A 72089-nucleotide genomic window follows, 5' to 3' on the forward strand; every position below is an offset into this window, starting at 1 on the left:
TCCGAGGAGAAATTTTCAGGGGATGATTTTTCGGAGGTGGGTTTACGTGGGGCCGAATTTACCGGGGCGAACCTTCTTTTGGCAAAATGTGTTTCCACACACCACATTATCAATTTTTTGATTGTGTGAAAGTTGCGGTCGATGATTTTCCTGGTCGTAAGTCATCTTCAACTGATTGACGACCACTTTTGGATCGGGTAAACTCTGCAAATGTTTCAGTTATTAAATGAACAGAAATACAATCTACTGTTCTCTTAAAAAAAGGTTAAGTTCGCACTGCAGTTTATTTAATTCCTTTATCAATGTATTATAGTAGGTGTTCAAAATGATTTTCTCGGTTCACATTAGCTATCACACTGAACTGTAATACTACATTCATAACCGAACACCTTAGCAAGCCTGGAAAATTAACACAAGAACATATATCTTGAAGCTCCATTTATAAGTTAATAAAAGAAAGTGAAATTTCCCGTTTTGCCTTCATATGTTCATTACTACTACATCACTTTTAAGACATAACGACTCAATTTCAATTTCACAATTTTCTAAAAGTGAAAACACCGACATTAATTTTTCCAATTCTTCTACTAGGTAAAGCAATACACAATAACCGTTTTACTCCAGCAGCAAGTTCTAATCTTTTTTTTTTATTAACCTCACACAACAATATCCAAAAATTTAATTAATAAATGAGAGATTAATCTTTGGTATGTTGACCAACAGTTCCATCAAGTTGCGAAACGCAATTACAAGTTTTAATTTACTTCAAAAGACGGCCTTTATTAATAACTATAAACAATCAGCGCGGTGTAAATATTAATAAATTTTGCGTAATGAAACCGCAGCATTTTTCTGCATTTTTAGATTTTAAGGTTAAATTTATAAAATTCTTGAGGTGATAATTATTAAACAGGTTGCGCAACGTTAAGTTTCTCGTTTTCATAAAAAGAAGTGAGTGAACCGTTGTAAATATACTAGAAATGGAGAAATTATAAATATGTTGTACAAGGTAATAATGAGCAATGATAAATTTGTTTACAAATTGTCTTGAGATAATATTGCTACACGCATTTTAGTCCCTGCGAAATTGAAAGTACATTAATTTAAAGATTTGACTAATTTCGTTGTTTTTCCTAAAAAATATTCAATGAAGAAAGCTTGAGCGATGAATGGTTCCGATTACATCAGTCGGCTACTCCTAACTATTATACGGCAATTGAAAACTGTTTTACTAAGTCGTGAAGCTTCGGTATGTTCTAAAACATTGTTAAAAATACACCTCTTCAAATCGATCTACCCTATAAAGGGCGATACCTGCCAAAAGTAAAAAGCATACGGTTCCATTTCCTTCCACAATTGTGCAGTTGTATGGCAGTTAAGATTATAATTTATTAAACTGCTGCCCTAAGTGGATTGAGTATCATATGCCATATGAAAGTACGTCCCTGTGACAGCTGACAGAAAGATTACAACTACGTTGAATTAAAGAATTTGGAAAAGTAAGTAGGTAAATTAATAACTTTCACCTTTAAGTTTACTTTTTATCTAAATTGGACAATGATCTTTATATGTATACATATAAATTTGCTAGCAAATGGTAAACATTATTGATTGATTTGGCTATACCTTCAAACATCGTGGTAATGCGTATTAATTGATTACACACGATAACATAGTTCAAAACGGTTTGGCATGTTTGGGAAAAATTGGCAACTCTAGAATTGGATTAATTTTAACAGATTTTGAAATCATTTTGCCAATATGTAATCTTGAATAGAATTTATACAATAATCTGATGTGAGTTAATCAGAACGATTTCCCAGTTCAAGTTTTGTTCAAGAAGTTTTGGAAAATATTTTCAACAAACGCATGATCATCGCCTTTTATAATGGCGCGCAAAGATTTCTAAGTTGAACCGTTTCGAATGAGAACGTGGATAGCAATGCAAAAATTATAAACGATCTCTAGGATCGTTTTAACGGCAAAATATAAAATTAAAGTAAAAAATTTTTTGTTTTTTTCAATAACTTTTTTTGTAAGCGGTAACCATTCCAGCGCTAGAAGAGCGAGCAAACACATTTCCAGACCCAGTAGACATTAGGTACTACATCAATAAAATCAATAATATACGGAAAGTAATTGAAAAAATGGAAACAAATCAATAAGTTGTAGTTATTGCTAAAATAGTTATGTACAGCATTTATTCTCCATATTTTTTTCCGGTGGTGGAGGGGTCTCCATTGAATAGAAGATTTCCGTTAGCTAACTACTACACTCCGTTCCCAGCTCTAGATGCAGTATGGGGTTTTATGGACTATGACTCTCTTATTGTTTCTCACTGCAATGATGCCAGACTAGGGAGCGGCATCCTACGCTATAGCCCCACTATTGGGTGACATTTGGCAACGGATGCTTTTGTGCAAATAATTTTTCCAATTTCCTTTGTTTTTATAAAACTGACAAACGGCACCATTAAAAAAATTATTCAAATGCCTCCTAACCTAATAAATCCTCTTACTTACGTGAGAGATCTCCTTTTCTTTAATCTGAAAGTTTGCTACAAATGTTTCACTTCTTTTTCACTGTCCAGTTAAATAACATCAAAAGGCCAGTGTATATTGACTATTGAGGAAAATCAGAAAATGTTAAATATTGTTTAGGAATGAATCTCCTTCTTACATTTTCTTTTACTAATAGATCTACCTGTCAAAATTTACGTTGAAATGGCCATCTTATTTCTTACGTACTAAATAACTTAATTGTTTGAAATTTGATTGATTGAACTTAGTTTCATTCAATATAAAATGTATGGAATCCCTTTTTGATTCCGAGAAAAACTGAACTAGGACTGACACCAAATTCAGTAGGTTCTTTTGATTGTAAAATACATTGAAAATACAAATTTTTTTTAGATGATTTGAATTGTTTAAGGTCCCTCATTGAAAATTTTTACTTCTAAAAATTTCAATAGATTAATGCTTCTTTTGACAGTCATGGACCTTAAATTATCAAAATAATTAGACGAAATACCTAAATACGATGAACCTTTATTTACAATTTTTCTTGGACATGGACGCTCTGAGATTCTTACTGCTACCTATTTACTCGTTAATTGGGGGTTGATACCAGATGTTTTCTAACGAACGGCATTCTTAATTCCGTCGCGATTTTATCATGCTTTTGGTCTCGAGTTTTTTCCGTTGTTAGTGTAAAATAAAAATAAAAAGCTACCTATCGTTTAATCCCTGATAAAAAGCTATACCTAGCTTTAAGCACTTAAAAAATCGTGTGATTGGTTAGAATTTGAAACAATCACCGAGCTGATTGGTCGAATATTAATCGGGTGTATTAATCGCTGTAATTAAAATTTAAAAATAAACAATAAAAACTTACGGCCTGGCTAGCGTAATGGCCGTGAACAGTATCAGTATCGAATTTTTTATCCTTCGCATGTCAGTTAAGCACAATTAACACCATATTGTTTGCAACTAAAAAACTAAACTGTCCTTTAACAATTCAGATGTATTGGAGGATATACCTCATTAAAATAAATTATTTTTAAACTAATGACTTAAAATTATCCGTATTGATAATCATAATTACTAGTATTGTATTGGACGAAAGTCGCCGACAAAATGTAAATTCCCGTTATCAGTTTTTTGTGTCTAATAACCCATTTGCTATAATGGAGTTCATTACTGTGAATAGATACTTATTTTCCATATTCATAGTTACTAGTTGTCTTAATTTTCATATTTAAGTTATCAGTGATCATTAATACTGCTAAACCAAGTTAATAATGTTGAAATATTCGCCCTTGTGTAAGTGCAACACCGCAGATATTGCACATTTTCCATATAATATATATATACCACCATCGATTTCTTATACGGACGCACTACAGACACTAGTCCTTAAATTACGAAACCTACCTACTTTCCAGAATCCTTAGGTTCATCTCACATGTGGGATGACTTGGGTGACATGGAGGATCGGACGACTAGTCAGGGAGGTGAGTACGCATGGACCCTGTCCATCCTCCTATCCAGTGGTGTAATGGTAAATTACGGTAAGGGTACCTATACGCAGGTGTCGGTTTAACCGGGGTGGGGAGGGGGTGTATGGAATGAGTACCGGTCATATGGGGGGTCGGGGTCGGGGGTCAATTTTTTTTTTTTAGAAAACAGGGTTTTTGTTTTTTGAAGTTTTAAATTTTTCATTTACCAAAGGAATTTGAGTGCACAATCTGCGAACGTAGAAGGAATAATTTTTTGATCTAGTGTCATCTGCTGATCGCAGCAAAGATTTAAACTTTAAAGTTACGTATACGACCGTATATTTGCGTATTTAACAAATTGTCATTTCTATATACGTTAACTAAATTTTGCTTTTAAACATATATCCTCCAATACAGCACTGCTCCTATCGTAATCCAGATCCAGAACCAGTACCTGAGCAAACGTTCTATTTTGTCGAACTTTTACTCTCCATTTTTAGGGCCGTTTAATTACAAATAATCCAAAGGATTTTAGGGACTTGTCTTCTTGAGACTAAAAGAATCGCAAAAAACACTAAAACAGGTGCCTGCCATACGTTTAAAGGTAATGAAATTCAAGAAACGCGCAGTTAAAGAGTTTATAAAAACGTATAAAAAGGCAAATGTTGTAGTGGAGTCGTCAACTGTCACAAATAAGCCTTCTATTTCTATTTGTTTTTCCGACCCTTTTGCCGCCATCTTGACTTGAGCATCTATTTAGTGTTTATATTCAAGAACAACACTACATAGGAGTAATCCGCTGTCACACTTACTACATTAGAAACGTACCCAGTTATCTGGTCATCTTGATTTTCGGCGACTCCCGTTATAATTTCCAGCAAATACCGGTATCACGACCTCAAAAATTCTGTCAGCAGCACCAGATCGTTACCTCACGTTGTATTGATAAATTTACACTTCATATTGAATTTTAATGAGGAGGCAAAATTAGGATTGTCAACAAGCAAGTTCTGATTTAGCAACGATTAATAGAAATAACATCTTTTCAGCATGAAAATTCTATGGAAGTGTAGAAGGATCATGCGAGTTATTTTCTTTAATACAGTAAATTTACAGATCTATCGAAAAAATTGGAAAAAGTTACCTGATCTTTGATATATTTATATACAGACCTCTTTGGGAATGTACACGTTCTTTGGAGTACTTTTAAATTGGTTAAATATTAAAACACACACCTTTGCAAATAAAAAATTGTAAAAAGTTTACTACCAATCAACGTACTACTTTAAATTTGTGGTCAATGGCGTACTTTTGTATGGTCATGGACTCATGGTGGGTATTTTTTATTATAGTTTAATTGCATATTAAAGAGTACACTTTTTTGGATGACGCAAATAAAAGGTGTGCACGGTAAAATGCCTGGAATTATTTTTAGTTTTATACAATCACCGCTAGGAGGCGAAACAAGTATTCCAAAACAGAAACTTTTTTGAATAAGAAGCACATCGCTCAAATCAGCCTATTCAGTATTCACCACATTTGGCTCTCGCTAAATTCAGTAAAATAAGGATTTTGTGAAATTTTATATTTAGATCTCGTATATTAAATTCTTCTTAAGAATTATTGTGAAAAGAGCATTGCCAGACTTTCAAAAAATCCGTGGGAGTGCGAATAATACAAACCAATTCAAGTCAATGCGTGGCTTCATATAATTGACAACATTTCAAAATAGGTAGGTACCAACAAGTAGCTATTTGAGGGAAATATTAGTTCATCAATGAGGATATTACACAACGCGTAATAACTTTACATTGTTTGTTGTACTCGACTATTGCGTGTGTGATATGAATATTCTTCCGTTAGTGAATAAAATAGGTAATAAATATACAGCTAGCAAAAGTGGCAATTAACAAAATAATAACGAAAAGCGGACGTAAGACAAATTGAAATGAGCTAAATGATGTAACAATAAAATCATTCACGTCTCGTTTTAGTATTGTCATAAATTTTATAAGCCAAGATGAAAGTGAACAATAAACTGTTTTAAATAGAAGTAATGTAAGTCGGGATTTCAATGACTTGGCAAACAGGGCAGCATATAAACAGGAAAAATGCATTAGATTTCTATACGAGGTCGGCTGCACTAGACTGAAACGGCCAAACGCAAAATCATGTCGCAAACTACAAATCTGTATGCACTTTACGTGAGTTTGCTTGTTCATCTGTTAATGCTACATGTTACAATATTGATAGATTATTGCATTATGCGGTTTTGTTTTTTTAATACACTTTATGTCTTTCCAATGCATTAGTTTCTTAAGAGAGCCGGCCTTCTTTCTTCATCTAATTGTAATGGGAATATATTTTGGGGAGTTATGGTGGAAGTTGCGACGTTTACTATCTTCGATAATAATCACTGAGGAATTCCCGAATCGTTCAAAGATAACGTGGTACAATTTGATCATCGCAGTAACTATTTCCACTACGAAATATCCCCAAAACCCTTCAAGAAAGGATACTCCAAGTCTTCGTTCTTGTAGAAGGAAAATGCCTTTGTGCGCATATAATTCTTTTCCTGGTAATTTAATTTCTTCTGGTCTATGATCGTACTCGTTTACCGTCCCTCTTTGCTGTCCCTAATCGAGTAGCCAGGTTTGAATTTGCTTTACATTATCCGGCTACACAGCAAAAGTGTGTTTTGAAGTCGATCACCGTGTAATTTCTACAATTGTTTCCGAAGGGGGATACCTCAGACTCTCAGCTTAATAAAAAAATGTACGTTACGCCCATTTTTTACATAGGTACTTAATTGTTACGCCTTCATCAAGTTAAAGTGCATGTATAACGTGAACTAGAAACCTCATACCTTATTATCACCACCGGCAATAGATTTCAATTTCAGAGGGACAACATTAATGGGTACCGAAATTATACCATCTGTATTAACGAAAAACCATTTTTTCTCAGGGGTTCATACTTATTTCATTAGAATGAAAGACAAAAATAAATACCAAAGGGGCAGGTTTTTCACATTGTCACGTAGAAATAATTGTTTAGTTCACATATCAAAAATAGTTTATATATCGAAAAGATAATGCCTAACGCGGCCGTTGGGAAAGACCCGGCAATTTAAAAAATACATGGTCGAATGCGGACGTTTTATATTGCTCTCTTTTAATGTAACAGTGCGTAGCAGGGTGATTTGTACAATTAACTTTACTTCATCAATGATACGATTGTCAACGTATCCCTCAGTTACCATTTTAACACCTTCCCTACCCTCTTATAACGAAATTCCGAGCAGTGACAACATGGTAAGTTGATAGTAATTTCTTTTGTCTTTTAATTGCTTTGTTGTAAATTTCATATCTACAGTCCATTTTAACGTAAACAATAATTTTCGTACCTGCGCAGTTTATTAGAATGGTAGCAGTATGATTAGTGATTATTAAATGGAATGTTCTTCGCTATCTATTAATAATAATGACATTATTCTACAGGGTGTTCAAAGGCGATCTGAGTGGACTATTACATAGAGAACTGGCGCATAGGTTTATTTAAATTGGTATATGCGTTTTATTCAATGAGATTGTTACAGATAAAAATATTCTCAGTTCGAGACGGGCGGGGTCCGATTTTTATTATAAAGGCTTCTCGGGATTATGCCCATTTCGCCTACATAAAAATACCTTAATTTGGACCAGACAGTAGGTAGAATTTCACGCACTGGGGCCGATCAGAGGAAGGTTGCAGAAAATCAAAGCCCAAACTTTAGCCTTGCTATGGTGATGTAATAGAACCTTGAAATCCAATCGGTTTTGTATCAGAGTGTTCTTTAACATGGTTAGGATGAATGATTCCACGCTATGCTAAGGCGTCCGCGGTATCGTTGTGTTGAAGGCTTACATGACCTTTTACCCAATACAGCTGTATTACGCTCGACATTTTTCGAAGATGAGTGATCTGCAGTATATTTCCTGTAATACAGGGTCCAGTTCGTCATAGATCTTATTCTCCATTAGTACTTGGAGCACTCCAAGAGTATTATAACAGTCCTAATCTTCCTTTCCACAGAACCCTTTTGGGTTTTTAATATTGCGATCGATTCTGCCGTATAGGTATATTGAACATGACTTAATTGAAATTTCAAGAATGAAATGGGATAGGAGGCGATCGAAGGTTCTTTGGCATTTCCTTTACTAAGGCCGCTGAAAGGGGGCCGTTACTAGTACAAGCAACGAGATATGAGTACGAGAAAGTGTGCTATATTATACGTAATAGACTAAGTCAACGTGTTTGGTTTTTTATTATACTGTAACGATCGTTATTCTTCTTTTATTTCTATTTTGAACATTTATATTGTTGTTGCTCCCCATTACCCCAAAAATAACGTACAGGGTGTCCCATTAATAAAGGCCACAGGCCATATCTAAGGAACCGGTAATTGCACTTTGGGAAAAAAATTTTGTTAATAAAAAGAGGCCAAAATCCTAAAATATACCCAAATGTATAAAAAATACATACATAGCAATCTTGTAGCACATATTGCTCTAGCTCATAAAATATGAGGGGTGGGGAAGGAAACATCTCTTTAAGGAATTGATTGTATCTGCGGTTTAGGTTAACAGATTTTCATATGATTGATGTTATTGGAAAGAGCCCTCTTCGTGTAATCAGATTTTACATCAATGGAGTCTTTTTAGTAAATGTGACTAGTTGCAGAGGGTGCGATGTGACATTAGCATAAACTTTGTAGGTTTTTTTGAAAATTTCAAATGGAACGATATAATTATTAGATGATATTATCAAATAAGATGAAGAAGTGAGAATATCAGTGAAAACCGCATTTTGATATCTGTTTTCTAAGCAGAGATATTGCGAAAATACGAACATTAACCAATTTTAATTGCAATATTTAGATTCATTCAAGTTTAATTTTTTATTAACTGGAAATTGCACCTATAATTCTTTTTAATGGAACATCCTGTATATTTTATTTATTGTTGAATACGTAATAAAACACTCCAATAACAATGCCATATACGATGCTTCTTTTGGTAAATTTTTAATACACCCGATTTCATTCGCGCTTTAAATATGCATCTGGAAATGTTTAACTCCAGGTTTAACCAGAATATACTACATTCTTTGCAATTATTAGCAACGATTGCTTATTGGTTCCTATGCTCTTTCTAATTTATTGTTTGTTTCAGGAAAGGTACAACAGCGCCCTTTAGGTACTTTACCGGTAAGTGTTTTCGTTTATTTTGGTATCTATTTCCTTTGCGCTTCCTTATATGCATTATTTCGTCTTTGCGTATCTTAGTATCTCACCTCCAAATTTAATAGTAGGTTATATCACAGATACGTGTATCTGTGGTTATATTATGCGTCCGGCTATAAGGTAATAATTTAACAGTTTTGGTTGTCTATTTGTCATCTTCATTTGAATATGCTAAAAGGCCGTTCTCTATACTTGTAGCAAAACGATCCCTAATACGTTTTATAATTGGTCGACTGCTTACCACAAAATCGTAAGTACTACTCTGTGGTAATCTGTTAATTATGAGATCATCGGATTTGAGAAGTGATTTCCGTTACCGAAAAGAAATGTTACTATACTTAGGCTTAAGTTTATAATTAATTACAATTTACGGTAGCAGAACCGGTCGATTTTTTTAAATTAATATTTATTTAAAACTAGCACTATATGAAACATTACTTCAATATCTCGCGGTATACGTTTAATTGCACCAATTGCACTTCATAATGCGGTATTCAACAAATTTATACAGTTCAGGAACTATTACGCCAGCACAACAAACTCACTTAACGGAAAAATAACATAACATCGCATTTTTCAAATAACAAAAATATAACTTTTTTATTTGGAATTTAAAATTTTTTCCATGATTTTCATTTCGATCTAACTATCAATGAAAATGGTAAAAAGACCTTGTTTATTGTAAAGTATCTTGACAGGTAACTTCGAAGTTTATTATATAGTGCTGTTTTGAGCTTATTTCCGAGAAAATATACTTTTTACGTGTCCTATCCTATGTACTGAAGTGAAGGAAATGGAAACGTTTTTGAACAGCTTCTATAGGTATGCATCTATTGTGAAATTTGTAAGTAATTTTTATATGTATTACTTATTTCACCTGTTATTCTTGTTAACAACCAATCTTAGTTATTTCAAGTGGTTTGTATACATTTATAATTCCTGTTCCAGAACTACCCTCTAATTCTAATACCTTTTATACAGTATTAGTGGAATAATTATTACTTAATATATTTGAGTGTAATAGTTATTTATGTATTAAGGGCATAAAAGTGATGTCTTTTAGTCGCCCGAGAGTATAAACATCAGTTTATGTCCATGGTACATACAAAATTTTATATCTTACAAATAGTTTTCTTCGTCAAAGTAAATATTCGCTTACAATTATGCTTGAATTTGTTAATGTGCTTGACACCATCCAAACCTCAAACGTAATTTTAAATTCAATTCATCATGAATGAGGAAGAAGTTCCAAAAATTATTCGAAAAACAGCCAATCTTGTGAGTTAGTAGGTATTGACATTTAATAATTGACATTTCTAATTTTCAATGACGTGCAAATGTTTGTTTATTTTATCATTTAGTATAAATAAGTTACTATGGTGATACCTAATGCTCTAGGGCATAAAGTGGTACTTTATGCACTTTATGCCCGCGTATCATGGATATAAAATATGCTCTGATATGTTAGTGAGACGTAAAATGAATTATGCCACTACACTCACTCCCCGAACACTTTATAACGTGCTAGTCGCTTGCGATTACCACCTGCTATATTACTACCCTAATATCCACTAAAAACTATCGAATCTCGACTTTAGATTTTCATTTCGGCATCAGCATAACCAATTAACCACCCTTATATTACAGTTTGTAGTTAATATCAACGGTAATACATGAAACGGTTGATTACAATTGCGCCTGCTGCAATACGACCGAATAATTATTACATAATATTTTTGAGTCTAGGACTTTAATTAGGTATACTATTGTACCACTACAGTAACTCCCAGCACACTTTATAAAATTTCAGGTTTGCAGGTAATTCAAGGTGATATCTTAATTCCTGCTTCAAAATACCCCTTAACACCCGTTATACCGCATTACTTGAATAAATTTTACTGAATTTTAAATTTAGAATTAATTACGCCACAATAGTCACTCTTATTAAAATTATAATGAAGTTATCTACTATAATTACTACGTACCTACCGAATTTCATGTTTAGAATTAGTCACCAGTACTCTTAGTACTCTTAGTTAGAATTAGTTGAATAATTTCTAACTAAAGTTCAAGTTTAAAATTGCAACCGCACCAGGGCCAAATTTCTATTATACTTTATGATGCGCTCATCTGTTGATTATAATGGTTATAATTTAATGCCTACCCCTGATACAATTTATAGTTGTACTGCCCCAATCGATCAATTACAATCGAATTTCAGAATTAATTACGTCAACACGACCGTTTATACTACCATATGCTATGAAATAAGATTTAATTTTTCCTTTACTTGTGTAGATTTTATCTGAAGGTTTCAGGAAAGGCACTATTTTACTACATAATTCTTAGCTGCTCTTAAATTGGAGGTTTTCGTTGATTTACTTGAATAAATGGTAAATTCTTACTCAGCAAATCGTATTTCTATATAAATAAAGGCGCATTTTAACAATAAATTAGTGTTATTCTTTTGATATTATCATAGTGTAAATGAAATCACTCATTCCCCATCGGTAACATATTTTAGTCTGTTTTCATTGTAGATAAATTCAGCTTTCCCCCATTTATTCAATCCGTATATAGGTACGTATATTTGCGGAGAGTCGCGAAAATTGTTAATCTTGTTAACTGTTACGTAAAACCTAGAAGAAGATATTATACCTGTAGTATGTCACGCTTGCTAAATTTAAAATGCAATTTCGGTAGATTGATTGCACATATTTGCGTGGCATCCAGCAGATTACCGCATTAATTTATTCGAAGTCTGAGAAACGGTCCACTTTTGCTTTCAGTAATAAGGCGTTAGCAATATATCAACAAAATTTATCGAATCTAATAAATTGGTTAAATTTTAAAAACATGGTTACCAACTTTGAAATGGTTTTCTGCCATTAATAAACGTTGCCTCGCCTATTTGATGATGTTTATCAACGTCAGTTAAAAAATTAGTGCTGACCACAAATTTCTAATGGCACTGCCAATGAAATTACCAACTGTCAATGAAATTATCGTATCCCTTTAATCCGATAACAAAAAGGAATGAATCAATCGAAAGAGAAAAGAAGCAACTGCGTATCGAATTTCATTAAATGAATGTAGAAATTACCAAAAAAACCAGTTCATTTAGTACAAACTGGATCGACCCGCTCACTTCCCAAAATTAATGGCAGTCCTTGGCAAAAATAATCGGATGTTTAATTATTTCCAGTGCGTATTTAAATACTTGTTCAAAATAAAAGCCAAGCATTACCCTCCTTTCCATTAAAGTCATGTTATACTTGTAGATCGAGTTAAAATTGACCATCTGCCAATCTATAAGATAGCAAGTTTGCTAATTAATAATAATAATCACCAATTACTCGCTAAACGTCGATTGAAATGGGAGAAAGTGTAAACACGAGTCTTTTAATGCACATGCGCGTTTATACCTAAAGGGTGTTATTAATAAAATAACTTTCGTCCAAAGTGTCGTACAAAATGATTATCGCAATTGCATATTAAAATTGCTAATCATTCAGAACAGGAATGTTAAAATTATGTTGTAATTGTAGTTTCACCTAAGTAAAAAGATAAGAATGCAGATTTTGTTTCCATTCACTTTGAATTACTTACCTACGTCGTCTAAATAAGAAAATACTACTTGGGAAATAACAATTTACATATTAACTCTATTTTTAAAAAATTAGCACTTCAAAGTTGCCAGTGTCGAAACGTATAGCTTTGAGAAATTTAAGTATAAGATTATTAGTTAAAGAAAGTTGATTATGAAGATGAGCGGCTAATTGATGAACTGTTTTAACGTAAAGTGTTTAAATGTGATTGCTGCAAAAATGGTTTAAATGGATTTTGGTTTAATATTTTCTTAAGTAACCATGAGATCATGCATTTCCTAACTGTCTTCTTCTGCGGTCACAAGAACTGCCTCGGTCACAAAAATAAAGTAGGTACGTAAAAATATCATGCCTGTTAATCTTTACCCATTGAAATTCCTTTATAAATCTATGGTATTAGTGTGGGAGGTCATACCCCGCAAAATTTTTTAATTTTACTAGCTTTATACGTGTTTTTTAATTATTATTATTCTCAGATTGCACAAAATTGTATAGAATAGGCCATTAAATGTTGCATTTCAATATTTTAAACACTTTAGAAATACATCAAAATTAATTTGAGTTATTTTTTAGTAATCAAGAAACCATTTTCAAGCTCATGTTTTTTTTTCCAATTTTTTATCACGCATTACAGAACAAAAGAATTCCATGACACATCCGAGCTTCGTCTTACGGAATAAAAATAAAAACAAATTTTTAAAACCAAATACCTAAATAAATCACCGATCACCCTGTATACTTTCTAATACTTATCTCCTAAAATGCGCCAGTTCCATTTCTTTTTAATAATTCTGAGAATTGCCCTTTTCTAGTTAAATATTGAAATGTATAAATTGTTTAAACAATGAAAATCACAAGTTAGTCTTTAATTCCTGGTTTTTGATGCAATTAATAACATTTTAATTAGGAAAAGTGGAGGTGCTAACTTGAATTACCAATTGAAAAATCGGCGGAACTAAGCGGGTAGGTACAATTTCTAAGTTTATCGGTACAAATGAATCTTTAAGTAGTCCAAAATTATAGGCATATTTTCATATTTCATTTGAGCAAAGTATTCAGTTCTTACTTTCTGCGTGTAGTGTTTTGCTCAATCGCTCCAAATGTAGCAGAACAGAGCCATTGAATAAAAATTAATTTTTAGTCAATGACAGAGCGTAATTACAAACAGTGAGGTCCAACTAAATTTTCAATTAGTAATTAATTAGCACCTAATTATAAACTGTGCAAATGTTTGCTAGTACTTATGTAGCATTCGCAACCATTACGTACCGTTGTGCAAGCAAATTTAATTCGTCACAAATAGGGAATGCAATACCGGGATTGCGGGATCCCGTTTGCGAGATTAATCCCGCACATAAATGGAGCGGGATCCCGCGGGATTTGCGGGACTGATGAATTAGTCGACCAAGGGGACGACTCTGTTTACTTTGTTAATGAAACTGATAACGGCGAATTATGTTTTAAATAATTGTTAAACTTTTTTCGTTAAAAATGTACTATGATTTTTGAGGCACTTTGGAAGACTTATTGTGCTTTACAGGTAAGGTTTTTTTTGAGTTCTAAGTTAGGCCGAAGGTACTTTTTTGTTAAATATTGTGATAATTAGCGATTTATTTTAATACAGAAGTTAACCGCACAGAATTGCTTATTTGTCAATTTATTTAAAGTTTTGCGAGATCCCGCAAATTCCGAGATCCCGCGGGATTAACATCTAACAATCAATTTTGCTGCGGGATTGCATTCCCTACTAGAAACCAATTTCGAAAGAAAATTCAAAGGGCTGTAACTTTTGAACTAGTAGCCCAATCTTGGAACTGTTTGAAATTATGGATTCTACAGGCCACATTCTATAAGAAATTTTTTTTGTCCGGGTCGATCTGAGACAATTTCTTTTGAGGGCCTCAAAAAAAGGCAGTGTACAACCTTCCTTTTTTTCCAAAAATCAACTGCACCAAAATTTCTCGGGAAAACACTTTTTCTTATTAATTTTGGTGCGTAGAATCCAAATAGGCAACGAGTGCTAAAAGGGGGGTGTGCCCGGTATGGCTGGAAGCGGAAGGTTTGACTTCAGGACCTTGTTTGGACCCCTTAAGAGGTAACCATACTCAAAGTCCCCAGGATTCCTACTGGAGCCTTCCCGGGGGGAGGGGCGCAAAGGTCAACATTTTCTGTTTTTCGCTGATATCATGAAAACGGTGCGTCTAGGAAAAAATTGTTTAAGAGCAAAATCAAAGCCTATAAAATTGTCTACAATTTTGATACACTTTTTCGAAATTCCCAACCGTTTCCGCGATATACGCTCCGGAAGGTCGGAAATTTTTGAAAAATCGGTTTTTACCTCACGTTTTTCATCAAACATTCCTTTATATCCTGTGAACCGAATATCTGAGAAAAAATCCGCCTTCGAAAAAGTTGTAGAGCATTAAATTTCCTTTCCGAAAATATCTCTCCTTCCCAAATTATCGTTTAACCGGTCAAAAGTTACAGCAGTTTTAAAATTTCCTGAAATTTTTCGTCATCTTCTATATGCAACAATTTCGGGTCCGTTAACTTGGCCCCCCCAGAAAAAACATGTTAAAAAACGTAACTTTTGAAAACGTTAAGTTAGCCCCCCCCCTTTTTAAAAATTTTTTATGGCTTAACCGTAATGGCGCTAGCTTTAATTCAAGTGGCGCAATTGAGCTCATAACCAGATGTATCAAGTGGCACAAATACCGGTAGCAAAATGCGTTATGGGGGATTCCGTTCACTTGGCCCCCCACCCCCCAAATATATTTAAGGATAACCAAAAAACAATAATGGCGCAAAGATATCTTTTTACGGCGCATTTCAGCGCATACCTGAGAGTACAATTTCGTATGAAAAGATGTTAAAAAAAAGTTACTTTTAAAAACGCTAAGGTTGGCCCCCTCACTTTTTGAAAATTTGTCACGGCTTAACCGAAATGGCACCAGCTTTAATTCAAGTGGCGCAATTGAGCGCATAACCAAATGTATCAGGTGACCTAGTTACAAGGGACAAAATACGTACTGGGGGGGGGCTACGTTCACTTGGCCCCCCCAAATGTTTTTTCGGATTTCTAAAAAACGATAATGGCGCAAGAGTTATTATCGGTGGCGCATATGAGCGCATAACGAGCGCAATCATTTCAAAATAATACGACTATCAAATCTCTCAGTGGGGGGGCCAAGTTAACGGATCCAACAATTTCAATGATTTCTCACCTACGCACCTGCTATTTTCCATTTTAACTTCCATTTATGATATAAGGACAATAAATAGGCATCCAAGTGGGTAATTTAGACAAAAAAATCGAAGATTATTACCTGAGGTGAGGACAAGGCGAGGTAAAGTCTGTACGCTCACCAATGTAAGTCATTTAAGGCCATAAGTCGTAAATCAAAAGCAGTTCATAACGCGACCGATAGTAGTTGTATTTAATATGCACCTGAAGTCAATGCAAAAACCCGTTCTAAATAGCAAGAGTGTAGGTGAGAAATCTTTGAAATTGTTGCATATAGAAGATGATGTACTGCTGTAACTTTTGACTGGTTACGACAATTTGGAAAGGAGCCATATTTTCGGAAAGGAATTTTAATGTTTTACAACTTTTTCGTCGGCGGCTTTTTTCTCAGATAATCGGTTCACAGGATATAAGGAATGTTTGACGAAACGCGTGGGTAAAAACAATTTTTCAAAAAATTTCCGGCCTTCTGGAGCTTATATCGCGGAAACGGTTGGGAATTTCGAAAAAGTGTATACAATCAAAATTGTAGACAATTTTATGAGCTTTGATTTTGCTCTTAAACAATTTTTTCCTAGACGCACCGTTTTCAAGATATCAGCGAAAAACAGAAAATGTTGACCTTTGCGCCCCTCCCCCCGGGAAGGCTCCAGTCGGAATCCTGGGGACTTTGAGTATGGTTACCTCCTAAGGGGTCCAAACAAGGTTCTGAAGTCAAACCTTCCGCTTCCAACCATACCGGGCATATTCATTCGTTGCCTGGACTAAAAACAATTCGTACTTTTTCGATCAGACTTCTCAATCAAAAGTTATAGACTAGAAACCAATTTCGAAAGAAAATTCAAAGGGCTGTAACTTTTGAACTAGTAGCCCAATCTTGGAACTGTTGGAAATTATGGATTCTACAGGCCACATTCTATAAGAAAATTTTTTTTCCGGGTCGATCTGAGACAATTTTTTTTGAGGGCTTCTAAATAAAAAGTTATAGACTAGAAACTAGGGAATGCAATACCGGGATCCCGCAGCATTTTTGCGAGATTAATCCCGTACATAAATGGAGCACTTTAGAAGACTTTTTGTGCTCTACAGGTAAGGTTTTTTTGAGTTCTAAGTTAGGCCGAAGATACTTTTTAGCGCATTTCCACAAAAATAAAAAAAAAATGCGCTATTGTGGCCACTTTGTCCGTCCGTCCGTCCGCCCGTCCGTCCGTCCGTCCGTCCGTCCGCTAACTTTGCGACGCTACTAGTTTTTTTATCTTAAGAGCTATTGTTCTACTTTTTTCGCTATTTGGTTCGTTATGGTGTCGAGTCTTGTACCAAGGAAGGAATTTTTTCTGTACCGCTTACAAAAAAAGTTATTGTAAAAAAAAACAAAAAAACCGTTTTTTACATGTTCCATAATTTTACACTTTTGCCGTTTATTAACGATCCTAGAGATCGTTTATAATTTTGCATTGCTATCTGTCGCCTGCCGGTTGGTCTCTCCGTCTGTTCCTTTGTCTGTCTGTCCATCTATCTGTCCGTGTGAACGATAACTTTGTTTAGAAATGTTCGATCGCTTTTACATCTCCGTTAGTTATGAACTGAATTGCATGAAATTCAATATGGGCATAGCTTTAGCCATATAATACGCAATGCCAAAAGTTGAATCGAATCGATTCAAAATTCACAGTGCCCTTTTCGCATCTCGACCATTTATAAACCGAATTGCAAACTTTTTTACTTATAAAAGTATTTGAATGAAATTTGATACATAGGCACTTGGAATAAAGGAAAATCAAACGCCAATTTCAAAATTTGGTTTTGCGCATGCGCAGTGCCAACTTTTTTATTTATGGAAGAATTTAAACGAAATTTGATACAGAAGCACTTCGAATAAAGGAAAATCAAACGCCAATTTCAAAATTTGGTTTTGCGCATGCGCAGTGCCAACTTTTTTATTTATGGAAGAATTTAAACGAAATTTGATACATAGGCACTTGGGATAAAGGAAAATCAAACGCCAATTTCAAAATTTGGTTTTGCGCATGCGCAGTGCCAACTTTTTTATTTATGGAAGAATTTAAACGAAATTTGATACATAGGCACTTGGAATAAAGGAAAATCAAACGCCAATTTCAAAATTTGGTTTTGCGCATGCGCAGTGCCAACTTTTTTATTTATGGAAGAATTTAAACGAAATTTGATACATAGGCACTTGGGATAAAGGAAAATCAAACGCCAATTTCAAAATTTGGTTTTGCGCATGCGCAGTGCCAACTTTTTTATTTATGGAAGAATTTAAATGAAATGTGATACATAGGCACTTGGAATAAAGGAAAATCTAGCGCCAGTTTCAAAATTTTATTTTGCGCATGCGCCGTGCCAACTTTTTTATCTATGGAACTATTTAAGTGAAATTTGATACTTAGGCGCTTGGAACAAAGGAAAATCTAACATTAGTTTTAAAATTGAGGTTTGCGCATGCGCAGTTCCAACTTTCTTATTTAGAAAAGCATTGAAATGAAATTCTCATAAACTGAAATTGAAGTAGCACGTCAACAATGGATTGCCCATGTGCAATGCTATCTTTCATATTTGTGGCCGGATTTTTACGATTTTAACAGAAGTTGCATCTTACAAATGGGAAATGAATGCAAGTGGAAATGCGCTTTATGTAAATCGTTTACGATTACTTTTTAACTTGTTTGTTAAATATTGTGTTAATTAGCGATTTATTTTAATACAGAAGTTAACCGCACAGAATTGCTTATTTGCCAATTTATTTAAAGTTTTGCGAGATCCCGCAAATTCCGGGATCCCGCGGGATTAACATCTAACAATACCGCAATTACCGGGATTGAGATTTTGCTGCGGGATTGCATTCCCTAGTCACAAACGTACCGATGGAATAATCTTATTACGGACAACATTAATGTGACGTTTAAATCCGGTTCACACAATATTTACCTTTTTTATACACAGCTTCTTACACCAAACTATAAACGAGTCGTGATTACAATCATCTTCAATTTATGGCGATGCTAGTCTGTTTAGTGAAACAGGAAGACGTTAAACTGCAATATAAATAATTGAGAACACGTTGTAGGATTTCAAATCAAGTATATGTATAGTGCGATTTTCTTTTACGATAATTACATCATCTTTACACTCGTACTCTGAGACAATAAAAAATACTAATAAGCCTTTTTCTCTGCTTGTCCCTACACTATTGATACCAATTAAATTTACACCCTCTGTAAATCAAATTTGTACCAAAGGTAATCCAAATTTAACCGCATTTCTATTAACGTTAATCAGTGGTATGTTTTTATCATCTTACACTTTTTTGAGGATTCGCAAAGCTTTACCTACCTAATGGAGCTTTATTTGGAATCTGTCCTTTTTCAGGAGGTCATTACAAATAACGACATGTTCATTCGCATCTTAATGATCAAATTATGTTCACAACCTATTTTTCACTATATTAATTGATTTATCTCTTTGAATATTACTATGTGCTTACATGGTAACCTTAATTCCCTTGGGGACTTTAAAAATGTCTCTCCGAGTTCAATTTATATCATTTTCCGTATTTTCTCGTATTTGGGAAGTTAGATATTCTCTTGTATTACACCGTTATTAGATTTTGGGCTCAGAGAATTTCCTAATTTCATTCAAATACTTTTGGTTTTCCTATGCACGTTCCCACCCAAGTACTAAAACATTTTGTAATTTCACGTAAATTTTAAAGCAATTTTTCTTAATAAACTCTTTTTGTATGGCTAAAGCAATTGAAACAAAGTCACTTAATTGGTTGAGTTTGCTCTTGGACCGAAGGAAAAGAATTGTTTAACCACATGCAAGTAAATTTCCTTGCCAGGAATGAATTTATAACGATATACCTATCCACAACAAATAAGCTTCTTCACAGTATCTAAAACTAACACCTCTAAAGACTATAATATTATTTTTGGTCCTGCAGATTGCTAACCAAAGGAGCGGCCTCTGGCTGTTTTGTGGGTTTACATTTTGTAATGCTTCTGAAACTACACGCGTAACGATCTACATTTACGAACACCAATTTGATTTAGGCATGTGGGCTTTTCGTGTAAGGTTGGCTATAATCACGATATTTTGGTAGTGTATATCTGATCTGGCATTGTAGCAATATAATTCAACTGCACGCCCTTCTCTCAGGAACAGGAAGTATTAACCACACCGCGGGCGAACACGCTCTAATTCTAATATACACCATGAGTAAGCTGTTTGATATTTTCGGCCCTATGTAGAAATAAGGCGCAACAATAGAATTCTGTTGCGATTTTACCATTTCACTGTGACTGTGCACGCAATAAATTATAGCGCGAACGTATCGCAATCATGGTCGGGTAAAACAAAAAAAAAGTTGTCTTAAACTGGGTCGGTCCTGTCTAACATTTGCATGAAAACGTATTATCTTCATCTAAACGTACATGAGTAATCGCGTGTGTAATGTCTACATTAGTCACACACCTGTCGGAAGATGTATTCTTCACCATAAAAAAAAGAAGAACCAAATTAATAGCGGTAGTTATTTGAATGAAATTTGTATACGTTTCATTGATTCACTCTTCGGTTAGTTTTAAAGAAGAGAAGGTCAGTGAGTGGAGCATTTTTTATCTACGTCCGTACGGAAGGGATAAAAAGATGTTGATGTTTTTTAAAGAATCGATGTTTGAGATCAATCTGAATTAAAAATGAAACGATCAGTTTAAACCAAAATCGCATTTCAAAAATTCGATTCTGTGAAAATTATGCAATAATTAAATATGCATAATCAGAAAAGCAATTCAGATAAGTACATTAAGTAAGACATTATTATTATATATTATACTTATATAATTATATATTTTGCAGTAATCAAAAAATATATTAGTAGATAAGATAAACAATTTAAAATTCATATTTATATATATAATTTTGCGAAATTCTATTTACAAAAAAAATTGTTATTAAAAAATGTAAAATATTGCATCCAACCTGTCAATTTTTCCCACAGTTGTTAAAACACTAGCACCGTTTCCTCGCTGTATAGCAATGTTGATATGTTGTACTGGATCTCAAAGTCTGTCAGAGACGGATTGAGAATTGTACCTACGAGATCCTACGCGCAATGAATGGAAGCAAGAACAGACAGATCAGATAGACCCCCGCAAAGAGACGGGAAGGGACGCCTGATTTCACGAAGTCGGAGAAAAAACCTACAGAATGTTTTTGATATTGGTCTCAAAAAGTTGCTATACAGTGAATTTTTTTTAAATGCGAACATAGGAGTTTGCATGCAATGTAATTTCCCTATGTTCGATTTAAAAAAAACACATCAATCTATTGAGTAGTTCAAATGAGTAGTAGATACAATTGACAGCTGTCACATTTTTGAAAATACCGCCGTCCAATTTAATTACGAAATCGGTTAGGTTATTGCTTAGAATGCCAAGGAGGACACTTCCAACATTTATTGTAATTGTTTTCGGTATTTATTTTCTTATTTTCTTCATTTATGTATTGAATAGATCAAATTAGTAGAATACTAGGTGCACATGACCTACAAATAATTGAAGGTTGGTTCACAATGAATTGCGATGTCAGCGCGTGCCATGTGAAGTCAAGTTATCGTAAGTTTAAGAAAATTTATCCTAAAGTTGCTATGGCCTCACACGGCTTATTTAAAAAAATCTTACCGAGTGCTCTTCATCATAAAGACTATCAGTTGCTGTTCATAGTCACACAAGTTGTACGATTTGGGAATGTGAACCGCGCACACCTCATAGATTGATGTGTTTTTTTAAAAATCGAACATAGGCAAATTACATTGCATGCAAACTCCTATGTTCGTATTTTAAAAAAATTCACTGTATATCTTTGTGTTTCCAGAATGGACGAGGGACAATTAAGTTTTGGTATCCATAAACAGTTACGAATAAGGAAAAAAGCCATATGTGGGTTTACATTAGATACCTAGATGATTGGTCAGTAGAGATGCAAATTTTTTCGTAACTTTGAACGCAAGTGAAGGACATGCTTCTTCAAATAAAGGGACACCAAGGAGATTTATAATTATTTGTGAAAGAAACTTGTATAGTAAGTAATAATTCATACTTGGAGAAATTCAGAAATAAACTAATATTTTTGAATTCATTGATGATAGTTTTCAATCTTTAAGAACTTCTTCATATGAACTCCCACGGTTGCGATAAACGGCTCACTTAGCTTACACACAACTGCTGATGGCTTCTGCATTTCATTTTTCTTTAGTACACACGATAGCAAAACAAAAATTCTGACGAAATGAACCAATTCTGTGCTTATTCGTAATGAAATACTCCAGATTTGAATTAAATTAAAACATCCGCATATACCGGGTGATCCATTATTATCTTCGGTATATTTCAGCGTAAATAACGTCCAACTGACGTTGTTTACGCAACAATATCTTCGCGAAGAACTTGCTTCACGAAATGCATGTACAAATTCGCCCTTAACTAAACTCCCTGAACTAGCCGCAAATAGAATTGTGATAGAAAGATAAACCCCCTCAGTTTTAGTTCCTTTTTTTGTAAAGGAAAGAGTAAGGAAAGGAGTTTAAGGAAATTATGATATTCCCTTTCCATAGAAATCGGAGAAATTTAGCTGAATGCAAGGAAAATTCAAGTGAAATCAAGCTGTTAGACAGCTTTGAACAATGGTAAGCACATTTTGTAACAAAGTGCTGTTACTCGTTTCGAGCAGAACATCGGAAAATGCAAGAAGTTAAGTGGAATTAGAGGAAATTTGGACAAAAGTCAGTAGAAAGTATAAGAGAAACATAGGGGATTATATTTAGTAAAATGCATCTTATGGATGTGCCCTAACATAATGGGGTAGTTTTCTTGACATTTGCACTTATTATTTTATTGTTTTTTTTTAGAATTTTGGGGATTAAAATGAGATAAATGACTTCCGAAAATCCGGTGTATTTCTATAGAAAGTAAAAAAGGTTTCTATACAAAGTACACATGATTCGTGAGCAAGGGGAGTGGGACTAAGATTTTGGGGACGGTGTAAAGGTTTGAAAATCGTATAACTGCAATTTCCGGCAAAAGTTGAGATCAGAGACAAAAGTGTTCAAAGCAAAAGTTGTAGGTCGTGAAAAACTCTACTCAAAGTAACCGAAAAAAAACTCCAAAACTTCAGTAACATTGAATTTTCTAGTAAATGTTGATAATTTGTTTAAATTAAAAACTGATTTCAGCATTTGCATCTACGGGAAAAATTTTTTAACATAATTATGCACTTGACAAAGCTCAATTTTCAATTTTCTTTGTTTTTCCTGAAAAATGGTTAATTCGCCTGGTACAATGAGAGACATTTATTTCGAATAACAATTAGACAAATGTAATGTCACGTAAAGAATAGAGAAAGCTATGGGAGAATAAGAGAATGTTGGTAGAATCGTGTGGAATTTTGGGGGACGAGTGTTAGGGAAAAACGAAAGCGTTTTGAGGAAGAGAAAATGTTGAGGGATATTGGGAAATTTGGAAAAAGTGGTTAGTAATTTTGGGAAGAAAAAGCAAGTTCTATTGAAATACGATCACTTATTTTGTATCGAGATTGGGGAAATGTAAGAGAACACAAGAAAAGGGGGAATGAATGACTTCCCGGCAAACGTGAGGTGAGTTTAAGGAAAACTTCACAGAGAAACTCCTGGCGATATAGGAAAATAAAAGACAATGAGACTAAATTTTGGGTACTAGAGCATTATAAGAAAATTTTGACGGAATAGGAAAAAGTAAACCTTGAGAATTGAGAAAGTATAAGCAGAAGTGTTGAGGAAATAAGAGAAGATTCTGGGGTAACCCCTCAGGAGTCATAAGGAAATATGGAGGTATATATGCCCATTTCTTAGGAAATTAGGTAAAAGTAAAGTAATGGAACAAATTAAAATGATCTTTATTGAACAAATTTTCGTGAAATATATGACGAAATGAGAGAAAATTCTGAGGAAATTAAGAAGAAACTGAAAAGTTTTAAGTAAATACTTTTACTCGTATAGAAATTGGAGTAATTAATCGTTTTTGCAAAAAAACACTGCATAGACTTCGGTTTAAATTATTAGCTTAAGGTGATGTGTTGCATGTATGATGTCCCCATAAAAGGGATTTTGATTTTACTCTGTTTTTTGCATTTACCTTATTTGATGTAGGTCTTGTTCTAGTTCTGAAAGTAGCTACTCAATTTGCAATTTCGTGTTTTCACATTCCTTACAAAATCTAGCGTTGATTTTTGCCGAGCCGATTTCACCTGGTTTTTTGTCGCGAAGATCGAACATTGAATAATGACTGAATGCGGTTGTTTAATTGGTAGACAGATAAATCAGCGAAAATTTATGGGCATGCAAGGATCAAATTAAAAAATTTGAACTAATTAATTGCAAGTTTGGGTAAAAGCTTGCGATTCTTATGCACGTCCACCTTGACCATAAAACTCTGTTTACTCCGCGGTGCCCCTTCTCTCATACAAATTTCAGGAATTTCAATATTTAACAGTTTTAGTAGATCTTACGATAACCTACATTTCACAATGTTTGTTGGGTGCACTAAAATAAACTATTTAATTTTCGAAGGTCATTGGTAACGGCAAATTAGTTCAATAAAAGGCACAATTCAGATATTAATTGTTTTTACACAATTTTTGGTAACATTTCGTAAATTATTTTAAATATATCTCTCATTTGGATTAGCATAGTCGGTATACATCCACTGAGTTTTAGAAAAATACATGGAACTGGACAATTATTACTAACACAATAAAGGGTCTATTGGTTGAAAAAAAAGGTAGTATTGTTTAATCTATGATCGTATGACCATAATCTTTTCAATCTAATACAATCATTGTAATTATTAATAATTATTAATTAAATTGCCACATCTCTCAAAAGTAAAGTTAAAATCTTGTTCCATTTCTGCTTTGCATCACACAATTTCTACTTATTTCGGTATAAAAACGTAACGACAAATATAGTTGGTTGAAATAGAAATGTTTCAACCCTTTCCTAAGACTGCCCATTTTTCTCGAGTGAGATTACATACAAAACGTTTAATAAGGACTATTGAATTATCTATTGCTAAAAAAGATATTAAGAAGTTTTGGTTATTTATACAAAAAAAAGGTAACGCTAGAATTCTTTTAAAAATGCATTACAACAGCACTCCACAAAATATTGTGAATGCTTTTGCGAAATACTTTAGTAGTGTGTATACTTCTCAAAGTAATGTTAATGGTAATTTCGATTACTTGGTTGTCAATGATAATTCAAATTCTTTTCTTTCTTTTACACCTTCCTTACCATTTATCCTTTTTTATTTCTGTTTTTTCATTTATTTTTAGCACATTTTTTAAGATCTAAAAAAATGTATACTATTGTTTGCGGTTCGTCCGTCCGTCCGGACCAATTTCGGCGGTTTTGAACTACTTTAGGGGAATTGTTCTAGGGGCCTGCAGTTTTTGGCAATACATATAACATTTTATTGTAAAACATCACATTCCAATTTCCAATATGCTCTAAAAATCCCAAGTTTTTGAATTGAACATGTTGATGTAAATTGCGACTCTTATAAAACAGTCCTTTATTGATAATTATTAATAATTTTTATTTGGGGGATGTCTTGTTCATCATTTTACTACATTTCACTGCTACATTATATATGTTATCTTAACGTATTATGGTTCATTGTTTTGTTTTGCTGTTTACCCATTGTTTTGATTTATGTTATTTTGTTTTATAAATTTAATTAGTTTCAACTTATGTTATTAACACTCCTGTAAATGGGCAATAATAAAACAAGTAAATAAAAAGAGATGAACAAATCAGTAAGTACCATATATTTAAATATCAAAGGGCAATTGATTTTCCAACTACAACCACGATTTATTTTCTCTTTAGGTTGAAAGTTAAAATTGTCGATGCGAACAGAAGAAATTTGGCGTAATTACAGATTAATGATGATCGATGATGAATACGCTGTGATGATTAATTGCCTAGTCAATCGATTATTAAAACGTCTATTAATAATAGAAACAGTAACTTCAGTCAAAGCACAAGACTGAAACTTTAGGTACATCAGTTACATAAACCAATTATAAACAATTATATAAAGACAAAGAGTTAATCGTTTTTAAACACGAGCTCGATCTGTATGTAGTTATTATCCTTTATTCACGCTTGTGGAGAAGAATAAGAAGAAAGTTGTATGTAACAGATGCCATAATAAATGCTTCAAATAATTTCAAAAATTGGTCGTCAGTGATCTTGACATTCCTTTTATTTACCAAATAATTATTTCTTAATTCTAGTAGACTTGATGATTGATGGTGTCCGAACTAACAATCGAATGATTTCGATTTAAGATCAAGCTCAATTCAATTACAATGATTAGAGATGACGGAAAAAACCTTTCAAATAGTATAACGTTACTTAACCAGTCCATTCCTTTTTTTTGCGACAAAAATATGAAATTACAAAATGTGCATTTTAAGCAAATATCTTATGTTAATTCTCGTTAATTATACAAGCTACATAGGCGTACTAAATGTGCGAAATGATTAGTAGTTCGTAGTTTACTTACGTAAGAGTATTAACTAGGAAAGGGCTGGTGCATATTGAATGTGTTTTTCAATTAAGGAAACGTATCCTGTGTAATGATGTGAAATTGCACGTTTTTTTAAAGTGCGTAATATTACCTGTAAAATTACCAATTGTTTATGTTTTTATGGTATTTTATGTAATTTATGTAACTTACCATTTTTTTAAAAAACCCGTAATTTTTACAGTAAAATTACCAGTAATTTATGTTTTTTACGTAATTTACAAATATTTTTGTAAAATTACCTGTCCTTTATGTTTTTTATGTTTTTTTTTAATATTCCATAAACCTTTTTGAATTTTGTGAGTGTTTGAAAACAAAAACAGTGGATAAATTATATATTTTGGTGTGTTAAATAAAATACCCAAGCAGTAGGTATTTCGCCATCACGCGTCGTTTGGAAGAAGAAGTTCCAGATCGTGAAATTAGATGCTGTAGCATCTTCATTAAAGCAAACTAGATTCAGGTGAATCGTTTACGTTGGTAGTACCGTTGATGGTCTGTGGTAGTACCGATCACAATGTATTAAATAGGTTTTACATTTATGTAAATTTACAAAAATTACGGTTTTTAAAATAAAAAAAACGTAAGTTACGTAAATTTCATAAAAGCCAGTGAAACCAAGTTGTAAATCAGCATATGCATGATGAAAGCGCATTTTTGCTAATGCAGATCAGTATTTCATTAGTAAAGTTCAAAATTATCGTATTGTAGTTGCTGAGATCTCAGCCGGACAGCCAGCCAACCATAACGAATATAATAGCGCATTTAATGCGCTAAAAAAGGTAGCTATGTATTGCATTAATTTATACAACACTACCTAAACCTAGACTCAAACCGTTCGTCTTCGTCCAGTATGATTCACACAAAAATACAAAATACTGAACCATCACGCAGAGCTTTAGGGCTAGCACTTAAAAAAATAAATAAAGTTTTCATTTCACTATTCGTCACTGAGAATGATTTTAAAAGGGTTACAAAAACTAGATTTACAACCAAAATTTAATGGTATTTATTTTTTTAATTACCCACTCTGCTTGCTCAAATTACACGAGACTCTACATCTACTGGGTTAGTAAACACACGTGACAAACTTAAAAAGCAATTGCAAACACCTTAAATCTGAAATTCAACCCTATCTTTTCCCTTCAATTAAATCTACCCACAACAAATTCATGTTCCAACCCCACAGACGAAAATACAAAAAAATAAAGTCACTTACTTTTCAATCATTTGTATGATCTTGACGTTATGCGGACTTTTTACCGTTAAAATTCAGACGCTATCTTTGTTAATTGCTGGTTCTGATGATTTTTAGTGGACCAAATGCCAAAGAAAAAACGATGGAAGTTGATACTTATACAAAAATAAACCCAGCAAATAATTTCTAAAGATAAGAAAATTTCGCACAATAAAATACCTGTACTTTATCATCTTCCTGAATTCACTTTAAACACAGGGACACTTGTGAAGTGATATCATTTCAGATGCTAATTGTCTGAGATTTGAATAGTTTGGGCGTCGGCCCTAAAGATGACGTCATTAATTTTCATAGTGTATCGGGTTGAGGGTGTATGTTAGGAGGGTATACGTAAAACTAACCCTTCGACGACAATGAGCACAATTGAAAATTAAAGATAGAATTGCACTGTAGTATCAGAAGTCAAAGCAGTAGGAACATAATTTAACGTTATAGACAGGAAGAAGCATGTACAGAACAAACCCCATTCATCAAACTGTTTTAGTGTAGGACATAAATATAATTTATATGGGTAACTTTTTATTTTGTGAAAATTATACAATGTCCCAGAGGTACAAACAATAAGTTTTTACACCGAATTTGCAATAAACTAATTATATCGGCCAATTTCATGAATAATTCATGAAAAAGTTTTGATAGAATCTACTTTTATGTGATTTGAATTAGTGATATAGATACCGATAATTATTATGATTGCTATATTTGTTAAAGTGCTGTTTCCATATATTATTTACGTAGGTAGTGAAAGTTTATACAAACCGAGAACAAGAAAATCTAAGTTATTAATGCAGTAGACACGCACAATTGCACTCGAGTAGTTAATATGGGCATTGGCGTGTGGTTTTCTGTATTAGCGTCGAATTGAAAATTTCTAATTTACTTTCGTGCAGCAGTTGCGTAATGGTGACTATAGTAAAATTACGTATGCTTTACCAGTCTTGGGGAACAAAGCTACCGCATCTCGGAAATCCTTTGGGAATCGGGGGGATTTGTGACGAGTTGCCTACTTGCAGCACCAGCTCCATACCTACTGCCATGTGATACATGAAATGGCAATGAAAGAACCAAGCACCGGCGTTGTCGGCAATAAAGCGCAATGCCACGTAACCGTTTGAAGGGACTGCGGTGGTATCTTTGCGAGGCGAATCGGCCAGGCGCCTTGGCATTTGCTCATTTCTGTCCAGTTCTACTGCCGTTCTGAGATCCATCTTTGCATACTCAGGATCGATCCACCCTTCAGAGACAACGTGAAAAGCATATCCGTGTAGATGGAAGGGATGAGCTAAACGGGGTATAGCAACTTCGTCTACCATAATGATTTCAACCAAAGATCCATAAGGTATAGGAATCAAATGCGTACAAACACAATTGGGACTACACTTCTCGCTCATATGCTCCTTATTACAGTACTCAATCGGTTCGTTCTCTTTCATTTGAATAATTACAGGGTAATCGGGCGAATCGAAGGAAACACCATCGATAAAAGCTGTAAGATGGAACCCTCCGCCGGCAACTGAAAATGCAATATTATCGCTCCATAACCTTTCAAAAACTTTCTTACCCATAAAGTGGCTACCGAAACTTCCCGGCATGAACAATTCCGTTAAATTTCTAACCAAAAAGCGAAATGGAAGGAATATTTTAACGTCCGGTTGTTTTGCGATGCGATTATCGGGCGGATCCGCGGTGGTTAATTCGCCGACGCAGATCGCACCTTCTCTGGCCACATCGCAGTTTCCGTCGGCCGGATTCAGCACCTTTGGGAAAAATTATGAATGAGCTTATCGGCTGAATAATCAAAACAGTTGATGACAAAATTCGCAAAATATGACCAACTGTTCTACAGTTTTCTTCTTCCACACCCTTCTACGTTCATCGATTCAGGACTCCAGGATACGGGTCCGTTAACTTGGCCCCCCCACTGAGAGATTTGATAGTCGTATTATTTTAAAATGAATGCGCTCGTTATGCGCTCATATGCGCCACCGATAATAACACTTGCGCCATTATCGTTTTTTAGAAATCCGAAAAAACATTTGGGGGGGCCAAGTGAACGTAGCCCCTCCCCCCCAATACGTATTTTGTCCCTTGTAACTAGGTCACCTGATACATTTGGTTATGCGCTCAATTGCGCCACTTGAATTAAAGCTAGCGCCATTACGGTTAAGCCGTGACAAATTTTCAAAAAGTGGGGGGGCCAACTTAACGTTTTTAAAAGTTACTTTTTTTTAACATCTTTTCATACGAAATTGTACTCTCAGGTATGCGCTGAAATGCGCCGTAAAAAGATATCTTTGCGCCATTCTTGTTTTTTGGTTATCCTTAAATATATTTGGGAGGGGCCAAGTGAACGGAACCCCCCATAACGCATTTTGCTACCGGTATTTGTGCCACTCGATACATCTGGTTATGCGCTCAATTGCGCCACTTGAATTAAAGCTAGCGCCATTACGGTTAAGCCATAAAAAAATTTTAAAAAGCGGGGGGGGGGCTAACTTAACGTTTTCAAAAGTTACGTTTTTTAACATGTTTTTCCTACTACATCGTACCTTTCATCATGCGCTAAAATGAGCGGTTAACATAAATCTTTGCGCATTATAGTTTTTGAGAACCTTTTTTAGTACCTATAGAACTATAACGCTATTCATTTTAAGAAGGTAGCGGTAGAAAGCATAGGGACAGTTTAACCTTCACTGTGATTGGTTAAAACACGAGTCACTATTACCCTGAAAAATAAAACCAGTGACGAATTCTGTCTGTTAGAAGTTTTAATTACGAACTTAAACTGTCGAACTGTCATTAGCTGTCAATTTCAAAGATCCAAGCGTGATATCGTTAAATTTATATTTATATTCTTCAAATTTTGTGCCGTTTTATATTTTGCCTGTATGTGTCGATCTTCAAACACATCGCCATCTACCTTCTTATAATGAATACAGTATACATATATATGGGTATGCGGTGAAGTTATGTTCTAATTGTGCAATTTTAACTCGGTTTGCAATAATCGCCAACAACTCATAGGTATTATCTTACTTGGTTTGGAGTTGATGCATTATGTCGTAATGTAGTTCATGTATTAACGATCCTCGAGATAGTTTATAATTTTGTACTGCTGTATGTCTGCCCGTCTGCCTGTGCACGATAACTTTGTTTAGAAACGTCCGGTCGCTTTGAAAATTGGTACACATGTTCTTAAGGATATAAGAAACGTCGCTATTGTTTTTTAGTTACGTAGACTAATGGGCCAAACAGTTACACCCCAAAAACTGCTTGAACCTTCAAAGAATGGTATCTTTTATAATAAATTCTTGTTACAAAGAACATATAAATGCCCGGTTTACTGTGTCAGTAAATATTCATTAAACCTCAAAAAATTTTGAAGATGAAAAAATAATATTGCGCATGCGCAATCTAATTTTTGTATTTGTTAAGATATTTAAATGAAATTGTATGTACGCACCTCGAGTAAAAGTAAAAGTAATGCTAATGGGAATGCGGAGAAGTCAAAGATACTATTAAGACGATGGATGTTAGTGCTATTTGATTTGATCGTCTGTTAATAGTAATAATAGTAATAGTAAGAAAATAGTCATTCAAATAAAAAAAACCTGAGTTTTAGTCGTTGAAGATTCATAACTTTGGATCTCCATAGGTGCGGTTGTCCGCAACTTAACTTTTTTTTAAGTACACTAAATGAAAGCCCTATTCATTCTCTATGCACTGATAAAAATGGGTTGCTATGACTACAACCGTTTTCAAGTAAGTAATCAATTATCAAAGTGCCATCTGCATCCGCCATTTCTCAAGTCTCAAGTCAAAATAACTTAAAAACCATAGATGGTAGATATCGACATGTTGATATCAAAAGAGCTGAAATTTCACGTAGAATCCAAAAATGTAATAAAAGATAGGGCTTGCCATTTAAAATAACGAAGTTACTAGCCACTTCCGGTATTTCCGGAAGTTCGTCGATTTTGAAAATATTTTACATCGATTCGGCCTTCGGAGTAACTCCTAAGTACAAATTTTTAAAAACCTACCTATTTTACTTTCCCAGAAACATTGAACTAAAGCTCCCAAAAAAACACCCTGTATAGTGTTTCTGAAACACTATAATGGCGCAAAGATTTTTGTTTACGGCGCATTTTAGCGCATGATGAAAGGTACGATGTAGTAGAAAAAACATGTTAAAAAACGTAACTTTTGAAAACGTTAAGTTAGCCCCCCCCCACTTTTTAAAAATTTTTTATGGCTTAACCGTAATGGCGCTAGCTTTAATTCAAGTGGCGCAATTGAGCGCATAACCAGATGTATCGAGTGGCACAAATACCGGTAGCAAAATGCGTTATGGGGGGTTCCGTTCACTTGCCCCCCCCCCCCAAATATATTTAAGGATAACCAAAAAACAAGAATGGCGCAATATTTTTACGGCGCATTTCAGCGCATACCTGAGAGTACAATTTCGTATGAACAGATGTTAAAAAAAAGTAACTTTTAAAAACGTTCAGTTGGCCCCCCCGCTTTTTGAAAATTTGTCACGGCTTAACCGTAATGGCGCTAGCTTTAATTCAAGTGGCGCAATTGAGCGCATAACCAAATGTATCAGGTGACCTAGTTACAAGGGACAAAATACGTACTGGGGGGGGCTACGTTCACTTGCCCCCCCCCCCAATGTTTTTTCGGATTTCTAAAAAACGATAATGGCGCAAGAGTTATTATCGGTGGCGCATATGAGCGCATAACGAGCGCATTCATTTTAAAATAATACGACTATCAAATCTCTAAGTGGGGGGGCCAAGTTAACGGACCACCAGGATACGCCAATAACCTTAATGCTATTTTAATAGAGGCGCAAGTGTAATTTCGCACTTTACATAAACAATAGCTCCTTCGTAGCAACCAAACAATTTAATCAATTCGTGCTCGACTTAATACAATTATCTAAATTTATTTAACAAACTAAACCCACAAATTTAGTTTAATGTTCCTTTTTACTGGCACAGATAATTCCTTAAATTTATATAACCCGTTTAATCTCTTACCGACGGAAAATCTTTATTTCGCTACACTTTTGACCAGAAAATCTTCTACTGCTCCCGATGCTTTTTGGTCAGATTTTCGAAAAACTCGCGAGAAATTGACGTTTGGAAGCGATTCCCGGAAAATATATGGTAACATTTAACGAAATTTTTTGCGGCAACTTAACGGGAGTTCTATTTGAAACTTCTAGACCGAATGCCTCCAAAAACTCGCCCCTTAGTCCTATCCCGGTATAGTCTGTAAAATGAATGAATTTCAACTACGGATTAGCGCTTATATTAGTGGTTTTCGTGAGGTTATATATCGTTGCCGTTCTAACACCAAACATTTCTGCTAAGACGTATGTGGGTTGGTTTTTTGTTTTACCGATCCCGCGATGAACTAAGAGCGACGCTGCGTTATAGGCGTTTTAAATGTTTTCGAACGTCAAGAAACGTAACCGCACGTGCAGTAACAATGATCAGCGCTAATCTGTTATTGAAATTCATTGATTTTACGGACTATAGTCGCTCGCATCATAAAGCCCCAATTAAAATCACCGAAAGTAATTAAGAGAACCAAGCGCTATTGAAATTAAACGACGCAGCCAAGCAGAGCTCCATTTCCATCACGGTTTACGAATACTATTCCACTAACTAAATCTTTTATTGAAAAAAAAAAGAAATCTTCTAATTTTTTTACTCTTCTAGAATTTCCATGACATGAATACAAATTAAAGATAGTTTGATTTGGTGTTTTAACTTATTACGTATTGGTTCAGATTTAAAAAAAGGAGTAATCACGTGATCGATAAGATGTTAAAAATATATAAAGAAAAAAATACTGACGCGAAATTTTAATAAACTAGTAAAAAACTCTCCATGTCTTTCTTCTCCTCCAACAATCTTAGATTTGTCATGTCTTTCTATTAATGAGTCATGCGTTCAACGGTTTTGTCAATGCAATAAAATGAGAGATTAGATGCAGCACTAAAAGAATGTATGGTTGAGGATCGTCCCTGCATTAACTCGCAAGACAAAAGTTGAATGTGATAACTAACCTTTCCGTTAAATTCTGGTAAACTGTTAGTATGAGTAGGTGGTGTCGTTGCGGGTTGTCCATTGGAACCAATATACTTTAAAATGGCAAGTTGGCTAAGTTGAAATTGTTCGCACGGTCCAACCGATTTAATTTGAATCCAATATGATCCTCGACGACGATTGGCGTTAATGATGAAATCGTACCGTTCCGCTAAAAGACTAAGGGTTAAACTTTGGTTTGTCATGTTTCAACGTACCGGAGAAAACTCTGATAGTGTCGACCTCAACGGGATCGAATGGTTCGCCGTCAGTGGCGATTGCGAGTAATTTATGCCCTTGTATTGCCATTTGAACCGGACATGTGGTGGTCGTTGCCGTAATCATTCGAAATCGATATTTCTTTCCCGCGGTAACTTCGAAAACTTCTACTGGCGTGTCAACGATACTGCCAATGAATTGCCCTTTGCCGTTTATAAGAAGATTATCCGGATCTTGTCCAATTTCTCCGGTTAGTAGTCCTGGAAACCTAGACGCGGCGAGATGATGCATCCAATCGTGTATCATCAACGTATGGTGGTCGTAATCGTAGAGACCCGCGTGGACATCGCATGGTGAGCGTACTACAATGCTTCCACTGAGTCCATCGAGTTTTTGGAAACCGGTGTGCGAGTGCCAAAAGTGCGTTCCTTCGTTTGTTGCGTACCACCGATAACTACACCCAAAAAATGTTAACGTGCCGTTTGCCGAAAGAACTACCTTACCGAAACGTATCGCCGTAGTGAATCGGACATTGCGTAACGTAAGGGACTCCATCAAAATACGGTGTACCATGTTGTAAAACTCCGTGCCAATGAATTGTCACCTCGGCTCCTGGAACTGAGTTCACGACGTCTATAATTACAGTGTCTCCCAAGCAGACCTCTATGGGAGGACCCGGAAAGCGTCGATTTGCGACCACAATAGTTTTTTCGACACCGTCCGCTAGAACACATTCGCATCCTGGAGTTTCAGGAGTTACGCGACATATCTGACATGCCCTACAAAATTAGCTCGCACCGTCAGTCTTTTGTCGAAAACTTACCCTCCATTTACTGTATAATACTCTACCACAAATTTGAAATAACAAACTTTTGGATATTCGTTCCGTGTACAATCCCGTTTACATTCTTCTGGAGAAGAGTACCATCCCGGAATCTCATGCGTGGATTTAAGACGAGTGAGCGATTGATCATCTTTTTCCTCGTCGATTTTGTCTAATTTCGCGTGAACATTGGCCTGATTACCATTCTGGCGTACTCTTAGACCTTTTACAGAAGTTACCAACAGGGAAATAATAAGAAGCACACCTATATTTCTCATGTTTCCCATTTTGTACTGAAATCCAAATTTCCGCACAGTTTTCATGATGATGTTATCGTGATACGTGAGATATACGAAATAAATATGATTATAGGGGCCAACTGCTAAACCTAACTAAAAATGGCCGTTTAGATAAAGATGTATCGCTTTGTTAAGTAACGAAAATTATATACGACACGTTCAGCGTTTCCAATATTAATTAGTAGCTGTTTTATGTTTAGGATAAACTAAAATAATTGATTATTTAATCGTATGCTCGTTGCTACGCGAAAACTACTTTTTCCAAATAATACACTGTGCTCATTTCAAAAGTATCCACCCTTAATAACATGCGATTTAAATATGGAGAGGGAAGTTCACAAATGATACCTAGAAAATTTTGGGTTCCATAATATTGATTTCATACCATCCATCTTCTGTGCAGTTTATCTTAAGAACCAGTCGATCGATTTCATTTTTTTTCCACCGTTGAGTGGAAAATTTTATGCCCTTTTAAATGATGCATTACAAGGTAGGGGGTGCTATTTTGAATTACGAAGTGGGGTGGCTGGGGGCGAAGGGATGAAACCTAAAATTCTTTAACGACCATTTTTGATCTTCTTCCTCGACATCAACACTCAAAGCCATAATCATATCAGGCCAAGAGTTATGAAACGCCAATTTTTCTTCTCGTTTAAATTCATTCGCGAGTGTTTCCACACCGAATTGGCAAGGAACGGGCAGACAGACTGACACATTACTTGATACACATTACTTCAAGGCCTGTTGGTCTCTTAATATTGCCAATTCTTATTTTTAATTAGCGGTTGAGCTCCGAAGATACGACGATGGTCAAATCAGTGAAAAGATGCGCAATTAAAGAGATTTTACATACAAGGTTTCGTTTCGGAGAGATCATCATCAAATTTAATTTTTTATATAGCCCGCAAAAAATTACATACTGTATTAAATGGCATTTTACGAATACAACAATGTACCACACACAAACAAACAAAGCTTGGCAACATGCGGAATCAGCGGAGCATCATCCTTGTTCTAATGGCTTGTCATAATTAGCCCTGTGATGTATCACTAACCTTAAACTTAACGTACAGGTTTTCTGTAAAAGGATAACCTGTAAGTTAAGGCTGACGTTTCCGATACATCACAGGGCTGATTATTTGCATTAACTCTTAAGAATCCAAAGCCTTTATTAGTTTTTTTTTTCTAAATTATACTTTCTGTCTGTCTGTGTGTTTAAGACACGATAGAAACGAAAATGAAACAAATTTTTTTAATTTCTGAACCACGTAAGACAGAGAAAAAGTCAAAACTGTTTATTTTATATATTTGTACGTACTTTACTCAAAAAAATTGTTTGTCCACCATTTCTGAGATTTGACCTAAAGTTGGTATTTTTTAAATGCAACACCCTGTACATTTTAACGTCAATTTTTTTATTTTTCCTGAATACATTTACGTATCACAATCGATATTATTTTTTTAATAAATTCAGAAAGGTAATGCGATATCTGTTCTAGCAACAATTCCATACCAAAAATGCCTTAACAAAGTTTTTTATATTTTACATTGACTTTATTTTATTAATCTTAAAGGGAAGGTTTAGAATCTGTTTTTGAATACATTTTTTCGTCCCCTTAAAAAAAATAAAAGCGATAGAATTTTTTTTAAGTTTAGCCATGGACTAAAAATAAAAACCTTATTTTTTACGGTTTTTAAATAGTAGGCCATGGATTCATGGAGATTTTGTTTTGTTTATTGTATCCATAGTAACTAAAACTAATCAATATAAATCGCTGACCGCAGAACAAGCCCTTTCAAAATTTTGAACAAAATATAATACAGTCATACCAAAAAGTATAGGTTGTGATCCTGGTTGTGATATATCCATGTACCTAATCAGGAAAAATAATGCAAAAAATTCCTAAAAAAGATAACACAGGGTGTTGCATTTAAAAATACCAAGTTTGGATCAAATCTCTCAAACGGTGGTCCAAACGTTTCACACAAAAGTAGTAGAGGGTCGCGAAAGCCTCTATCTTTTAATCTTAAGCTGAGGTACACTGCAATCTCAATTAAAATAGGACACCCTGTACTTTATTATGGCTCTGAGTAGTACGGTTTCTTCAGTTCTTCATGTGTGGTAATAAAAATGTTGAGCTTTGATTGTGTACGCTGCCTAAATTTGAATTGGGTCTTAGGATGAAAAAATTTTTTTAATTTGTTTCAAGGTTAGGTGTTTTACCCTGGGGTTTTTGACATTAGCTCATTTAGATATGAATACGATTCTCTTGGTTGCCATATAAAAGCCTAAACTTTTATGAATGTTTGCTGTCAAAACTTTTAATGGTGGGAGATGGGAAATTTCAGGTGCAAGTACCTTTTTGATCAAACGTTAATCCTAATCAATTAATCGACAATGAAGCAGTGGAGTAATCATGAAATGGCACTCAATTGAAGTGCGGTTAGAGAATAATTTAAAGAAAACATGTTGTAGTTTCGACAATAATTTCGAGAAAAAGTAGGAATGTTCCTGTATTCGTCCACTGACACTCGCCTCCATAAAATTCTTTGACTAATTTCGGCTCCAAAATATTCTCCTGGAATTCCGAATATACTATCTCCCTATGAATAAGTGTCGTTCATGAAAGCTCGCACCCCAAGTGCTCCCCATAGAAAAATCACATTTGGAAAAATAGACTCAAAAGGTATAATTTCACATCCGGAATTTACTAGAAGAAAACTCATAAAATGACTTAAAATTTCTCAACTTGACAGACTCGGTGGCGTCGATCAACTTCCTAAAATTCCAAAGAATTTATTACGCAAATTGACTCACACCTGAAATAAATCCTGGGCCCGAATAGAAAAAAAACCATCCTGGTCGCACAAAGGATTCGAATAAACACACAATTAATTGATTGACAATTACAAAAATGTATTCCTAAATGAAACCAAATTAAATAGAATCCCTGCAAGGAAGAAAAGCTTACAAAGCTTGTTACTCCGCACGCAGGCAGTCGACAATCAACTGAAATTACTTAAATTACAGTTTTTTTCTTAGTAATACAAATAAACTGGTCGAACAAGGGTTATATAAGGCGCACTAAACTCACACCAACGTTGACAGTTTCTGAACTTCACTTTGCTTTATAACACAGTATGAGATGACAAGGAAAACTGGTTTGATGAATAAAATGAACAAATTCTCGGTGTCTGTTCGGACGATAGAAACTTTTAACTTTTAATAAGAAGAAAACCCCAACAAAAGGCCTTGCCCTTTTTCAATTCAACTTTTTCCGTAAACGGACAACACGCGTTAAACTTCTTACACAACTTTGATGAACTTGCTTCTGCACAGCTTTACTATCTCTTACTTTTAACACCTTATCTAAATAGATAATTACAAAAGCGATCGATATAATCAAGAATCACGCATTTACAAAACTTCGAAAACGAAAAAAAAACACTCAGACACAATCTCTAATACCATAAAACAACTTTGTGCTTACATAATCACCCAGATTTACACTGAATAAATTGAAATACTCTCATATACAGAGGGTGTGCCGTCATTATTTTTGGGGTTTTGGACCGAAACAGTTGTTTACACGACACTGTACACTATGTCCAAGATAACGATGGGGATCTCCACAGAAGATACGACGGTGCTCAAATTAGAAAAAAAGATGCGCAATTAAACAGAAAAACCAGAAAATTCCGATTACTTCCGAAGATATGCCAGAAAAATCGGTTATATACAAAAAAATTGAAAAACACATTGTTTGTTTATGACGTTTATCGTTGTTTTCGTAATAAAACTCAATACAGTATGTACTTATTTTACGAGGCAAATAAAAAAATAAAGTTGATGACTTCTCCAAAACGAATCGTTGTATTGAAAGTCTCTCAACTCTGTCTTATCCAGCTCAAAAAGCGGTAATGAGAAAGTGTTTTTTTTTGTTGTATTTGTTCAAATAACATTAGAAAGCGCGAAATGTCAGTATTTATGGCATATCTTCGGAAGGAATCGGAATTTTCTGGTTTTTCTTTACAGCATGATTATAACTGTTTAATTTCGAATTTTTTCTCTTTGACCATCGTCGTATCTTCTGCGCTTTCGGGGATCCGCATGGTAGACATCCTTATGTACATATTTATTTTTATTTATCTTGGACACAGTGTATATTAAAATACGTGGTTAAGAAACTTTCTCGGATAAGATAAAATACCGGCCTCCAATAGCGAATGGTGGTTTCAAAGCAAAATGTTGAGGGTGACCGAAACTCAGGTTAAAGTCCTCCTGCGAACGGAACATTTCCATATTTTTGACATGATACTTTAATGACTACGAGGATCCGCCTTTATACATTTTAGAAAGGTCGGTCTTTTTTGTAAATTTTGGTAGCTTCACTTTGGATTTCAAAAAGTTTAGAAGAATTTTAAAAACTTTAAAGTACTTGAGAAATTGTAGTATATTTTAAAAACTCAAAAGAGCTTTAGAAATGTTAGAAACTTAGAGATTGGGAAATGTTTGTAATTATGCTTCTTGCAGAGATCGTAGAAGTCTTTAGTTCCTATAGATTCTAGAAGTTTTGTGCAATTTCTAGAGCACTCTGGTTTGTGTAACTGACTGAATGCGCTCTTAGTGTGTTGGGAGTAGTTGGTACCTACCATTGGCATTGACATGATTTTCACTTTTGCTTTTGTCGTGGTAATGACAGGTCTATCTTTGCGAAGAATGTCGATGTGAGTTCCAGAGTCATCACGCTAAAATTGTTTAAATTATCTTAGCATCTTTACGCTAATGGAGCAGGGCTGTAATCCTCTTTAGGAAATATTATTTTCATAGAATTCCTCTTAACACGTTTCAATTAAATGTTATTTGTGTATCTGGATTGTTCATTGCCAAGACAAAGGTTATATAATGTATAATAATTTAATATTTAGTATTGAGATTCTGCACATAGCATTAAAACATCAAATTGGCGGGAGGAAATTTCCACACTTTGGAAAATGGTCGGGAACACGCGGCATGTCCTCCTTGCTTCCAACTTCGAAAACTAAACTCATGCCCGTCATGACGTGATGCGCGAAATGGCAGTGGAAAAACCAATAGCCCGGGTTATCAGATTTGAATCTCACTACAACATAACCGCCGACTGGTAAAGTTAGCGTATCTTTAAAGGCAGGCCGATCAAATTTTCTCTGAAGCAATCCGTTGCTGTCAAGCCATTTCGCTTTGTCGAGGTGCGATCCAGGTCCGTTGGGCAAAGATCCTATTCCCATTACGTTAAATGCGTAACCGTGCAAGTGGATGGTATGTGAAAAGCTCGGTTTAGCTGAAAAATGCGGTTAAACATCAATTTACAAGTTATGAACTTACAATCTTCGATTAGGATGAGTTCGATGACGGAATTTAGGGGAAGATCTATTTTGTGCGTGCATCCGCAACTGTTGCCGCAGTTTTCCGGTTTATGTGTTCCGTTACAGAATTGCGATGGATTTATGTCGTCGTACTGTGATATTAGCGGCGATGGGGCTGACTTGTATTGAATGTTGTCTATTCTGTTTGCTTTCAATTTTTTCTTCGCAAATACTGAAACATACAACGTAAGAACAATACAATCCTCATAGTTATGCGTTGTTACCATTGAATTTGTCGTCGATCTTCAACACTCTAGTTGCTGGTACATCATATGAACCCAGTGGTAAAAACAGCTTCACATCTGCGTTTGCTTTGAGAATATCGCTGTCCACTTCTCTTTTTGTTTTCAAACGGTTGAAACAGATACTGTCCTTGTCATCTTCAGCGCAGTCCTTAGTGTATCGGTTTAAAATCTGTAATTGTTTGTATGAAATCATTCCGTTTAAGAGATCAGGACGTACCAATCCTTGCGGAACTGGGGACTCGGGAGAAGGAGGATCAGCTGCTGGTACTGAAGGTGCAGAACTATAATGTACAAGAGCCAATTGCTGCATATTTGCTGATTGGCAAACACCGACAGCCTTAAATCGCACCCAATAGCTAGCCGCAGGCTGATTGGCGGTAAATATGAAATCAAATCGCTCCGCTACGGTTACATATTTATTAGTATCAAAGTAAAACGGAAAAGTCATAAAACTTACCGGACCAAGACTGTATTCCATCAACCGCAATGCTGTCAAAGTCTTCACCATCGCTTGAAATGGCAATTAGCTTGTGTTGATCAATGGTTAAAATGACAGGACAAACCGACCCCATTGCATTAATAAATCTAAATCTGTAAGTTTCCCCAGGAACTACGAAAAAATGTTCCAATGGCGTTTGCGTCATAACTCCTGTGTCGGGATGTATGGTTTGTCCTTTTCCGTTTATTAATAGACTATTGGGAAGTTTCCCAATTAAGCTAGCCCTCATAGGTCCTGGGAACGTTTCTGAGGTTAGATAATGATGCCAATCGTTGAGCACAATGACATGCTCGCTGAGATCATTGTTAAAAGCGGAACTGTGATGGTCTCTAGAACTGGTTTGTCGTATAATTAAACTTCCAGATATTCCGTCCATTTTCTGAAAACCGGTGTGAGAGTGCCAAAAGTGGGTACCAGGGTTGTCCGCCTTCCACTTATACCTGAGATACGAGTAGTACTTTTTTGGGGTAGCAAAAGAGACTTACCTAAATGCGTTACCGGAGAAAATTGGGCACTGAGTGACGAATGGAACTCCGTCGTAGTGTGGCGTGCCTGTTTGCCAAATCCCGTGCCAGTGTATTGTAACTTCTTGTCCAACAATTTCGTTGTGAACGTCAACCACAACTGTATCTCCTTCGCACACTTCAATTTTGGGACCTGGCATCATGCGATTGACCGTGTTAATACTTCTTTCCACACCATCAGCTTGAATGCAATTCGACGAGTTGTAGTCGCACGGCCTAGAATTAGTTAGTTAAATAGTTTCAAGTAGTTCAGTATATTTTACCATCCCATGGTGGTGTAGTGTTCTATATGAAATTGATAGTAACACGTTTTTGTTTCTCCATCCACACATTGCCTAGCACAGTTGCTCTCCACATTTGGTTTGATTGGAGACGCAGCTTGTATCTTACTTCTTACGAGGGCTCCATCCACGCTCCAAACAAACCCCAATAATGCGCACAAGATCAATGGAAGGCTCATAATTATAATAACATCTTTCCTATTTCGATCTGCTAATATATGGCAGGTCAACCGATCTTAATCTGGCTCTCATGTCAACTGGCTTGATAATATTGTGTTATCGTTTCCGTGGAACTTTTATTGTGCACTCTCATGTACCTACCTAAAATTTTATAGATAGCTGGTTTTTGACTTTTGTATTGCAATTCTCAGAATTGAGCCACTTTGAATCACTCATGTGGCAAATTTTGTGACGACATCGACATGATGTAGTGACCATGTATGTTTTGTGTTTAATCGATGGTTTATATACACCGTATACTTACTTATCCACCAACGCTACAGCAAAGAAACATCAAGCTGCGTGTCGCCTCCTTGTTGCCGAGCGACTCGATATGTCGGTTTTGAAGCGACACTCAAGCTGTGTGGCGGTGGTATTTTGCGTTTTTAATGAGGAGAAGGAAAATTAATATCATGACATAACAGAAAAATGAACAACAATTTCATGTAAAACTAGTAGATATGCACTGGGTGCCCGTCGAGTTCCTTAGCACTCATAGCAGCAACGACCATTTTATTTTTTTGGTTTTTTGCAATAAAAGCACTTTCCATTTTCTGTTTCGTTAGCACCATTGCATCGCAGTCACATCGTCGTTTTCACGGAACCAATATAGAAAACGCGTTGCCTGTTGCCTGCTTGTGCCATGTCGAAATCGTGTCGCTGTTGCGCCTCTTTGGTGGGACAAGGCCCTTAGTCTGTTACGACGACTAACATTTTTCAAATTATTTGTTTAGACACAGCCATGTTTAGGTAATTAGTTTCGAAATGATTGATTTTGCCTAATACAACAATAATATTGTTTGATAGCGTGAAAAACAAAGCCGAACGGAAAGCAAAGAGAGGAAGCTTTGTTCCAATGATCAGATTTAAGGCGTCAAACGATTAGAATATCAGTGGCTGTAAACGTAATATGTCATTTGATACGTCCAATTTGCACAAACTTTCTTTTTTTTCTAGCTGCATGGCATCTAATTTTAGAATAGTTCTAAGTAGTTTGAAGGCCGACATTGTTTTAATGATAATAAGTGGCAATTTAGATCTTACATGCCGACTTACGATAATTGATAATATTGAGTAAAAATACATTTGTTTATGACTAGTCAATATTTTAAGCAATTAATCTAAAATGATAAATTCCGATCTATTGTTAATCAAGTTCATCGTGGCACGAAATATATACAGCTTCAGGAAAATGTATTATCTACATAAATAATAAGATAGGAGGAATCGCATACGATTGTCAGTAGGGGAATTTTTTGCCACTCGTTGTTTTTGTCATTATCATCAGAAGGTTTGTATAAACGATAATTTCCAAAAATTGTGCGGCAATGTGAAAATTGTACCACTGAATGTTACCTAAAATACATATCCGCGTTATATAAACTCTCTGGCAGCTTATATTTTTGTAAACAACAGATTATTAAATTATAAATACAAATTGACGAGCTTTAATTTTATGGAATAAAACAACTTCAATTTTTTAAACATTAACTACTGGATACTTTACACAAAGTTTTGTACAGAACACTTAGTTCAACACCTTCCCCACAACTTTGCACGAAACAAAGTTCATCCTTATAGTTCATTCCCTAAACCGTTTAAATTTAATTGACAATTGAGGTAGAGGCAGAGACTTCCTACTACTTCACGATATGGGAAAATACCTTTTAATTTCGGTCCAGTTTCAATCTTTTGGCCATGAATTGGTATATTCAAATCCTTAGCATTAGGCCGATTCTCACTTTCGTGCAAAGAACCGGCACGGCACATACTCGGCACGGGCAAAGTTTTTTGAGTTCAATTCACACTGCGACACGCTTGCCGCAGGTAAGCAGTTTCTACGTGAGTTTCAACTGTAAAAATGTTCGAAACTTTCACGTTAATTAAAATTGGTCTAATATTAGATGATGAAGAACAAGAAAGTACATATTGCAGAAAAAGAAAAATACGTTTTTGTGTACATAAAATGCATAAGAAGTATCTTTTATGACCGAAATCATTTTCTTGGACACATTCAATCAGCATCTCATCTTGTTCCGCTGAAAAAGTGTTCCTTTGCTGACCCTTCAACCTTTCTTGTACTATGAAAAATGAACTAAAGTCGGTGACCTGCACAGATTGTATTCACACTTGTCGGAACGTGCACGGTACATGCCCGGCAAATATTGTTTCGGAAGAACGCTGCGTGCAAAGGCCGTAGCTGGCCGAGTCGTTGCTCGCATAGTGTGAATTATACCCCAAAAAATTCATAAGATTCAATAATATAGATATTTTGCCGAGTCGGTGCCTTGCCTGTGCCGAGTACGTGCCTTGCACGAAAGTGAGAATCGACCTTTAGTNACTTACCGTAGCAGGTCGATAATCAGTAATGAGTAGAGTGCGGATTTATGGCATTTTGCCTACACCTTAATGTTGAATGCAGAACATAATGGTTTTGGATATACACGTTTCATGAAAAAAGAAAGCGTTTGAGGCTATTTTTATTTTGGCTTTTTTGCTTTTTTTTAACAATGGTGCTTTAAATGCCTTTAAACGCTTTTTCTTGCCTTTTTTTACATTTCTACACTGAGATTAGAATAATATCTCGCATATTAACTTAATGTGGGCAAGAATGTTGGGATTTGCATTTTTTTAATGAATAGCGCACTGTAAAAAATTAGAATCCCCAAATTTGCCACTTGACGAATCAATTAAAATCGTAGATTTTCAAAGAGACACAAATAAGATAAACGGTCTAATAGCCGATATAGTTCAGAAGAAATTAGAGGACGTGCTAACAAAAAATTCTGGTTTTCATATTCTTTCGAAAATCTCCAAAAGGCTAAACGGAAATTTCGTTGAAGATTTAGAAGCACATACTACAGCACCATTAAACTTTAAATTCTTTAAATTTGCACCAATTACCTCTGCAGATGTCGAGAGAAGCTTTTCCGTCTATAAAAATATTTTATCGGACCGAAGGCAAAATTTTTAATTGCAAATTTGGAGAAATCCATAATTGTTAATTGTTTTTCCGATAATTAGAGTTAGTTTCATCATAATCATGTTTTATTGAGGAATACAGGTTTTTTTTGTGTGGATGGTTGATTGTGCATTTGTTTGCTTACTTTGCCTTTTTTTAGCTTTTTTGCCCGTTTTGATGCATATAATAAGCGCTTATTTTATAAAAATAAATGCATTTTTATCCGCACTGCTAATTAGTTTCGAAATGATTGATTTTGCCTAATACAACAATAATATTGTTTGATAGCGTGAAAAACAAAGCCGAACGGAAAGCAAAGAGAGGAAGCTTTGTTCCAATGATCAGATTTAAGGCGTCAAACGATTAGAATATCAGTGGCTGTAAACGTAATATGTCATTTGATACGTCCAATTTGCACAAACTTTCTTTTTTTTCTAGCTGCATGGCATCTAATTTTAGAATAGTTCTAAGTAGTTTGAAGGCCGACATTGTTTTAATGATAATAAGTGGCAATTTAGATCTTACATGCCGACTTACGATAATTGATAATATTGAGTAAAAATACATTTGTTTATGACTAGTCAATATTTTAAGCAATTAATCTAAAATGATAAATTCCGATCTATTGTTAATCAAGTTCATCGTGGCACGAAATATATACAGCTTCAGGAAAATGTATTATCTACATAAATAATAAGATAGGAGGAATCGCATACGATTGTCAGTAGGGGAATTTTTTGCCACTCGGCGCGCATTCGAAAACCAGACTTTTAATCAGGCTCGTATTCAATTGCACTGACCCTTTAATTTGTAGAAATCGATTGGCGAAAATTTGACATAGCTGTCTTCAAAAATTCCCTTAAAAATGAATCACTGAAATGTATGTCCGCGCATCACTTCAGGACAACTGCACCAAATATAATCTTTTTGTTGTTGTTTTTGTCATTATCATCAGAAGGTTTGTATAAACGATAATTTCCAAAAAATTGTGCGGAATGTGGAAATTGTACTCTGAATCTTACCTAGAAATACATATCCGCGTTATATAAACTTCTCTGCAGCTTATATTTTTGTAAATCAAAGATATTAAATAAATTATAATACAAATTGACAAGCTTTAATTTTATGGAATAAAACAACTTCAATTATTTTAAACATTAACTACTTGATACTTTTACACAAAGTTTGTACAGAACACTTAGTTCAACACCTTCCCCCAAACTTGGCACAACAAAGTTCATCACTTTCAGTTCATTCCCTAAACCGTTTAAATTTATTGACAATTGAGGTAGACCAGAGACTTCCTACTACTTCACGATATGGGAAAATACCTTTTAAATTTCGGCCAGTTTCATCTTTTGCCATGATTGGTATTTCAGAATCCTTAGCATTAGTCAAACCAAATTTTTGCGCTAATTGTTCGCAGAACAAAGACTGTGTTAAACGAATTCCATTCGTGTCTTATGAAATTTCCATTCCTGCTAAATGATCTACTTTCATTTCGAACATCTTTTTGATATTGTTCAAAATTTCATCTACCTCTTGCAAGATTCTTCCCCATAATTATTATTTGATTCATTTTTAAAAATACCACTATCGCATTTTAGTGGTTTCAGTACAATTTCGTTGAGCCTTTCGTCAAAGTTTGATTCTGCAGCTTACATATAATTCCTTTCTTCTTTGGATAACCTTCCGAAATTTGCATGAATGTTTCGTCCTCCAATTCCCCATGAAGAAACGCTGTCTTTACGTCAAACATTCTTATTTTAAATTCTTTAGCAGCCGTTATCGTAAGAAGTACTCGCAAACTTGTCATATTTACAACAGGGCTATATGTTTCTTGAAAATCTATTACACTTTGTTGAAAACCTCTTACAACTAGTGTAGCTGTCCTGGTTCCATTTTAATTTTCTTTGAATACCCATTTGCTACTCAAAATTTTTCTGCCTTTCGTTTCTTCGGTTTTTACAAGAATTTTATTTTTCGCAAGAGACATTTTTTCCTCATTTATCGCTTTCTCCCAAAGCTCTTTATCTACACTTTTCATTACGTCAGTGTATGTTAAGATAACGTAATCATTAAAATATGCTGGTTGTCCCAGACGACTAGACGAGTTCGATCTCTTAATCCTAGAAGGCGATCCTTTCAGTTCATATCTGCATTATTCCCTTCTTCGTACTCAGACTCCGTGTCGTCCATGATATCAGAATCAAAATGATTTTCGCCACTGTCATTCTGATATTCTAACCCTTTTGTGATTCCACCTTGTTCTTAAATTTCTACCACATCCGACCTCTTTTCGAAAGAATAAACTTCACAATAATGGGTATAGTCGTCTAAAAATGTGATAAAGTATTTTTTACAATGCCGACACGTTTTTATTGAATTTAATCCCTAACTTTTGTGCATTAATAGGTAATTTTAATCCCTATATCTGTGGGTAGCTAAAAGTGTCATATCATGCATTTTAAAAACGTTGGATTCAATGTAATTACTTACATGAACATTACTGAAGGATAATTCCCTAAATAAGGGTGAAGTTTTATGGGCATGTATCATCAAACCAATTAAAAGAAAACGAAATAAATTCGTCTTATATTTAGTTAATGTAATTGACACAAGTACCTAATGCGGTACCCTCTTTTAATACAGTCGGGCCAAAAATGAAATAGTTGCGATAATAAATAGGTTGTGAAATTGTAGAAGGGCCGTACCAAATTTCTACTGATTGATTTATCTGTACGTCAATTAGGTGTAATTGACAAATTTGCTTGTCAATTAGCGCGAATTGATAGGCCTGTTTATTAACACATCTACTTGTTAATCAGGTCCGATTTAAGCACCTATCTTTCAGTTATAACTGATTGATGCGTATGAATTATTACAATGTGTAGTACAGTTGATAATAAGTCAGTTATATTATTGAAATTGTAAGAAACTGAATATTATAGTAAAATACTGTTCAGCCGTAAGTATATACTGAGTACCCCCATATTTATTCAAAATTGAGTTGTACATCAAACGGCTAATGAGAAAGCCTTAGCCGAATCACAGAAATTAGATGGCCGTTTAACTCCCCTTCTACTCCACATTTAGGTGGCCCGTGGGAAAGTAGAGACTTTCGTTCGCGACTTTGGTGATCAAATTCTTAGCTTAGACGAATTCAACACTGTTATTAGTGAACTAGAAGCTATTTAAATTCAGGACCTCGTTGTCCTCTCAGCGCTGACCCTAATTATTTCAATAGTCTCGCCCTGTTCATTTTTTGACACGGGAACCTTTGTCGTTCGTTATATGAATACGGGCCTTTAGAAAGTTGGCAATTTGAATTAGTCGTCAAATTAGCCGCAACCATTTAGCAACAATTCCTTGTGGCAGACAATTCAACCCCATTGCCCGTCTTCGTCGCTTGGCCTTAAACAAAGAGTGAGCTCCCTTTTTTATTAATTTGCCATGCCAACGTCAATTTTGCAGTGAGCCACTCTTACCGGTCAACCAGTGGGGTTCAAGTACATATATCCATACTATTAGTTTTGCCATTTGCATGCTTTTGTGTGTAGTTTGTTTGCGTTCTCTTCGTTAGAAAAGGTACGAGAAAGATTTCCTTTTCATAATACAGCCCACCTAATTATTCGTTTGTTACCAGCGCATAACTTTTCTAAAAGTAGATGCTGTTATAGTGCCTGAATGTTGTGCATTTACCAACACAAAATTTGCTACACGGGTGTGTTAAAGTGACTCAATGCTGTGATTAGATTTAAATACAAAAGTCAAAATCCAGCTAAATCTTGAAAATTTAAGGTACGTGAGATTGTGAGAGTACGCGATAAAAGTTTCACGGAAGCGATAATATACCTACCTAATTTTCTTACCTAAGGCAAATTATGAGAGCTAGATTAAGATCAGTTGACTGGCATATATTTTATATGTTAGGATCATGCACCGAACGTGACCAACGCTACTGAAGTGATATTAAAAAGTGGTTTTCCAAACTAAAAAACACTGGTACTGGACCAGATCCAATTCCTGTGTTTCTATATTTTTGATTGTGTGTGTCCTGTTTTTAAATTAGAGTACTCGATTAACGATTTTCCATAAATCGGTCAGTGTTTTCGCTCGAATGTGAAAGAAACTGATCGGTGACAAATCATGATTAACTTCAGATTCGTTTTCCTCACTTCTCTCGCCGCTTCAACTTTGTCGGAATTAATGCATACTCATACTTATCAACTTCAGGAATAGCTTTCAGCCCGAAAGTTCTAGTTTCAACATTCGACCACTGCGCTGATTTAATTGATTAGAAACATCGTCATAGCGGGAGAGGCTGCAGCATCCATACCACCAATTTTGAAACGCGATTTGAAACATAATTTTACTAGGAACAAAAATGAAGTGAAATTTCGTGAGCGAAGATTATGTCCAATTCAGATGTATCTAACTACAATTCCTTTCCTTGAGGATCGTGTAAGTCCCCTTCATCTTCTGTTAGGACTGGTGGAGAGTTAAAACAGCTCCCTTGGCAGTTGACACAAGCAAAATGGTGGAAAATATGCCAGCCTTCTTGCACCCACAGCTAGCTCTGCAGTAGGTAGTAGCACATCGGCAAAACATGGCATGTAAAATTTCCAAGTTCAGCAGTGGCTGTAGAAATCACTCCCTCGAGAAAGGGTTGTAAAATAGGTGACGATACACACCTTCACCCAGTAAGGAACACAGTTACGCCAGCCCCAGAGGAAATTTTACAAACCATTTTTTGCCGTTCTTGTATTACCAACTGCGGGGATAGATGAGGGTGCAAGGAGCCTGGCATATTTAGCAACATTGCCTGTGACAACTGCCAAAGAAGCTGGTTTAACTCTCTACCAATCCTAATGGATCATGCGTCCACAATTAATATGGTCTGCAAGACAACCCGAACATGAAAAATTGGCTTTTTAGCCATTTTTGCGTACCACTCGAAAACTATCAACTGTCTGTAAAACATCTCTGTAAAGTGTACATGGGGCGCCGCTAAATTTATTCAGTTATTAATGAAAAGCCAATAAGTACAGGCCAAAGTTGATAAGAACTGTCTTTTGCACTATTTATTGCGGACAATGTTGAGAGAAGAAGAATTTGAAGAAAGAAAAAAAATGCTTAAAGCAAAGATCTTGATCTTTTTATTTTATGGAGTTGAAAGGGATAATTTCCGCTTCCTTGTCTCAATTTTATTAACGAAAATTTTGAAAACAATTCCCTGCTAGCCTGGAATGAATGCAATTTAGCTATTGTAAAAAAATTAATGGAGAAACGACTCTTTCCTTTCCTCACTTGAATTTTTTTTAATTTTCCTTGTAATATTGTGTATTGTGTATACTAATAAAATCCAGCTACACCCCTTAAATTTTTTTGCTCAAAATAGTTTATTAAATCTCCAAATGTACTCTTCATATCAAAATTTTAAAAACCGTAATCACGTTTTTCCTACCCCTAGCTGACTTCTTACTCTCTTTACTTCCTAGCGGTAAGATAAATCCTTAACTTACACTATCAAAATAATTTTTTGCTATTATAAAAAATGACCTTTCCACAAGTAATGTATTAAATGAAGATAGAAAACCTAACCGCAACTAATGGTCACTTTTTTGATCCAACGGGAACACTTTGTTCACCCCAACGATAATGCGAAACTCTTAGGGCCACTTTGGTCGCTTTGAAAATTAAACCGCGAATTCACGTCTTAGGACATAAACCTTATCGCTTTAAACCTTAGACCACGAATGTCTCAAAGCTCTCGAAAAGTAATTCCCAGTCAATTACCGACTAAATTTTTCACGCTCCAAAAATGGCGACCATTCATTAATTCCCATTGGTTAAAATTTTTAATTCTACCAATCCCTGTTGTTTTTTAAAACTCCCGAAAAACTCCCTTAAATTTAAAAAAAAAGTTAACTCAGCACTTTATACGTGTACTCAAAAAAGACTGAATTTGAAGTACCGTTGCGATATCGCGGGCCGTAATATCCTGAAGTCATTACCAGGACAAAAGGAGGCATTGAAACTTAAATGAGGTGCAAAAGCTATTTAAATTTCGAAACGTGACAATTTGCAATAATATTTCAAAACTAGGTTAAATATTTCTCGTAATTCACCTAACATGTGCTCTTCTTAACTTACTTAATAGAAATATTGACATTAATCATGACCCTTTTCCCACTATCGATATGGCTTTATATTCCCTTTAGATTCCCTTATGTACTAAATTATATCCAAATCCAAAATCCAAATGCGTCTATATATTTTATAAACTTAAATTTTTTTCTTTTTTCTTATATTATTTCATATTGTGTCCTATAATTGGTGTAAACTGTTGGGCATTAAATCATTAATTAATTAAATTAATTAAAACAAAACGGATCCCTTAAACTCAAAATCTAACATATTTGCAGCGAAATTTGGAGAAAAAGCATTCAGTTGTTTTTATTTCAGACAACAAATGAGCAACGAAAAACAACTGAATTTTTTAAATGGCAGTGTACCTTTTCATTAGGCTCATTTGATAGTTTTTTTTCTATATTCGATAATGTAAATGTTAGTATCCTTATTCAAGAATTTAAAAATTTAGTATAATTACATCAATTACGTCAATCTAGATATCCTACAACAAAATAAACCAAATGAACGTGTACTTTTCTTGAAGATAATCGAACCGCTCGTTAACGTAATTAATGAACGCATACACTACTTAGAATCCCAAAATTTCAAAATTATAATAATATGGATTCCCGGTCATGTCGGTATATATGGAAATGTGAAAGCTGATGAAGCGGCACAAATTTCACCACAGCAAAAACAAACCGATGTTACAGTTATTCCACCGTCAGACTGGAAAGCATATTTAAAAAAGAGTATTATGACCCATTGGGAAATAAAATGGAAGAACTCCAATAATTTTTTAAGTAAAATAAAGTGCCACACAAGACCATGGATAAACAGGTATAGCTTGAGCAAAAGAGAGGAAGTAGTGTATACGAGGATACGTATTGGGCATACCAATATCACACACCTTCATATGTTGGGAAGGTGTGAAATTAAAAACTGTAGTAGATGCAGCGAGCCATATACAGTGCAACACATCCTTTTGGATTGTCCTGAATACGAGAATGATCGGAAAACGCACGGATTGCACAAAAACTTGAAAGAAGTCCTTCATGACGATCAGAACAGTATTCAACGACTGATTTCATTTTTAAAGAGTATTGATATATTCAATAAGATTTAAGTTAGAAGGAGGTACATCAGGCGAAAGACCAAAGCAGTCGAAGCCTTTATCACTGAAAAAAAAAATACGAAATTAGCAATAGGTATTTAGTATACAGTTGATATTGACCGAGATATAACTATATTCCACACATAATGGACACCGTGTATGTTTTGCACTTCAGTAACAAATTTGTAATTTTGTTCATTGAATTTTTTCAATGATGCCCTGCAAGTTGTCGCTTTATAAATGCAATTAAACTTGAAAAACATCAATATTAACAATTACCATCAGTTATTTCTAGCGGTCAATTGAACATTGAAGTGCACTATTTAAATTTCTCGTTATTTTTGTGTACCCTAAAAATGTTTTAGATTTATCAGAAACGTTGAAGTAGTAGAGGTGTACTTCACATAACGAAGGGAGACATACATACAATACAAAAACACACTTTGTATTAAATAAATTCGCCGCCGAAAACGTAATAACAAATATATCTATAATAAATATTTTGTTTAAGACTATCATATATTTATCGCTTATCGTTCAGATGTTTACATTTTGTCGCCTCAGAAATTCATTCTACAAGTGTTTTTTTCTGTAACATATCGGTTAATTATTAATTACCTATTTATTTTGACCAACTTGGTACAAATGACCTAAAAAGGTATAGGTACCGCATTTAAATTTTGAAATTTATGGTCATAAAAGGCGTAGGTATACTATTAAATCAGTTTTACTGATAATGTCACCCACCAAAACCTTTTACTTTTATCTCCAATTCTACCAAAGCGACAGGGGTGCGTCTACCTTGGTATACATACTGTATATCAGATAAATTTAACTACAAGGGCGGACATGATTGAAATTTTGATCGAAATAAATAAATCTAAATTCCAGGACGTTTCCTAACCATATATTTTAATAATATGCACTTGTAGTTTATGGATAAAATGCCACTATCCCTCCTTAAAGTATCTCAAAGAGCAGTCAACTATGAAAAAGAATGTCCAATTAGAGAAATGTGACGGCGGTATTAATTTATAAAAGCAGGATCTATCTTTTATAGCCCCAACAAAAAACATTTTTTGGGCCTTGCAATGGCTTCTCTCAAGGGGTATAAGTATAGAACTTTGAGGCGGGATTATAGGGGTGCGTAATGTGAGGTAACAGTATACTTGTATATTCACCTCTCTATTCTATCCACACGCTTGAGTATTTTGTGACGTTCTTTATAGAGAAAAAAGATATGGCCCATAAATTGTCGTCCTGTATTACGTACAACCTTTTCTGGAATTTGTTCTCGATTTTTCGTGATTTTGGGTTTTTCTCCTTGACATTGAAATTTCGATTGTTCCACAGTTCTGGCATTTTTCGTTATTGGACCTTTTGTTCTCAGAGACTTGGAAATCTGACATCTTTCTAAGAATTCTGAATTTTTTACTTGGAATTTTGAGATAATCATAATATTCTGGAATGAGCAATATATAATACAACTCAAAAAAGAGTGTGTCTATATTTGGATGCAGAGCTGTATACTTTGGTTCATTAGTTTATCTTTATGGAATGCTGATTACTGTGTGCTTAAACTATTATTATATAAAAACTAGCAGACCCGGCCCACTTCGTACCGCCATTGGGAAACCTCGTTTTCTTGAATGGGAGACACCGTCGGTTGCGCCGCCTCACCTCGCACCATTCATGCATGTTTAAAATAGGTTGCTGTTTTCAGGTTATTTATTACCATTTTTTTTAAAAGTACATACAACAGTACACAATCATCGCTCTTGCTTTTCCTTTCATGGGATCGATCGGTTCCGGGTTCATCAAACTTCAAAAGGACGGCAAATAGTTTCCACACTTTGGAAAGTTATGCGGAACCGGCGGCATGTCCTTGCAGGTTCCAACTTTGAAAATCAAATTCATGCCCGTTGTAATGTGATGGGCGAAATGACAGTGGAAAAACCAGTAGCCTGGATTGTTAGACTTGAACCTTATTACGATGTATCCTCCGATTGGTATGGTTAACGTGTCTTTAAAGACGGGTCGATCGAATTGTCTTTGAAGCAGTCCTTTCTTGTCAAGCTCTTGGGCTTTTTCAATACTGGATGCGTTTCCGTTGGGCAAGATACCAATTCCTATCACGTTAAATGCATAGCCGTGCAAGTGGATGTTGTGCGTGTGTTTTGGAGATGTAGCTGAAATTGCCGATTAAACTCAAATTTACAACAACAAAAAACTAGTTACATTCATCAATGATAATCAACTCGATCACCTGGTTTAATGGAAGATCGATTTTATGCGTGCAACTACAAAGATAATCTTCACAGTGGTCTGGTTTATTATCTCGGTTACAAAAGTGCGATGCGTTCACGTCGCGGTACTGCGATAATAGTGGCGATGGCGGTGGCATGTAATTAATGGTGTCTACTTTCTGTGTCAGCAGTTTGTCACTAAAAACTGGAGTGTGTGATGTGAAGACCATCTTAATAAGGTTGGGATTTCTCACCTAAAAACCCGTTGTAGCTGTTGGACTCGAAAAGTTCTTCTCCGGACACCTCGTATGTACCTAACGGTAGAAAGAGTTTCACGTCCGCGTTTGGTTTTAAAACACTGCTGTCCGCTTTTCTTTTAGCTTTTAAATGGGTGAAGCATATGCTGTTGTTATTATCGCCTGAGCAGTTGCTGGTGTATTGATTTAAAACCTATAGCTTTGTAGAGTAATTATTCAGTTAAGGCGAATTACGTACTATGAGCTCATCGGGGAATGGCGAGTCAGGGGAGGGGCGAGGCTCCTTTGGAAGTGAAGGTTCAGAATAATGTACCAGAGCTAATTGCTGGACGTTATCCGACAGGCAACCATCTGAGGTCTTGATTCGCAGCCAGTAGCTCGCCTGGGGCTGATTGGCGGTAAATATGAAGTCGAATCGCTCCGCTACAATTGCATAACTAGAACAAAATAGAGAAATCTATATGCTTACCCGCCCAAGATTGAATACCGTCAACAACAACTGAGTCGAACGGCTCACCGTCACTTGAAATCACAGTAAGTTTATGCCGATCGATCGTTAAAGTAACAGGGCAAAACGATGCCAAGGCGTTTATTAATCTAAACCTATAAGTTTCACCCGGAACCACGTGAAACTGTTCCAGCGGTGTTTCAGTCATAACTCCCGTGTCTGGATGTTTGGCTTGTCCCTTTCCGTTTATCAGTAAACTATGAGGTACTTGCCCAATTAACGTAGGTCTCCACAAAGCACCTGGAAACGTTTCCGCAGTTAAATAATGGAACCAGTCGTTCAAAATGATGACATGCTCGCTTAAGTCGTGTTTATAACAATCGCTATGGTCATCATTGGGCGCAGCCTGTCGAATAATCAGACCTCCGGCCACTCCATCCATTTTTTGAAACCCGGAGTGAGAGTGCCAAAAGTGAGTGCCCGGGTTGTCCGCGCGCCATTTGTACCTGAAATTGGCGAGAATATATCTTCATGGGGCATGAAACACGGGTTTACCTAAAAGTGTTACCCGATAATATTGGGCACTGTGTAACGAATGGAACGCCGTCAGAGAATTGCGTGCCAGTTTGCCAAACTCCGTGCCAGTGTATTGTCACTTCTTGTCCCTCAATCGCATTGTGGACGTCTACTACCACCGTGTCTCCTTTGCATACTTCAATCAATGGACCGGGTAGCATTCGATTAACCGTGTAAACGCTTCTTTCTACGCCATCGGCTCGAATGCACTGCGATGAGTTGTGGTCGCACGACCTTAAATTATTTAATTACGTATAGCGTTAATGACTCGATCACACTTCACCATCCCATAGTGCTGTACTGTTCCACATAGAACTGGTAGTAACACGTTTTGGTCTCACCATCTACACAAACTCTTGCGCAAGCCGTTCCTAGGGCGATTTTTAAGGGTGCGGTTTCGAAAATAAAGTTACTCCTCACCTTCTGTAAAGTTTGCCTTTGTTTCCAAAATACACCCTAGTATTACGCACAAAATCCATGTATACTCCATAATTATTTTCTCCTCGCGGATTAAAATATGGCGTTGCAATTATCAGTTGAAGATTTTGGATGGTGAAAGGGCTGTTTATGGAAAATGCCAATTATGTCGAAATAAGACCTCCGTTGTTATTCTCCAAAAACAAACTGATCCAAAGTGATTTCTGCTAATGCTTGAGTGAATTCTATAAAAAGAACTAGTATTTTTACTTTTTATAAATAGAAACTTAATTTCATAGAATATGCGCCCCTTCTATTAATTTAGGAAGCAAGTGAAACGGAATTGTGTATGTATCAAAGTATACAGACTTTAATTTTTTTTCGATGCAGCATTATTCTTCTTTTGCGCACACCCCTTTTTTGTTGGGAAATTCTTACTGGGATACGTTATAACTTGTATCAAACCGAATCGCGTTTACCTAATTGGGGTAACTGAACCACAGCGGAACCGATATTGAAAACTTTCGGTGTAGTGACTTTAGTTGTAGGTATTATCAGAATGTTCGCGGTTTGGTTTTGGTTGCAAATACGGCATAAAAGAATAATTCATGGTGTTTCATGAACAAAATTACGATTTTAATTCTCAAAACACCTTTGGGAAGGGGACCACCTCAATTTTTACACGGAGTGCAGGACAATGGAGACAATAAATTGTAATTTTATTATTATTGCACACTGTGCACACTTTAAATATCTGGAAGGATTGCGAGTTAACAGATGTCTACTTAAATTTGATTTTTCGTTCGTTGCATAATGACACTGTGCACATTTTAAATCCGTTTAAGACATGTGTGATGAGAGATGTCGTTTCAGAATATGTTGAAGATTTTTTGTAAAATTGAAATGTATAGGTACACTTTAAATCTTTTGAAATCTTCCGTTTATGGGTCATTATTGCACATGTACGCCCGGTATTATAAAGTATACTTAACTTTGTTGTCAGGCTAACAACGTTGTTTATTTTATTTTATTTATTTATTGTCCCTCTCTTGTTCTGGGCCCTCAACAGGCTTGCGCCCAATTACAGAGTGACCCGCATAATCTAATAATGTTAAGGCATGTGATTGGATATTTTTGTTATTCTTTGAAAAAACATCCAATCACATGCCTTAACAATATTGTTAGCCTGACAACATAGTTAGGTATGATTTATACCAGTCGTAATTCGCCTGTTACATTTGTATTCTAGTACGGGAGGTAGCGTCCTATTTGACCGGACCATTTTCGCAAAGTTCATCTTTCTACTATAGATTTTTGATCCATAACCTATCAACGATAGGGGCGTCAGCTGGTTCAAAAGCGTGACTTAAGATAGCGAGAGACTGCGAAAGACGTAAAAAAAATTGTTTTTCGGACCATTTTCGCAAAGCTGAAAATGGTATAATTATATAATAGTGTACAATGTAAAAAGAGCATAAATAACTGTCAGCTGATATTTAAATGTGGCAAAACCTGTTAGCTGGGCGCCCAAAGTGTAGCGTAGCGTTAGCGGGCGCTAGCGCGCGCGGCGACTTTAAATTTTGATGACCCAGCTAACACATTTTTCCACGTTGTCGTGTCAGCTAACAAGTGGTTTCCTTTTTTTTGTACCATAAACTGATAGGTACTCATTTCCATGCATGCTGATGTCATATTATTGGAGAAAAATATGATTGAAAGAGAATACATGAGTAAAATGGCATCACATACCTAATATTTTACATGAAACATTGTATTTTATAATTTGTAACGTGCGTTAAGGACATATAATAAATCAAAATAGACAAAACAAACCAAAAAAAGGAAACTAATAGCTTCAGTTACAAGCCAAGCGGACCAAGCCGAACCGCACCGATGTGTCAGTCAAGTCACCTGGGTATAAAACAGATGCTTCTAAAATAGTTCCATTTGCACTCGAAGATATACATTTGTAAATATACGTATCTCGTGCAGAATCAGGTGTCGATTGTGAATCCGAGAGCGCGATGGTCGCAGGAATTGCAAACAACCAGAAAAAATAGTTTGTAAAAAATTTCACACTTCTTAAAAGTTAGAAATTTTACATTTAGGTACATCGCATTTCCGAAGTTATTTATGAATATTTTTCAAGAATGTGGGTACCGTTCGAAAGCTCATTATATTTGCTGTCTCACAGAACAAAAAGAAAGTCGATGCTGTCTTGAACAACCACTCTGTAAACTCTATATGGGCAAGAATTGTAATAAAAATCTCAGTCGCGAGGTATTTTCGTTATGAGTGCAGATAGAGGTATAATACATGTGCGATACAAAATATGTCGAATGAATCAAGATAGTTTTTTTTAATAAAACATTTTTTCAATCAGACCAACGGTTTAAGAAATATAAGAGGTTGAATATTTATTAAAAACGTAACGCGAGCGTCTCAGCTCCTGGCAACACCAACCGACGCGACGCCTGCCTTTATTAACACGCACGCTGTCGCATAAGTCCGTCTCAGTCACACTCCCGCAGACCCGGTCTGTTTTCTTGTAACGCATTTTTTTAAGAATTGTCTAAGAAATGTGTTATTGGTTGCGTTTTGTCCTAACAGGAAAATAAAAGTTAGTAGCGCCTAAAATAATCTTACACAAACGTACCATAATCTCTCCGTAAGCAGCCGCAGCCGTGGTTAGGGCTATTAGTTTCCTTTTTTTAGTTTGTTTTGTCTCTTTTGATTTATTCTATGTCCTTAACCACGTTACAAATTATAAAATACAATGTTTCAAAAAACAGACCCCATCAAAACATAGCTGGAGGAGGAGTTGCGATAATTGTGCAAGATAAAATTCATACGAGAGAAGTCCCACTCCATACGAACTTAGAAGCCTTAGCGGTCACAGTATTCACCCCAAAGAAAATCACAATTTGTAACGTGTACATACCAAAAGATCAAAGCTTTGAAGAAGAAGACCTTAATGACCTAATCTCTCAACTACCCCAGCCTTTTCTACTACTAGGAGATTTCAACAGTTACCACATGCTCTGGGGATCAAATTTTACCGACAGCAGAGGCAGGAAAATTGAAAATTTTATAATTACCAATCCAATAAACCTCCTAAATACTAACGAACCAACCCATTTCAATGCTGGCAGTGGATCCTTCTCCAACATTGACCTAACTTTTTCAACACCAGACGTTTATCCTGACTTGTCATGGGATGTGCTAGACTCACTGTACGATAGCGACCACTTTCCCATCAAAATATGTCTCAATCTCACAGCGCTCCCCAAAACACAACAACCTGCCCCACCACGATGGAAACTTAAGACAGCTAACTGGGAAAAATTCAAGGCACTCACAGAGTCGGAAGTTTCTATCGACCCAAATGGCAGTAACATTGACGAAGCTGTAAGCGAAATAACCAACCTCATACTTACCGCAGCTGATACTTCGATAGGACAAACTAATTGTTTTCAAAACAAATACCGCATACCATGGCTTGATGCCACTTGCAAGGCAGCCATCAAAGAAACTAAAACAGCCTTTAATTACTGGAAAAAACATAAAACCATAGAAAACCTTGTTTTATTCAAACACCTTCGCGCCAAATCACGTAAACTTCTTAAGGACGCAAAAAGAGAATCATGGAAAAGCTTCGTCGCATCCATTAGTACAACTACCTCTGGTAGTGAGGCATGGAATAAAATAAATACACTTCGAGGGAAAAGGTCCCGATTCACAGTCAGTGCTATAACAGATGCAACCAATGAAATCCACACCGACATAACAGAAGTGGTCGACATACTAGCAGACCACTTTCACACCGCCTCGTCTGATGATAATCTAGACCCAGAATTTCGGATTTACAAACGCAAAGTTAAAGAACTACAACACAGTCCTTCTGTTAACCATCCAATCAATTTACCCCTTTCAGAAGAAGAATTCCTTTCAGCGCTACAGACGACAAAAAATTATTCTGCCACAGGACCGGACAATATACCATATATTCTCCTAAAAAACTTACACAAAAATAGTATCAACTACCTTCTAAAAATTTACAACACTATATGGACAGAAAACTGCTTCCCTAAAACCTGGCAAAATGTCATCATAGTGCCAATATTAAAACCTGGAAAAGAACCTACCCAGCCTTCAAGTTACCGGCCGATATCGCTATCCAACACACTATGTAAACTTCTCGAAAAGATGATTAATCGTCGTCTATCTTGGTACTTGGAATCACACAATTTGCTATCCACAGTCCAAGCGGGCTTTAGAAAAAACCACACAACCGTAGATCACCTCATTAATCTGGAATCGGAAATCCACAATACCTTTCTGAATAAAGAGCACATGATAACAGTATTCTTCGATATAGAAAAAGCCTTCGACCTCACTTGGCGCTACCTACCTCTACAAAAATTACAAGAATGGTCTATTACAGGAAATATCTTTAACTTCATAAAAAATTTTCTCAACAACCGCACATTTCAAGTTAAAATCAACGGCACTCTTTCCACCAAAAAAACCCTACAAAATGGAATTCCTCAAGGTTCCCCCATCAGTGTGACAATCTTCTTACTGGCAATTAATGATATAATTACAACGGTGCAGAAACCAGTTAAAGCACTTCTGTACGCCGATGACTTGGCCATCTCTTCTAGAGGCAAAGACCCACATATTGTAAAAACCCATATCCAAAACACTATAAATAAATTAACTGCGTATAATAAAAAGACCGGATTTAAAATAAGTGTAAATAAAACTAAAGTAATTAATTTCACCAAACAAAGAACTAACATACACCCTAACCTATACTTAAACGATATGTCGCTAAATTACTCCAGTGAAGTGAAATTCCTAGGTCTCATATTTGACCACAGACTTACTTGGAAAAGTCATATATCACAACTGAAATCTAAAAGCGTTAAAACGCTGAACCTACTAAAAACCATTGCAAGTCATAAATGGGGGACAACCACGGAAACTCTACTCCAACTCTATCGCAGCCTAATTCGATCCACTATCGACTACGGATCCATAGTGTACTCCTCTGCTAAACGCTCCAATCTTAAACTACTTGATGTGATTCATCATTCAGCTCTCCGAATTTCTCTGGGAGCCCTGAGAACCACTCCTATACAAAGTTTGTATTGCGAAGCATTCGAACCATCCCTGACATTTAGAAGGAAGTTACTATCTCTGAGGTACTACTTTAAAATTGCGAGCACTACACAGCATGTTACTTACCCAAACGTCTGCAACAACCGATACATTGCGCAATATTCACATAAACCATTCACGCCAGCCCCTTTTCATATCAGAATAAGGAAGCTCCTCCACTCGATACAAATACCTTCAACTGGTGTAAACATATATCCTGCACCAAAGATCGTAACACCCTTCTGGATACGAACACCGCCGATAATCAACACTGACCTTACAAGTGTTTCAAAATCCCATATTGTGCCACTAATTACAAATACTTTTAAAGAACTTCTTACTACACTATTCTCAAACTATACACCCTACTACACTGATGCATCACAGACGGGAAACGAGAGAACGGGCCTAGCTGTGGTAGGTCCGCACAATACAGTTCGGTACCGACTCCCAGGCGGCGCTTCAGTTTTCACGGGAGAGTTAACAGCTATACTCCTAGCCCTCAAGATGTCCCAAAGTGATGAATCCTCGAAGACTCTCATCATCTCTGATTCTCTCAGCTCTCTCCTGTGCATAGCCAACACCTCTAAAAACAAAAATGTTATTGCACAAGAAATTCAAGAACTGCTTGAAAAAAGAAATCATACAGCAACTCAAACTGCCTTGCTATGGGTTCCATCCCATAGTGGAATACCAGGGAATGAGCGCGCAGACGCCGCTGCCAAGGATGCTACCGTAAACCCAGACATCGAACTCTTGAAACAATTGGAGATGGACCTTAGGAGGACAACGTACCGGGAACTCCTTAGACAGTGGCAAGAGTGCTGGTCTCAGTTAAACCACAAACTCTCCCGAATAAAACCGACCATCCAGAGACCTATTTACCACAATTTCCGACGTCAAGAAGAAGTTAGTCTCTCACGTCTACGAATGGGACACACCCTTCTCACCCATGCACATCTCTTCAGCAAAGAACCACCACCACTATGTCCTCAATGTGCAGTTGACCTCACCGTGGGCCACATTATGTTGGAGTGTCCCACCTACGCTGCTCCTCGTCGGTCATTTGGAGTTGCCAACAACCTCCAGGAAGCCCTAAATTCTAATGACTCCGCCACACTTACTGCCACAGTCCAGTACCTTAAAGTGACCGACCTCATCAATAAACTGTAAAAAAATAATAATGTAATCTTTAAGGTGCTAAAAACAAAGGTTGATGTACCTCCAAATAAATCGTCAATAAAAAAAAAAAAAAAAAATTTATGTATAATATTATTATACAGTATGTGAAACCATTTTACTCATGTATTCTCTTTCACTCATATTTTTCTCCAATAATATGACATCAGCATGCATGGAAATGAGTACCTCATCAGTTTATGGCACAAAAAAAAAGGAAACCACTTGTTAGCTGACACGACAACGTGGAAAAATGTGTTAGCTGGGTCATCAAAATTTAAAGTCGCCGCGCGCGCTAGCGCCCGCTAACGCTACGCTACACTTTGGACGCCCAGCTAATAGGTTTTGTCACATTTAAATATCAGCTGACAGTTATTTATGCTCTTTTTACATTGTACACTATTATATAATTATACCATTTTCAGCTTTGCGAAAATGGTCCGAAAAACAATTTTTTTTGCGTGTTTCTTAGCCTCTCATACCATCACGCCACGCAGTCGCGCCAGCTGACGCTTGTTTTAAGTGTTAACTAAGTAAAAACTACCAGGCAGAATAAAAAGTAATTGTGCGAAAATGACCCGTAAAAATAGGACGCTACCTCCCGTACTATTCGCAATAAATAAGGCTCAGAATGAAGAATTTTGCGTTTGCGTATACTCTGGGAGCGACTGTCTTATGACTTATGAGCGTATTTTTCAAAGTTAATATTTCTGAAAGCAAATTTCTTTGGGATTGGGTTTACGTGTGTAAGTAAATATTCGCGGGAATTTAGATGTGGTGGGTTTAAAAAGTGGTTGTTCTGCGGCCAAAATTCCCGGCCAAATTTGCTTGGGGGCACATTTTCTTGGTGGAATTTTTGTCGAAGCGAATATTCCAGGAATGAAGATATCATAGTAGAGAAAGTGTATAAAGTTTACCTTGGAAATATAGTTATGTCGCAATATGACAGTTGAGGTACTTTGATATCACTTTTCTTGAGCAAGAAGGGAATTCCGTTGGACATACATACACCAAAGTTAGCACACAATATAATTTGAAGGTGTAGGTAGCGGTTTCTTTAAAATAGAGTTTTAGACCAATTTTGATAAATACTTGCGCAACACAATTAATTTGATCATCCTGTACAGATCCACGTATTCACGCACATTTCTCAATAATCTCAGAAGCAAATGCATATCAAATGTTACTTACTTAACAATAACTTTGAAGTGATTAAATAATTCAAAATTTAGAACTTTCACCTGGCAACTTGCTATTTTCGACACAATATGGAAATGAGCTATCCCTTTATCCAAAACGTCGTCTCCATCTAATCTAAATGATTTCCGGCCAATTAGCATGTTGCCAACCTTGTCAAAAATTATAGGAAGGGATCCTAAACCTGCATATGATATATTATCCCGGATGTGCACCGTTGCTTATAATAAAAAAGTGAGACTTTCTGGGTCACTGAGCCAACCGCCTCCGCCAAGGACATTTATTTCGCTCTTTTGAAATTGCACACTGATACAGATAACAGATACGTAGGAATGTTTAATGAGTACTGCGGTGAATCTTGGGGTAAATACACTGAGTAATATCCCACTCATCCTCTCCGAGACTCAGACTTTCTCGATGAACTGTCAGGATCCTAGATCTTACGTTGTGTCTGTTAGTTAAAATCGGAGTTTACCAGTTGAGACAAGGTACATTAAATACGAGATAATTACGTTTATTCCTTAGTTAACATTTTGGAAATTAAGTATTTGAAAAAAAAACGTTTAACAATAAATGCGCCATGGAAGAGAATATCGCCCTTAGCAATTAGTTACGGAGCTAAAGAGTTACGGAAGTTGTCCCTTAGGCGAGCCGATCCTCGATATTAAATCTCCTTCATAACGCGGTGACCTATTTCACAGCAAAATGTCCTTTAATACGTGTATTTATATGCGAGCACTACCTTATTGTTTTAGCCCTTTAAGCTCATCCCATTTTAAAACTAAGGGTTTTAAATGGATTTGATGTAAATAGATTTGTAGCTCTTGTAAAAACATACAAAATGTTTTTTATGCACTTTCTATCATCAAAAATAAAAGAGTTATGATTAAAAAACCAACCAGAATTTTTTTCGAAAAATTCTGAAAGCGCAAATGAGAGCATGATGATCTACAAGACCGGTATAGACTTTAGAAACTTACATACACACTTACATCCACTCCATACACCTATACACTACGTAATTTATATACAGGACGACTTAAAAAGAATATCACCACTTTGAAAATCTGAATTTTAATTAAACAAAACTGTCGTCAATAATAAATTATTATTAATTTTTTGAGGGTAAATACTTTTTTTTATTAAACCACAATAGGGGTTGATTTTTAAGGGTTGAAGTATTCTGAAAGAATGTTCCAAAGCCTCTAACAATCAGTGCTCAACTTTTTTGAACCAAATTTTACTCACCTTAAACTTTATCGGCATAGTGTAGATTTTGAAATGAAGGGTAAATTGAGCTTAATTCCAAATTTTCAAGCAAATCGATGCATTGTAAAAAAATTGTCAGGTTTTATACTATTTTAAGACTAGTATGACAAAGTCAGGTCTTACGTACACAATTGTGTGTTTGATGGATGAGTTTTACTATGTCCAGCTGAAAAGGTGAACATAAGAAAACAATATGGAAATTATTACTGCAATATTTATTTTTGATCTTCAAGTAGTCTATTCCTATTTTTTCTAAATACTGTTCATTGGAAGCACTGGCTTAGTAAGGTGGCTGAAAATGTCCACACTTAGGAAAGTTGGCCGGGATCGGTGGTATATCATAATCCGATCCAACTTGCAAAACTAGACTCATCCCTGTAACCAAGTGGTGCCCGTAGTGACAGTGCATAAACCATAAACCTGCATTCTTGGCATTAAATCGTATGACGGCGTATCCGCGAATGGGTACTGTTAGAGTGTCTTTGAAAGCAGGGTGCACGAATCTTCTTTGAAGGAGTCCTTTTGAGTCGAGGTCCTTCACCTTGTCCAGAGTGGGTCTCGTGTCATTTGGGAGAACACCAATTCCCATAACGTTGAACGCGTAACCGTGTAGGTGCATATTGTGAGGGGCTAGTGCTTCTTCAGCTGCAAAAATGAGATAAAATTAGTGAAAGTTTATAATATCCATGTACTCACAGTCATCTGCTAGAATAATCTCCACGATTGCGTTTAGAGGAATGTCGATTTTGTGTGTGCAGGTACAATTACCCACGCAATTTTTGTTGCGATTACAGAATTGCGTAGGTGGCGTTTCAAAGTATTGCGATATTATCGGTGACGGAGGTGGTGCATATTCGACACCGTCTATTCTATGCGTCACCAGCCCTGCACCGGTGCCAATAACTGCAAAGAAAAATTGAAATTTGCTTACTAAGCGATGGAATCGTTTACCCATGAAGGGCCTATATTGGTTGGGTTTGAAAACTTGCTGCTCTGGAAGAAAATATGTTCCGAATGGCAAATATAGTTTAATATTTGGGGTTCCCAAAACTCCATAGTCTATTGGCCTCAGACTTTTTAAGTGGTTGAGACATATCGCGTTTGAAAAACCATCCGCGCAGTTTCTGGTGTAATCATTTAACATCTACAAACATTTGTAATTTGTAATTACTGAAGGGAGTAGACGTACCACTCCTTGAGGCACTGACGTGTTGTAAGATGGACGAGGAGCAGTTGGAAGTGCCGCTGCCGTACTATAGCGTAAGATAGCTAGCTGCTGAAGTTGCTCCGATGCACAGATCCCAACCGCTCTTACTCGTATCCAGTAACTACCTATTGATTTATTGGCAGTAAGTATAAAATCATATCGTTCAGCTGAAATTTGCTAGTTAGACACGTATCATTTCAATATAGGCGCGATTCACCAGAGTAAGACTGAATACCGTCGACGACGACACTCTGGAAAGGTTCCCCGTCACTAGCAATAGCTAGTAGTTTATGTTGATCAATGGTGAAGATTATCGGACATACTGTGCCCATGGCGTTTATTAGCCTAAACCTGTACGTTTGGCCCTGAAAAACAGTAAACTCCTCGAGTGGCGTTGTAGTCATGACATTAGTATCAGGATGCCGAGTTTGTCCTTTACCGTTAATCAGTAAACTATGTGGAAGTTCCCCAATTAAAGAGGGTCTACGTAGAGCACCCGGCAATGTCATACTCGCGAAATATGGCCACCAATCATTCACCATGACTGTGTGAGCACTTAAGTCGTTTCTATACAAAGAACTATGGTAATCTCTGGCAGCGGTTTGTCGAATGACAATAGGTCCGGCTAACCCATCCATTTTTTGCAAACCGGTGTGAGCGTGCCAAAAGTGAGTACCTGGATTTTTTGCGTACCAAATGTAGCTGAAAAGTTCGAATAAAAACTTGTGAGGAAATACAGTGAGTTACCGAAAATTGTTGTGCGATAAAATTGGGCATTGTGTAACGTATGGCACTCCATCGGCGTACTGAGTACCGTCTTGCCAAACTCCGTGCCAATGTATTGTCATTTCTAGTCCTTCGATCCTGTTTTCAACATCAACGACAACCTTGTCTCCTTCGCATACCTCAATTTTGGGACCGGGAAGTTTTCGGTTCGCGCTGTACATGCTTCTCTCCACGCCGTCGGCCAAAATGCACTGGCATACGTCCTGTGACTGACAGGAATTGCACGACCTTGAATTAGCTAAATTAGGACGGTTAACATGCATACGCTTATTCTTACCATCCCATAGTACTGTACTGTTCCACATGAAAGTAAAAGTAACAAGTTCTGGGGATTCCATCACATGTTCTAGCACAACTATTGTTTTGTGCGGCGTGAACGATACTTCTCTGGTCGAACGCTGAGAAATCCATTGCAATAGTTACAAAACGAAAGTACAGATACTTACCCCTCGCAAGATCGCTGCCTGCTACCAGGGTGCAGCACAATACGTACAAAGTCAATGCCAAAATCATAATTGCGGTGTTTCGATCATTTCGACTAACTTTATATACAATATGGACGTAATCTCAGCTTATTTGTGCTGATTAAGATTCGCCTTAAATCTGTATGTTTTGTTCAAATGTGAACACAATATCCTTTTATGGAGGAGGATTTTATGCTCACGTCAATCGGTATCACAATGTCAAGACCGTTTATTGTTACTTAAGACCCCTGAATTGATATAAACAGCTATTTTTCTATACAATTAAAAGTTTTAAATGTTCCAAAACTAGCTTACAGCAATGTAAAGATATAGTGCAAACTCTATGGTCAAAGGGTGACGTGAAACTTAAGCCAGACTTTTGTACAGTAAGTAATTGCGCGAAATATTAGGTGTAAAGTGAAGAAGATAACTCAAAATCTATAAAGCCTAAGTAATATAAAAGAGAGTGCAAGAGAATTATTTACAGAGGAGTGTCTTATGAACAGCGTTTATACAGCTGTAATTAAAAACACCCGAGTTACGTACGTGGATATTAAGTAAACATTGTAAAAGGTATATTAGCAGACGTTTTAGAAAGCATTAAAAGATTAATAACTGACGTTTTATGGTCGATGTGCAAATTTCCGCGATCAAACTCAGGGGTCAACATCATGGGTGCACTGATAATTCGTGTCAATCTTTCACGAGATAGGTACATGTTTATGGCTGCTTGCCAGTGTTGCTTAGCGTAAGTGTCGGCTAAAAGCAAATCCTCTTAAATCTACTTTATCGGCTTACGAATTTGCAAACTAATCTCTTAAGTTTTGAGTTTGAAGGGTGATGGAAGATCAAAATTAAGCAAAACCACTAAACGTATTAATACATTAAAAGATAATAGTACAGACAAATTCTAAAATGCCAAAACTGAAACCTACAGCGTACACGAAAAAGAAATGAATAAAAACTGTGAAAGGACGACTAGACGTACAAAATAGGTTTGGAAAAAAGTACAATGATCGGTCGGCAAGCGAAGCCTCTTAGTTTGTTCACGTCAGCACCCTCTGCCACAATCCTGAACTTGGAGTTCTGCTACTTCAACAAATTCTTTCGATTTATTTTAAATCTTCAGTCACTTTAGATCCTTCGAAGGTCTTCTACTTCTTCGGATTTCCTGATTATTGTTATCTTTAGTTTCTTCAGCTTTGAGCACACATTCCTTCAGATTACTGCATTATTCAGATTAATTCTGTGCGATTCTTCAGATTCTCTATTTGCTGATCCTTTGGATTAATGTCGCGTCCCTTATGAATAAATTATTCCTTACTTAGAGCTATTTTGTGAGTGATAAGTTAAAACAATGAGAGGGGATTAAAAGGGAGAAGAGATGTCTTGGGCATACGGTTTTGAGCCCTACAAGAGCTCAAGTCTAATTCAGATTCGAAGTGGCTCAGAATGTAAATTTTCTTCGGGCATCTTATTTTTGAGTGTTAAAGTTCACGCTAGTTTTCCGCAAAGTTTACGGTCAAAAAAGTGAAAGAGACAGGAGGCGAATTAAAACGTGTGTTACCGTGGAAAGACAGTAATTATCTAAGATGAATTTAAACATGTAATTGAAAATACGCCAAAAGGGTTATTGTTAACGACTTAACGAGATCATTTTCTCCGCGAACCACCCAGAAGGACTCGAACGTTCTATTTCGAACATTTATGAGCGAACATTGAAATAGAACTTAGATATATCAGTTATAGGGTTAAAAGTTAAAACCCTTCTCTCTTACTTTTGTATTAACAGAAAGTTTCGTTTTTTATATTAAAAAAATGCGAACAGTGGGCGCCAAGTGCAACGTTTGCTTTTACATTACATTAACAAAAATGTTATACCTATTCTATTTGGGCCCGAATAACATTTCAATCATAAAGAGAAAGACGGGAGAATCTTACCTTTATTTCTTGACTTCCAAGTGCCTTGCCCAGCTTAGATTGTCCAATCATTTGTATTGAATATAATGAGACATGAGGTACATAAAGTTGGCGTATAATGAAATCACTATAATTGCATACAACCATCAATAGTTATTTACATAAAAGTTAGGAAAATGACACATTACTGGGCATAAGTAAATATTGAGGTACTACTAGACTCAACAAAATTAAATTGCTCTGCCCCAAAGGGTCGTACTTCAATATTGGATAGGTTTCTACAATATCTACACAAATATAATACCAATCGGCAATTTCGATAAAACTAAAACTATCCTACTTGATTTCCGCCGTGTCGTTCGCAGTCCTTCGTTGTCCTCGGTAGTGTGTACCTAGGTAATTTGGGGGAGCGGGAAAAAACCTTGTCTCCGATGGGTTGGTCGATGGAATGGCTTTTCTCGTTGCGAAATTACACATAGCTAATCAGAACATCCCCGATAATCACAGAAGTCGGCGATGGGTCTTTCGATGGAATCGGTAATTTCACCATTTATGGACCCAGACACCGTCAACATCGCGCTGGAGATGTGCAACGGATACTCCATTTAGTCGGGTCTTGTTTTTCGAAAATCCAAATGATACCCCCCTAATTCGACTACGCTGAATCCGAAATTCGAAATTCCAACCGACGTCCAAAATAGCGCCGAATTTAAGAGTTTTTCTGCTTTTGGCCATATGTACGCGATCCAGCTGTCTATTCCGATGTTCTCAGGGGCGTAAAGCACGATTAAGTACTTCAAACTAAATTTGGTGCACCATTAAAAGGTCATATTTTAACGAAAATTCTCCAAAAATCGAAAAATTGGTGGAAATGTGTATTAAATGTGTGCTATGTTTGAGGGAATTCAGAGCACGTTTAAATGCTCAAAAACAGGTATTTAGGATATTCATTTAGTAAATTAAATTGACATTAACCCCAACCCACAGCCACTTACAATGTCCTTAAGTTTTTTTCTTTCAATATTTTGGCTTGGGAGCTCGAGTACCTTCCAAGTTTCGTCTTTTCTATCTGGGGTTCGTTCCACCCCACGCCCGTAAACTTGAAAGTTTTAGTGGCCAGTAAACTAGGGCTAATTTGGGTGCGTATAATTCAAATCAATTCGTACTTTTTCGATCAGACTTCTTAATCAAAAGTTATAGACTAGAAACCAATTTCGAAAAAATTCAAAGGGCTGTAACTTTTGAACTAGTAGCCCAATCTTGGAACTGTTTGAAATTATGGATTCTACAGGCCACATTCTATAAGACAATTTTTTTTCCGGGTCGATCTGAGACCATTTTTTTTCGGAGCTCAAAAAAAGGCAGTGTATAACCTTCCTTTTTTACAAAAAATCGACTACACCAAAATTTCTCGGGAAAACACTTTTTCTTATTAATTTTGGTGCGTAGAATCCAAAACAATTCGTACTTTTTCGATCAGACTTCTCAATCAAAAGTTATAGACCAGAAACCAATTTCGAAAAAAAATTCAAAGGGCTGTAACTTTTGAACTAGTAGCCCAATCTTGGAACTGTTTGAAATTGTGGATTCTACAGGCCACATTCTATAAGAAAATTTCTCTTCCGGGTCGATCTGAGACAATTTTTTTTCGGGGCTCAAGAAAAGGCAGTGTACAACCTTCCTTTTTTACCAAAAATCGACTACACCAAAATTTCTCGGGAAAACACTTTTTCTTATTAATACTTTCTTCGTCCCATTCATGCACTTCGCTTTACATTTGCACACATTTTTGTGCAAGGGACCCAGGGCTCTTTCTTGCTCCCACACTGCTTAATGCTGCAGAGTCCTTTGCAGCCACAAACAGTAAATTTTCTTGGGAGCGGCCCTTCCACAGAAGTGAATTTTTTGGGAGAAACTTTCCTCTTGAGATATTTTTGCATACTTACTGCAAGTAACAATCACAACCGTAACACCGTTAGGGTTGCCATTATTCAAAAATTGATATCTCTCTGTTCGTTTAATTTGGCGTTAAGATACCACCCAAAAGGTAGCCAGCCCTTTCTTTATGTCTAAAAATATGCGTACCAAATTTGGTT

General features: G+C 35.9%; 4 protein-coding genes across 4 annotated transcripts; all 4 read right to left on the reverse strand.

Moving 5' to 3' along the window:
- Positions 1–28552: 28552 nt before the first annotated feature.
- On the reverse strand, positions 28553–35491 carry LOC116176923 (laccase-like). The gene is made up of 6 exons (XM_031495761.1): positions 35181–35491; positions 34861–35136; positions 34357–34811; positions 34120–34310; positions 29599–29794; positions 28553–29550 (listed from the first exon to the last, which is right to left on the reverse strand). Exons 1-6 carry the CDS (start codon positions 35465–35467, stop codon positions 28967–28969), a joined length of 1989 nt encoding a protein of 662 aa, XP_031351621.1. The 5' UTR covers positions 35468–35491; the 3' UTR covers positions 28553–28966.
- A 4947-nt stretch (positions 35492–40438) lies between these two features.
- On the reverse strand, positions 40439–42869 carry LOC116175660 (laccase-1-like). Its single transcript, XM_031493891.1, has 7 exons — positions 42417–42869; positions 42115–42369; positions 41588–42069; positions 41348–41532; positions 41110–41299; positions 40845–41057; positions 40439–40800 (listed from the first exon to the last, which is right to left on the reverse strand). The coding sequence occupies exons 1-7, from the start codon at positions 42611–42613 to the stop codon at positions 40439–40441; spliced, it is 1884 nt and encodes a 627-aa protein (XP_031349751.1). The 5' UTR covers positions 42614–42869.
- Positions 42870–54579: 11710 nt separating this feature from the next.
- Positions 54580–57029, reverse strand: LOC116176926 (laccase-like). Its single transcript, XM_031495765.1, has 8 exons — positions 56812–57029; positions 56675–56762; positions 56371–56625; positions 55837–56321; positions 55606–55790; positions 55365–55560; positions 55103–55315; positions 54580–55053 (listed from the first exon to the last, which is right to left on the reverse strand). Exons 1-8 carry the CDS (start codon positions 56879–56881, stop codon positions 54689–54691), a joined length of 1857 nt encoding a protein of 618 aa, XP_031351625.1. The 5' UTR covers positions 56882–57029; the 3' UTR covers positions 54580–54688.
- Positions 57030–65810: 8781 nt separating this feature from the next.
- On the reverse strand, positions 65811–68190 carry LOC116176925 (laccase-4-like). Its single transcript, XM_031495764.1, has 8 exons — positions 68056–68190; positions 67887–68007; positions 67571–67837; positions 67041–67525; positions 66806–66990; positions 66568–66760; positions 66313–66519; positions 65811–66261 (listed from the first exon to the last, which is right to left on the reverse strand). Exons 1-8 carry the CDS (start codon positions 68120–68122, stop codon positions 65897–65899), a joined length of 1890 nt encoding a protein of 629 aa, XP_031351624.1. The 5' UTR covers positions 68123–68190; the 3' UTR covers positions 65811–65896.
- Between the last annotated feature and the right edge of the window lie 3899 nt (positions 68191–72089).

This window comes from Photinus pyralis, unplaced genomic scaffold, assembly GCF_008802855.1.
Source record: "Photinus pyralis isolate 1611_PpyrPB1 unplaced genomic scaffold, Ppyr1.3 Ppyr1.4_LG7, whole genome shotgun sequence".
NCBI classification, from domain to species: domain Eukaryota; kingdom Metazoa; phylum Arthropoda; class Insecta; order Coleoptera; family Lampyridae; genus Photinus; species Photinus pyralis.

Excerpts from the sequence above, each read along its gene's own strand:
- LOC116176925 (XM_031495764.1), bottom strand. The coding sequence starts at position 68,122 with ATGATTTTGGCATTGACTTTGTACGTATTGTGCTGCACCCTGGTAGCA. Across the intron at positions 68,008-68,055 it reads AGGCAGCGATCTTGCGAGGG|CGTTCGACCAGAGAAGTATC; the intron begins GTAAGTATCTGT and ends TGGATTTCTCAG. Across the intron at positions 67,838-67,886 it reads CAGTACAGTACTATGGGATG|GTCGTGCAATTCCTGTCAGT; the intron begins GTAAGAATAAGC and ends AGCTAATTCAAG.
- LOC116176923 (XM_031495761.1), bottom strand. The coding sequence starts at position 35,467 with ATGGGAAACATGAGAAATATAGGTGTGCTTCTTATTATTTCCCTGTTG. Across the intron at positions 34,311-34,356 it reads CACTATCAGAGTTTTCTCCG|CGGAACGGTACGATTTCATC; the intron begins GTACGTTGAAAC and ends TTAGTCTTTTAG. Across the intron at positions 29,551-29,598 it reads TTTCGGTAGCCACTTTATGG|TTGCCGGCGGAGGGTTCCAT; the intron begins GTAAGAAAGTTT and ends TTGCATTTTCAG.
- LOC116175660 (XM_031493891.1), bottom strand. The coding sequence starts at position 42,613 with ATGAGCCTTCCATTGATCTTGTGCGCATTATTGGGGTTTGTTTGGAGC. Across the intron at positions 41,300-41,347 it reads CCCCAGTTCCGCAAGGATTG|ATTTTAAACCGATACACTAA; the intron begins GTACGTCCTGAT and ends AAACAATTACAG. Across the intron at positions 40,801-40,844 it reads ACTCATCCTAATCGAAGATT|CTAAACCGAGCTTTTCACAT; the intron begins GTAAGTTCATAA and ends CGCATTTTTCAG.
- LOC116176926 (XM_031495765.1), bottom strand. The coding sequence starts at position 56,881 with ATGGAGTATACATGGATTTTGTGCGTAATACTAGGGTGTATTTTGGAA. Across the intron at positions 56,763-56,811 it reads AAAGGCAAACTTTACAGAAG|GAACGGCTTGCGCAAGAGTT; the intron begins GTGAGGAGTAAC and ends AAATCGCCCTAG. Across the intron at positions 55,054-55,102 it reads GTTGATTATCATTGATGAAT|CTACATCTCCAAAACACACG; the intron begins GTAACTAGTTTT and ends CGGCAATTTCAG.